The following is a 72,089-nucleotide window of genomic DNA, read 5'->3' as shown; positions in this document are numbered from 1 at the left end:
CATGAAGAATGAATAAAATAGTGTAAGAAAGTTAGCAATCATAATTTTAGGCAAAACATTTCAGACTACAACCCTCAAATAATGATTCAAAGTATTGGTATGTACTTAGCCAAAAGGCCGAGAAAGGTATATTATATTGGAATGTAGAACACTCAAAAAAATTTGCATATTGTGTATTGCACGATTCAAAGGGGTGTTATTCACGGATTGAAATTGGTTTGGTCTTCAAGCTTTAAACTACGCCATCTCTGGGAAGGGTATTAACCATTGAACATGGCCATTTGTCATAAATCCTTGTATTTAGTGTATCGATTACCCTGAAAACTAATATATATATATATATATATATATATATATATATATATATATATATATATATATTTGTATAATACGGTGCGATACATATTAATACTTTGAACATTGCCTCAAATATCCATGTACCCCAAATTCTATAAAAGGGGAAAACGAAATAAATTAAAAGAAGCTATAAGAAACAAAATGGAACTTTTGAATAAGGCAGGAAGTGATGAGCAAAGAAACCACTTAGAAACGGTGTATGTGTGGCTGAACTAATAATGGGATGGCACCCGGCACCCAAGAAGGACAAGAATGAGGTTCTTCTATCCATACCAATACAGAAGATAACACAGTCTCATATAAGGATGCAACTAGGTTTGTCCGAGTTACCATTCTACACTGCTTCATGTCAGGCCCATTCAAATTTGGTAAAAGCCCAATCCAAGTTATATGGACCCTTGGGAGGGTTAAAGTGGCTAAGTCCTTTTGTCATTTTGTTTAGTATTAGGGTATAGTCTTAACCTGGCATTTTTTCACACAAAGTGGTCATCCTCAGACTTAAACCCACATTCTTATCGCTTGTCAGCCTGAGATTTTACCATTACACCAAGTAATGATGGCCCCTCCGATGAAGAAGCCAATTGATGGCATAGTGATCAGTGAATTATAATCCCAATGTGTGTGCCCCACTACCCCAAAGAATTATCAAGGATTGGATCATTTAGGCTGTGTTTGCCTGTTTGGCATTTACAGGTTAACCAAAAGATAGCAATAACTAAAAAATGCAATGCACATCCATCTGAGAAATAATTTGTCTTATACTAATTCTAATCTGCCCCTTTGAAGAAGAATCTACATATACTGGATTTGAGACATATAACCCACCAATCCCCTTCTTTTTTTTTCATTCACTTTTCTATTGTTCTACTTAGTTTTCAGGTGGATCTTCTAAGCAGCTGACACTGGCTTCTCATCTGGTGTATTGACAATGTTCTTCCAGAACCAGTGGTTTTGGAACAGAAAGCTTATCTCCTCTATTGGAACTTGTTTTGTTTCTGGTAGGAGAAAGTAAATGAAGCAGCTCATGACGACAATCAAGCACACGAACAGCAAGAAAATACCATAACGGAGGTGGCAGAGTGCCGCAAGGAAACACTGTGCAACCATGGCAGTGAAGAAGAGGTTTACACAGACAACCACACTCTGCCCAGCTGACCTTATCTCCAGTGGGAAGAGCTCACTTGGGACTAGCCAGCCCAGAGGGCCCCATGACCACCCATAAGCCAAAACAAACAAGCAAATCATGATCACAAGGATGACAGCATCCACTATTGGGAGGGTTACTCCATGGCCAAACTTCAGTGCTAGAACAATAGCCACCACCAGCTGCAACAACAGATGTTCCCAACTGATTCAGATTCAGTTCTTTATGTTAAATGCAGAGAATTAGGCAATGGAAAAAAGACAATTACATTACCATGGAGGATATCATTTGGATGCCAGCTTCCATGAAGAGAAACCGCCTGCCTCGCTTATCCACTTGATACATTGAGAAGAATGTTGCAATAAAAAGTGCTCCACTGGTAATCATGGATGAATACAGAGCTGTGCCTGACCCCATGCCCAGGCTCTGAAAGATCACAGGAGCATAGAAGAGTATTGAATTCATTCCAGTAAGCTGCTGGAATGCTGGGATGCCTAGAGCTCCTATTATCAGTTGAGGGCGGTACTTTCGCTGGAGAAGGTTGTAGAAGGGGTTCTTTATGGCCCTTGCTGCCTCACTTGCATCTTTGAGATCCTCAAATTCAGCATCTACATTTGGGGTACCTCTAATTTTCTCCAAATTCCTTCTTCCTTCTTCTAATCTGCCTTGTTCTACAAGGCTGTTTGGGGTCTCAGGAAGGAAAATACCTCCAATGAACATCAGAACTGCTGGAACAGTAGCTAAACCAAGAGAGAGTCTCCATCCCCATGGATGGATTTTGTCAGTGAAGTAGTTTATGACATTTGCCACAAAAATCCCTAGGCAGGTAGTTAATTGGAACAGTTGGTTAACTGCTCCGCGGATCTTCGGCGGTGCTGTCTCTGAGAGGTAAAGGGGAACGGCCTATGACATGAAACATTAAAACAAGAACTAAGTCAAGCTTCTGCAAAGAACTAATGAATACTACCACTAAAAATTCAATTCTGCTGAGAGTTGGTGGTTCACCTGGTTGCCAAACCCAATGCCTACACCAAGCAAAATTCGGCCTAAGATCAGCATTGTAATGTGGACAGCAAATGCATTTAAGATTGCTCCGATGAAGAAGCTGACAGAGCCACAGAGGATGCTTGCTCTCCTTCCCTTGACCCTGGTCACCCATGAAGCCCCAAAGGTTGATACAAGACCAGCAAAGTAGAGAGAGGATGTGAACAGTGTGAGAATCTGGTTGTCATATTTGCAGTAATCAGTCTCCTTGAGATGTGCTTGCTTCCTTCTGTACACGTTTGGGAAGAATTTCTTCAAGAAGTCATCCATGGAAGTTACCCCACCTGAACCAAATCACATTCATTTTGTAAATAACACCTGATTCATTTGGGGGGAGTGGTAGTGAAGTAGAAATATACTGTTATTTGATTCATTCCTTATTGCTGTTTAGCACCAACATTCTAACTGGGAAAATTATCTTAATTCGACCCATTCTCTCTACTGAAGTTGCAGAACTGATAATAAATTCATAATACACTCATCTAAATAATCTCCACAAACAAACAACAAATTGTGAAGAAAAAATATGATATGAACTTGACATAGCAACCGGAAATCAAACAACCCAGATCAAATAACTTGCTAGAATAAGAAGACAAAAATCAAGCATGCCACGATTTGAAATCTGCTCTTTTTGTTTATTAATTCAACCAACCTGACCATAAAACTTTCCACAGAATCAATTTGCAATTGAAAGTCAAACATACCAGAAACACCAAGATCGTATCCAAAAAGAGACCCTCCAAGCGCTGCAATGAAACAGGCATAAACAAAAGCTTTGGTGATTTTGTAGTCATAAAACGGTGCCCTCTTTGCAGCTCCTGGGTCAACAAATGCACTCCCTGCCATTGCCGATGTACTTCAAGCCTTCTGTCAGAAAGATTTGCCTCTGATTCACACACAGAACCTCTTAAAGAAGGAAGAGAATTACTTGTTTAAGTTTCAGAGAAGAAAAGACGGCAGCTACTAATGAGATAATTATAAGACCACAGTCGGTCAACCCAGAGGCTAGAAGACCCACATGATAAAGAAACAAATTTTCAATAAGAAAATATTAAACAAATGACATAAAAAACTGATAGATTGAAAGTGATGCAGAAAAACAAAGGAAATGTATAGATTTGATATGGAAACAAGATCAATATTCTATTAATTTTCCATATAAATTTGACTGATTGCTTTGGTCCCCACCTCTGTGATGCTTCAAACAAACAATCTTGCCGAGAAAATAGCAGTTTAATTTATCTTTTAATCCTTATCAAGAATCAATGTACGTTATACTAAATAAAATCCAAATCTCGCCTAAAATATCTCTCCTCCTTGGGAGGAGAGATTCTAGGTTGGTTGGAGCCATTTTTTATGGGGTTTGTTTTCTGGTAATATATTTAGATTACGGCGATCTTTTTGTTTTGAGGATAAAGAAATAAAACGCAATGGTTAGTAGTGCATTGGCCGGCCACACGTTAGCTAACATTCAGGCGGAAAAAAAAAAAATCTAGATACTGTTTGGATAAGCTTTTGTATTGTAGAAAGCAATTAAATTGAGCCATAAAAAATGTTTCGGGCCTTGGGTAAGAATTGCTTTTAAAAAACAATACAAGATGAAAGCCAGAAACAGCTTTAAGCCCCCATAGCAGAAGGTCTATTTAGGAGGGCTTTCAGGCAGTGGCTTCTGACTTTACAATATGGGCCCCGCACTGTTTGGTGGAAAACCTTGAAGTCAAATTCACTGTCATTCAGCCAAAAAGTTCGACTTTAGGTCATGTTTGGTTTGAAGGAAAATGCAGGGAAAGGTAAAAAAATATTTACAGACTTTGTATAGGTTCCCTGTCCTTCCCTTCTTTTCCTTACCTTTTTCTTCAAACCAAATATAACCTTATGGCAATGTTTTAAAAACCAATTTAAAATCGGAATCACTTTGGCATCAGTTTTTGGTTTAGCAGTTGGACCATCCCATTCGAGTGGACGATCCATTCTAAATAAATAATTAAAATAAAAATATGGCCAAAAAAACATTGTCTAGGTCAAACGGGTCGATGGTTCAGAACTGATTGCCTAGACGATTAAAAGAATCTTGTTTTAGAGCCTATTTGGAAGTGGGAGGGCTTCTGCATTGACTGAGTGGCTTTCAGAGAAGCTATCAAAACTAGCTTGGGGGCATTCTTTTTCTGGATTTTAAAAGGGGGGAAAGTTGGTCAATGCAATTTTGATTTTCATTGATCAAAAATCCTTCTTTTTTAGATTTATGTGGAGAGATTAGAGAAAATTTATTTTCCAGGTGGATAAATAAATTTCTCACCATAGGGGAAAGTTGCCAATAGCACCCCTTATAATAATAAATTTTTATAGCTAAAATGAGTATTATCTTGTTTACAAGGCAAATAAAAGAATATGGATAAATGCACTTATCCTATTTTCCAAAAAAAACTTACCGGAATAAATGCATTTATCCGAATAAACAACTTCCCAAAAAAAGGGGGCCTTAATCTTTTCCGTTATCACAAACAATGGGATCCCATTTATCTATTTTGCAAAGAAGTTGAATACAGGGAAATTGGGTCAATAAACGTTATCCAAGAAAATGTAAGATGTAGGGTGTGACGTGGCAATGTTTCAGTTTGACTTGCTTGCCCAAATGAATGGGCCACAAACAAATATTTAATTACTATTTTGTTGGCGCCCATTATGTGTTCTGGTTCTACTTTCAACTTGGTGTGCCCCCACTTGCCCACTTGACTTTAGTCCTCCTCCATAGATGGGAGACAATTTATTGGACCCTGAATCCATCATCACTTTGTTAGTGTATTAAAGACAAGAAGGTATATTCAATGCAGATTTTGACGTTTTATGTATTAGCCGAGACCCGTGCCATGCACGGGAAAGCCTAATACCATTTTGAAGGATGAAATTTTAAACAAATGATATACTGAGTTGAGAGAAGCATAATTAAAACTTTATATTTTATTTTTCAATAAAAATCAATCAATAAATTAATTAATTAATTATCTTTTACTTTGAAATATAATTTAGTCATAATTTTCAGAGAATTTAATAAGTATAAGAAAACATATAATAATTTTTAATATAAATTAAGTAATAACTTTCCTAAATTATAATAATTTATCTTTTATTTTTAATAAAAATAACTCAACAAATTAATTATCTTTTATTTTTTTAATATAAATTAACTAAAAGCTTTCTGAATATGTAGAAATTAATTTTCTAGAAGTGTAATATTTTCAATAATTATTATCCTATATTACACTATTTATTTTCCAAAAAGAAAATTTCAACATAAATTAGTTAATTAATTTTCCAACAATGTAATAATTTTTTGCAGTTTTAGTGATTTATCTTTTAGTTTACAATAAAAATTAATCAATTAATTAGTTATCTTTTATTTTCCAATGTAACTAAATCAATAACATTCGTAATATGCAATAAGTCTCATTATAAATTAATTAATAATTAATAATTTTCAATGTAATAAATATTTTCTAAATTACACAAATTTATCTTTTAAATTTCAATATAAAAATAATCAATTAATGCTTTTTTCGAAATGTAATAATTATCAAAAAATGTACTAACTTTTCATATAAATTAAGTAATAAATTTCCTAAAATATAATAATTTATCATTTATTTTCCAATGAAATTTTCTAAATAAATTAATCAACATATTAATTATCTTTTATTTTCTGACATCAATTCATCAAAAGTTTTCTGAATATGTCATTATTAGTTTTCCAAGAAATTCATAGTTTTCAACAATCTACTAAAATTTTAAGAATTTATCCATTAATTTCCAATAAAAATTAATCAACAAATTAATCATCTTGTAATTTAAAATATAAATTAATCAATGATTTTCTAAAAGTAATAATTTTCAAGAATGGTTTCCCAAAATGTAATTTTCAATTAAATTAGTTAATTAATATTTTGAAAATGTAGTAGTTTTTAATAATTTTTGAAAAAAGTTAATTAGTTATATTTTATTTTCCAATAAACATTAATCAATAACTTAGTCAAAAAAATAATTTTTCTGAAAATCTAATAAATAATTTTCTAAAACTGTAAAAAAAAATCCAATAATTGTTTTCCTAAATTACACTATTTATTTTCCAAAATGTAGTTTTACAATATAAATTAGTTAATTAATTTTCTAAAAATGTAATAAGTTTTAATAATTTTCTAAAATTAAATAATTTATATTTTATTTTTCCAATAAAAATTAATCAATAAATTAATTATCTTTTATTTTCCAATATAAATTAATCAGTAATGTTCTAAGCATGTAATAACTTATCTTTTATTTTCCAATAAAAATTAATTATCTTTTATTTTCCAATTTAAATTAATCAATAGTTTTCTGAATATGTAATACATAATTTTCTGAAAATGTAATAATTTTCAATAATAAATTTAATAATTTATCTTACTTTACCAATAAACATTAATCAACAAATTAGTTATCTTTTATTTCCAATATACATCAATCAATAATTTTCTAAAAATTTAATAATTTACTTTAATTTTCAAATAAAAATTAATCAAAATTAATTATCTTTTATTTTCTGAAACTCGATAATTTTACATAATGATTTCGAAATTGCACTAATTTGTCTTTTATTTTGGAGTATAAATTAATCAATATTTTTTTCTGAAAACGAAATAACTTTATCTTTTGTTTTATATAGTTATTTTAATAATTATTACATTAATTATTAATTATAATTAAAAAAACCATAGCTTACAAAAACAGGGTTGAATCCAAGTCGCAATATCCAAAATCCGACTCGGATTCATAGTCTTCTGACCCATTTTCACTACAATGACCACTCGACTCGAGGTAGCGACCACAATAGCGAAAACAGGGTATCTTTTGTTGGGATTTTTCCCACCGGAAAACAATTATCGGTCAATGGAACTATGCCGGCAAACTGTATTTTTGTAAACATCGACACACAGCGGCCAATGGTTGTATTACTGACCCAACTACAATCTCTGTTTCCGGCAGCCAATGTTTATGTATAAACCGACGCCGACGGTTTTTGACGGCATAAAAACAAGGAAGCTCGTCGGAATGACACCGACGTCCATTAAACCGACCCATTTGGTCGCCAATGGCTGGTGATTTTCAAAGGAATGGAAGTAAGATACTCCCCTGTTTCATTAAAAAAGGGCGGTTTTAATTGCGAATAAACAGGTTTCTCACTGGAATGAGGTTTTTAAAGAACACTTGAACGGAACGATGATTTTCCCCACTTGGCCGCCAATGGTCGATGTTTTTAAAGAACACGTTACGAATAGGTTCCAAACAAGCGGCAGGTTTCAATCGTGGTAAATAAATCGGAAAACATATCTGGGAGGCGATGTAGAAGAAGTCAGTGCTTGAAAGTAGTCCTCCACCCGTCTCTGAATCTCCATGATGAACTGCATAAACCTCTGAGTCAGACTATTTATGTCTACGATCGACAATGAGTTTTTGAAAATAAAAACTACGATCAGGAGTCATTTTTGAGACGGTTTCAAACACTGTTATCCGGTAATCAGGATTAGATGGCAACCCAATTCAACCCAAAGCACTGCCTTACAATCAATCACCCACCTTTCTCTGAATCGAAGACCTTTACTATCGTACTGTTCTGTTGAGTGCTCATTGTGTGGATGGATTCACGCTCCCACATCGGAACTAACAATCTTAACACGTCCTTCTTTAGTAGTATTACCAGGCAAATAAACGAGCGATGATTAAACTTAGCGCGTTTGTGGGATCGGGTTCCCACCTTATCCTGATTCAAGGATTAATTAAGCGCTCATGAGCTCAATTGACTATTACTTTTTGGGCAATGCCTTGTTATCCTGGCAATTCAGTCTTTAAAAGACGCTGCGGGTTGGGTAGGTCGGGTTCGGGTTGGATCAAAGACGCTGCGGGTTGGTTTCAGGATTGAAATTCGGGTTGGGTCAGCAAATGCTATAACCGGCCCAATCCCACATCGGAAATATACATTCTTAACACGTCCTTCTTTAGTTGTATTACCAGACAAATAACCGAGCGGTGATTAAACTTGGCGCGTTTGTGGGATCGGGTTCCCACCTTATCATGATTCAAGGATCAATTAAGCGCTCATGAGCTCAATTAACTTTTACTATTTAGGCAATAGGTTGTTATCCTGGCAATTCAGTCTTTGAAAGTTGAAATCACACTTGATTAGTAATTTGAAAATACAAAACCACTTAAAGAAACGTTGGCATATTTACCTGGCAATTTGGTTGGGTGGGTCCTCGGGCCCGGTTCTGAAGTCTAAAATTTTAGGGTTGGGCATGGGTTGACCATAAACCCGGCCCAACCCGCCCAACTTGCACCCTAGGTTTAACTTTTACTATTTAGGCAATAGGTTGTTATCCTGGCAATTCAGTCTTTGAAAGTTGAAATCACAATTGATTAGTAATTTGAAAATACAAAACCACTTAAAGAAACGTTGGCATGTTTACCTGGCAATTGGGTTGGGTGGGTCCTCGGGCCCGGTTCTTAAGTCAAAATTTTAGGGTTGGGCATGGGTTGGCCATAAACCCGGCCCAACCCGTCCAACTTGCACCCTAGGTTTAACCTAATTCTAAGTGTTCAGATTAGGATTGACCCACACATCAATTTGGGTCATCCCCAAAAAAAACAAAAAATTATAAAATAAAGAAAAAATGCCTGAAAATGACAAAATTAAAGGAATTAACTTTAAAATTCCAAACGTAAAATAAAGAAATTTTTAGGTCGCACTCAGAATTCTGATTTAAATTGCAGACCAACAATAATTTAAAATTATAAATTGCTCCACCTATAACACTTATACCTACCCGTGAATTGGCATCAATTCCGAACTGACACCTACCCCCAATTAGTGGGAGCCCCTCATCTTAAACTACCCATTCTTAGAGTGGGAAATTTCACTGATCCCACTTCACACCGTTGGATACCATCCAGACTTACTGAGCATTTTGATGCTTCTTATCAGTCGCTAATTGCATCCATTCCTCTTCGGGAGTTTTCTCATGAGACGGAAGATCTTCTAATTTGGACAGGTGCCCAACATGGTTGTTTAACCTCAGCTGACTATGAATGGGTAGTTTTTTCTAGGTCAAGTCCATTAGGTTATTTTCAAATTCAGGTAGCTAAAAATGAGATCCTAAAAGAATACAATCACCCATGTCACCAGGTCTCCAACTAAATTAGTATTCAACATGGTTGAAAAAAAAAAAAGCATGCTGATTTTGTTTTTAAAAACAAAATGAATTGTCACATTTAGGGTGCGTTTGTTTTTAGTGTAAAATTTTATGAATAAAAATACATCGATTGAAAAGTGAATTAATCGGTTTAAATATAGCGAACCGTTGAAGTAAAACCGATGTATTCTTTTATATCGGATCATAGATGTAAAACTCCACTGTGGATTTTACATCGATTTTCAATGTATAACTTACACTGAAAACAAATATCAGTAAAAATCAAACAGGGTGTAAAACCAACTATTTTGTGAAACCCTCCCTAAGTCAATATTTTTTTATCGAAGGTGGTTTAGGGTTAGACCAACCGGTATTATGACTCAGTGGCAATAGAACAATCTGACCGGCCAATTTAAGGACGGATTGAAAAAAATACTAGTTCATACGGATTGAACCTATCATACCCATCAATGATGAAACTGGAAGTGCACCTTTATAAAAGAACATCTGACCCATTTAATTGTTAATGGATTTTACAAATTTTCAGGGAAGATTTAAGGCTACAATGAGGACAAACCCCAATACAGAGACCAGATCTGCTCCTCACAAATGGCGCCTCACACTCACTTGACTGGCACATCCCACCGTACATTGAAAACATCTCCCGTACTTATGCATTATTATTTATGAGAAATGTTTCTAATGCACAGTGGGATGTGTCTGTGAGGTCGATGTGAGGTACCCTGTTTAAGGAGCAGATTCGGTCTCCCTATCACATTATCAAAACATATATTTGACCCATCACCCACTAAGAAATGGAGGAGGCAGTCGAGGTGCCATCACCTGGTGGCCATGCCAATAATATAAGTATTCCGACCTGAACAAGTTGATGTCTTTGAGAATGTGAATGAAACACGAGTTCACATTTGGGCCCCACAATGTCCTATAGCACATCCCCGCCATGTTTTGGGAACATCTCCCGATGATAGTACTAGAACCGATGATGTCATCATCAGAAGATGTTCCCAATACACAGCAGAAATGTGCTGTAGAACATTGTGGGGCACCCCATTGTGAGACGCAGATCTGAACTCATGAAACGCCTATCTACAGCACTCACACCATTAAATGTTCAAGCGCCCACTCTTAATCCTCTTATAAGGGCAAGGGGTCCTCCACGGAGTCAGGATTTTTATTAGGGTTGCAAAAGTTAGTAAACATATGTGGGGGGTGGGGGGGCCTAAATCTAAGAGGGATTTAAATGGGTATTATGGGAATTTTCAAGGCATAAGGGGGTCATGACTCCCCTCTAGCTACCACCCCCTTACTCTGCCCCTGGTCGCCCACATGCATCCCACTACTATGTACCAGCTAGTAGTTGCAAGAGATAACAGAGTTGTGATATTCGAGCTCCTTTCAGTCAGTGCAATTCCATGCCCACACCCTTCAAACAGCCTCCTACAGCCTTGCATTGGGAATAGAGACGTTGAAGGTGGAATAAGGAAGAGGAAGAAGGAAGAAGGGAATAGGGTAGGGTTTATCGGGTGGGTGTTATAAGAGTTACCAAAATTATAGTAATGCCCTTAGTTTCACGTGTGACTTTGTCACACTGGTTTGTTATTTTAAGTTTAACGTGGCAAGAATTGCATACAACGAGAATCACTGATTCTCAGAAGTGTCATTTTTCACCCCGGGGAATCGCGACTCTGGAGGGAATTTTTCATCCCGTTCCTAATGAGAATCGATTATCTTCTTGATCCAAACATGATTCCCATCCTAAAAATCAATAGAATCACTCCCGGGGAGCAATGCCAAATAGGGCCTTAATTACTCCTCTCTATTCGGTTCAGATGGGAATCAGAATCAGAATTGAAATTTTCTGAAATGGGATTATCATTCCCAGTTGGAGGGCGAGCCATTCCTTCAAGTAGTGAAATGTTATTCCACCAAAAATGGGAATCGAATTAAGATTCCATTCAACCAAATAATTGAAACTGAAATGGGCCATTCTAATCCAATACCAGACCCTGATTCTCACAAACTAAATCTTCTAAGTAATAATAGGTGATGCTGTGCAATCCGGGCACTCCTAGCTAACTGCTGACTGGCTCCTACCTAGCAACAGATGGCACCTGAGAAGAAGACGATGAAGAATTCCCGGGGGACTTGCCCGGTGGGAATACTCCGATGCTTAGGTTAGAACATTGGAGAAAATAGTGAAGAGTGTAAAAACGGCTAAGAGTGTAGGTCGCGCTAGATCACTGAGTTAGGTCGAGAGCAAGTAAGTTCAAGATAAGATCTTAGATATTCGAGAGAGAGAACTTTCCTTCAACTAGGCGTCTCTTATATAGGCATTCTTGTCAAATCGGGCATAACCGCCACTAAGCTTCTGTCGCAACCGTTGCAGGGTACTACCCAATCGGGTGAGTGACACGTCCTGGGAGAGGACAGGCACGCCACCATCTGTCGAGAGACGTGGGTGCAGTCTGTCGAATTGGCAGGGACTGCGCTGCCGATCACGAGACATGGCGCAGTCTAACGGGTATGGTCTTGTCAGATACAAGCTTCCTGAAAGCATTGCGTCGCTTAGTCGTGAGCTACCTTGTAGCAAGCTATCCTGTCGCGAGCTACTTTGTAGCAAGCTCCTAGGGGTACTTCGGGGTGACCCTTCCTAAGGTTGTCTTTGGGGCAATTTTTCTGCCTAAGTGTTGGAGTGAGCTGATTGTCTTAGCTCATGAGCTGGGATAGACTTGTCTTGGAGTATTCCCTTTTAGTAGCTCGGGGGACCACGAGCTCGCGTTGCAGCGAGCTCCCCCTATAGCGAGCTATGGTGTAGCGAGCTGCCCTGTGGGCTGGTTACTTAGTCGCAGTCAGGCTGTGGTGCTGAGTTGTTGCTCGTGTTGAGTCATGTCCACGTGTTATCGTCTCAAGGGGTCGGGTCAAATCATCCTCCATCAATTGCCCCCCACTCCTCGGGCTAAGTATGCCACCTTAGCGTGAAGAGTTCATGAAGTGTGATGGGTGGATTTGACTAAAGTTCAAACTTGATTGACTAGTCACATTAAATGTGTGTGCAGAAGTCAGGGGATTTCTGACGTTTCGAATGCTAGGAAACACGGTGAAGCGGCTCTTAACTCTTGATGTCATGCAACCATCATTACCTCAATCATGGGAGACATGCAGCCAGTCATATTTTGGTTTCAGAAGACGTTTGGTCAGCTTGACAGTGAACCGTCAGATCTATCTCAATCTGGGCCGTTGATCTGGGGGCACAATGGCTATAAATAGGAGGGCCCCCATGCCTCATTTTCTTTCACGCTAACTTGCTGTCTTCGGATTCTGAGGTCGCGCATCCATCTAGTCTGCCCGAGCTCTTCTCATGTTCACACAGTTTCATCTTTTCCAGTGAGTCTAATCATTCTATCAATCATGTCTGGGTATCCGTACCATGTCTCCTCCCAGGATGGTAATCAAGAGGATGCCCCCTCGAGCTCAGGGAGAGCTTGTGAGCAGGCTTCGGAGGCTCGGGAGGCCTCCGTCGAAGTGGCTTCTACTTCTCGAGGCAGAGAGCCCGACACCTTCAGTCCCTCCACTATGACGATGGAGAGACTTAGGTCTCTAGTTCACTACTTTAACCTTCTCAGAGACCTTATCTACGGTCTCCCCTCTGGTAACTTTCCCTGGGAGCATGGTCCCAATGACATAGTGATTTTCCAGGAATAGCTCGAGGCTGGCCTACGTCTTCCTCTGCACCCTCTAATAGTGGAGGTGTTGAATCATTTCAACATCACCATTGACCAGCTCCATCCCAACGCCATCTGGAATGTAGTTGGGACTTTTTCTCTGTGCTATGAGTATTGTCTTCCCCTTGATCTTGATATCTTTTCTTGCATTCTCTGCATCAAGAATGCTACTCCCGGAGTGCCTGTAGAAAGGTGTTCCTACTACTTTTCTCCCCGCTGCAGCTTCAAGCTCTTGCACGAGCTACCGAGCAGGGTCCCGACATGGAAGTGGGATTATTTTGTGGTCCGTAACCCCAAGGGGTGGCCCTTCCCAACTTCTTGGAGGGCTGCCATCCAGGATTCTGAGGTTGAGTTGGACCCTGAAACTCGGAGAATGCTGCAATCCTAGGCAGCAATAGGCCTTCACTCTTAGGACTACTTGACCGAGGAAAGCTCGTGCAGGCTGGTCTGAGTCCGGGTAGGGTGCTTTTTAAGTCACGTAGTGCCTTGTAAAAGAATATATATATATATATATATATATATATATATATATATATATATATATATATATATACATTTATTGGACTAATACCTTGTGGTTTTTTGGCAGCCATCATGTCTGGTGTTAACGCGTGCCGCCTTCTTTCCAGCAACCAGAAGCATAAGGCGAAGAGGTCGTGTCTTGACCAAACTTCCACTTCTAGGGGCACTGAGTTCGAGTCTGCTGAGCCAAACTTTGTCTCTCCACCGCTTGAGGCTCCACCGGTCCCATCTAAAGGAGTTGTCGAGGAAGGTGGCCCCGAGGAGGGCGAGCTCCCGAGGCCAGAGTTGTTTCCTCCTAGGCCATCCTGTCCATTCCCCTACCCGCAGTTCTCAAGAGGGAACTGGGAGGGTGTCAATGACTACATCGTGGCTGGGCAGAAGAGCCGAAGGGTAATCTGCCACAAGGAGGTCACTAAGTGGGGGGAGATGGAGCCCAAGGCGCTCGCCATGTTTGCCGCCTCTCACTGTATGATGATAAGTGGTCTTTTCTTTTTCTTCTCATTCTTTCCTTTCTTTTCCTGTTTTCTGACCTTAGTGTCTTGTTGGCAGGTGAACACCGCCATCCACGCCATGGCCCTCCAAACCAACATCCACTCTGACAACACTCACAATCAGAGGGCCAACGTCCAGAAGCTTCAGGGCGAGCTCGACCAAGCCCGAGGTGAGATCCTTCAGGCTCGCAAGGAGAGCGATGCCCAGGAGCTACTTGCCCATGACCAGGAGGCGTAGATCGCCAAGCTTTCTGAGGAGAGCGCGCGCTACAGGGAGGAGCCGTCGAGGGTGGCAACGGAAAGGGAGCTCCTTCGCCAGCAGGTTTGAGACTTGGAGTCTACACTTTTGGACCGAACTCAGAACTTCGATACCATGGTGGAGGTCGAGCGAGCTAAGGCAGTCTGGGCACAACCTCGATGGTGAAGTGTAGACTCCAAGTTCGGTCTAGAAGTGTAGACTCCCAGGAGTAACACGACCTCCAAGTGGAGTATGGCTCGAGCTCGTACCGCTCCGGATTCAAGCTCTGTCGCTGGTTGGTCCGAAAGAAGTTCTCTAGGCTCAACCTTGATGGCATCACAATCAAGGGCCTGGCTCCTGAGACGGCGGACCAGGCGGAGGAGGAGGAACCTGACTCCCCGGAGGACGAGGACGAGGTGGAGGAGGTGGACCCTTGAGGCTGGCGACTCTTCTGATTTTATGTTCTTCTAATTGACTTCTGGTGGTTCCCGAGTGCCAAAACTCAATTTTCAAAAATCTTCTTCTTGGGCAGTTGTGCCCTTTTTTACTTCTTGTTGAACTTTCCTGAGCTTTTTTAGCTCGGTTTTTATTTATGCATTAGTAATGAAACTTTTCCTTTTTTCGCTAAGTATGGTGTGCTCTTTCATTTTTTGCCAAAGTGATCTCACCATTCGAGCTGTTTGAGCTACATACCCGAAATAGGATTTTTCGGTAATTATTACCCCGAGCTATCCCTTAGTGTTTTGAGGTGTTTTTATAGTATACCGTGAAGCAGTTACTATGTACGCCCAAACTGTATGTTTGTAGGTTGTACCTTATCTAGTCCAATCGATGTATTGAGATGAGCAATGCTTCGTAGGGTTCAGACCCAAGCTGCTTACGCCTCTGATACTTCATGCTTTGCCTTCGCCGGTGAAGTGGCTAAGTCTTTCATCGTGTCGACGTCTTGGTTAGCTTGGTGTTCTAGCCCTTAGGTTGAGGGGGTGACTTATAGTCTGTCCTTGGAGTTTGCCCATGCCATGGAGGCGATTGGGTCTTATTGCACCGAGGTCGTGTTAGCTTGGCATTTTGGCCCTTAGGCTCTGAGAGTGACTCATGGTCTACTTAGTAGTTCGCCCATGCCATAGAGGCAACTGGGTCTTATTGCGTCGAGGTCATGTTAGCTCGACATTTTATCCCTTAGGCCCTGAGAGTGACTCGCGGTCTACTCAGTAGTTATAGGTAATACTGCCTTAAATTGACAATATTCCATGACCGAGGTACTTGTTTCCCTTCAAGGGTTTCGAGCTCGTATGTTCCTTCCCCGAGCAACCGTTTCACTCGATAGGGTCTTTCTCAATTCGATCCGAGCTTGCCAACGCTAGGCTCAGGTACCATAACTCTACGAAGGACTAGGTCGCCGACGCAGAGGTTTCGCTTCTTGACCCTGGCGTTATAGTACCGAGCTACTCTTTGCTGGTAAGCTGCAGTCCTAATATATGCGAGGTCCCTTACCTCATCGAGTAAGTCGAGGTTGGTACGTAGCTCGTCTTCATTTGCCTTGTCGTCATATGCTTCCAGTCGTAGTGAGGGAACCTCGATCTCAGCTGGGATGACTGCCTCGATGCCATAGGTGAGGTTGACGGCAGTCTCTCCTGTGGCGATCTTCTCTGTGGTTCGATAAGCCCATAGAACACTGGGTAGCCCGCTGCCCATAGTCCTTTAGCTCAGTCTAATTGTGCCTTTAGTCTACGGAGAATAGCTTTGTTTGTGACCTCTGCTTGATCGTTTGCTTGAGGGTGTGCGACCGAAGTGAAGTTCTGTCGGATCCCCATGTCTTGGCACCAGTTCTAGAAATTGATGTCCTCGAACTGCTTACCATTATCAGAAATCAATACCCGAGGTAACCCGAAGCAGCACACTATGTTTTTCCAAAAGAAGTTCTAGACGTTTCGGACTGTGATCGTTACAAGAGGTTCAACTTCTACCCACTTGGTGAAATAATCCACTGCTACCACTAGAAACTTCCTCTGGCCTGTCACTGGCGGAAACGATCCAAGTATATCGATTGCCCATTGCGCGAAAGGCCACGGGCTGGTGAGATACTTGAGATCGGCAACGGGCTGATGGTGTATATTGGCATGCTTCTGGCACTTGTCACACTTTCTGACGAGCTCAATAGCGCCTGCTTTCATTGTTGGCCAGTAGTATCCCTATCGTAGTGCTTTTTGGGCGAGGGCCCTGCCCCCCCCCCCCAAGTGTCCGTCGCACAGGCCCTCATGAGTGTCGCAGAGTACGAGCTCGGCTTCGGAAGGTCGCAAGCAGCGCATGTAGGGGAGCGTGTAGGATCTTCGGTATAGTCGTTCGTCTATCATGACGTATTTGGCCGCCTGACACTCTACCCTTCTGGCAACATTGCGATCTGCAGGGAGGGTCCCGTGTAGCAGGAAGCTCATGATCGGGTCAATCCAGCTCGGCTCTTCTTGAATGACAGGAACGACCTCCTCTACTTCCCAGAGAATGCTAGGCCGAGGCAGGTTCTCTATGTACACGGTTCTCATGCTATTATCACTGGTGCTGGATAATCGAGATAGGGCGTTGGCCTCAGCGTTCTCCAACCTCGGGACTTGCCTGATGAAGTGTGACTGGAAATCGAGCAGAGTCTCTCTTAGTTTGGCTAAGTAGGCAATCATAGTTGGTTTGCGACCTTCGTATTCTCCTATGCCCTGATTGACCACGAGTTGGGAATCGCTACAGATGATAATGTGCTTGGCTTTCATTTCTTTGGCTAGGGCTAGCCCAGCTATCAACACTACGTACTCTTCTTCATTGTTGGATGTCGCAAACCCAAAGCGTAGCGCGTACTCCAATTTCATGCCACTTGGGTCATGCAGAACTATTCCGGCTCCTCGAAAGCTCCGCTGCCCTGCTGGTTCGAGGAGCCATCTACGTGAAGGATTCAGGGCTCCTCATCCCAGTTTGCGCTTGGCCTAACTAGAAGAGATGCCGCACTGGCTACTACCTCACGGTGCTCGGACTCAACCGGCTTGGGAGCCCTGGGCTCACCCGAACTAGGGGCCTCGTGCTCAATCGGCCTGGGGACTTCGGAGCTAAAAGTGCACTCCGCGACGAAATCTGCTAAGGCTTGGGCCTTAATAGCAGTTCATGGCTTGTATTGGAGATCGTACTTGCTGAACTCAACGTCCCACTTCGTCAGTCGACCAGAGACCTTGGGCTTGAGTAGGACTTGCCTCAAAGGTTTGTTGGTGAGGATGATAACAGGTTGAGTTTGAAAGTACGAACGGAACTTTCGGGCTGCAAAAACCAATGCATACGCTAGTTTTTCTGTCTTCGGATATCTTGTCTCTACTCCCTGCAACACTTTACTAACATAGTAGATAGGTCGTTGGACCCAATCTACTTCTTTTATGCGTGCCGAGCAGACCACTTCGTTGCTTGCCAAGAGGTACAACTCTAAAACATCGCCCTCTTCGGGCCGGGTTAAGACCGGTATGCTAGCGAGGTACTTTTTGAGATCGTCAAACACGATCTGAAAATCTTGGGTCCATTCAAACCCTTTGCTTTTAATTGCTTTAAAGAAAGATAGGCAGCGATCTGCCGACTTGGACATGAAGCGACTTAGAGCGACTATTCGGCCATTCAGCCTCTGAACTGCTAAGGCTTGGGCCTTAATAGCAGTTCATGGCTTGTATTGGAGATCGTACTTGCTGAACTCAACGTCCCACTTCGTCAGTCGACCAGAGACCTTGGGCTTGAGTAGGACTTGCCTCAAAGGTTTGTTGGTGAGGATGATAACAGGTTGAGTTTGAAAGTACGAACGGAACTTTCGGGCTGCAAAAACCAATGCATACGCTAGTTTTTCTGTCTTCGGATATCTTGTCTCTACTCCCTGCAACACTTTACTAACATAGTAGATAGGTCGTTGGACCCAATCTACTTCTTTTATGCGTGCCGAGCAGACCACTTCGTTGCTTGCCAAGAGGTACAACTCTAAAACATCGCCCTCTTCGGGCCGGGTTAAGACCGGTATGCTAGCGAGGTACTTTTTGAGATCGTCAAACACGATCTGAAAATCTTGGGTCCATTCAAACCCTTTGCTTTTAATTGCTTTAAAGAAAGATAGGCAGCGATCTGCCGACTTGGACATGAAGCGACTTAGAGCGACTATTCGGCCATTCAGCCTCTGAACCTCCTTCACTTTTTGGGGTAGTCTCATATCTAGGATGACCTTTATTTTGTCCGGGTTGGCTTCAATGATGCACTGGTTAACAATGTATCCCAGGAATTTACCCGAGGTGACGCCAAAGACACACTTATTCGAGTTCAACTTCATATTAAATCTACGCAGAAATTCAAAGACTAAATGCAAGTCTTGTATTAAGTCGCATGAAAACTAGGTTTTGATGACCATGTCTTCTACATAACATTCTATTTTTTGGCCAATCAATGGCTCAAACAGTTTATTTACAAGTCTTTGAAAGGTTGCCCTGGCATTTTTTAGCCCAAAGGGCATGACCTTGTACAAGTACAGGCCAAGCTCGGTTATGAAGGCAATCTTTTCTTCATCTGTCGAGTCCATCCTAATCTGGTTGTAGCCTGAATAGGTGTCTAGAAAGCTCAGCAACTTGTGCCCCGAGGTCATGTCCACCAGACGGTCGATATTGGGGAGTGGGAAGCAGTCCTTTGGGCAAGCTCGGTTCAAGTCAGTGTAATCGACGCACATGCTCCATTTACCGTTAGCCTTTTTCACTAGAACAGGGTTGGTCACCTAGCTCAGGTAATGGACTTCCTTGATAAAATCGATTGCAAGGAGCTTCCTGACCTCCTCATTGACTACCCTCCATCACTCTAGGGCTAGGTTGCATTTCTTCTGTCTAATGGTCCTAACTACAGGATCAGTATTAAGCTTATGAGTTATGATGCTAGGGTCTATGCCGGGCATTTCTGCCATAGACCATCCAAAAACATCTAAATTTTCAAACAAAAAGCATACCAGTTTAGATCGCAAAGGCTCCTTGATGAGACTGAAAAGAACTCATTACTCTTGTCCCATAACTTTTGTCCCATAATTTTCATCTTTTTACATCACTTTAGCACTTAAATGAACTCATTACTCTTGTATTTCGATTCAGGGCAATAAAGAAGGCAATTGGAAGAAAACAGGGCAAATCGGGTGATTTTGCACAGTTTCGGAGACAGTCAGTAATCTGGGCCTAACTCTCAATTCCGGACTCCGAATTGGACAATTCAAGAAGCATTAGAAAGATGAAAGGAAGGCCCACAACTTTTATCTTTGGGTTTTGACAGATTCGGCCGAATCAAGTACGAAAACGAGCCCAAAGTCGGAGCAAGTTCGTAGTCAGACCCATTTCACAACTTAAGCCCAACTCGCAGAAGCACCTTGAAGCAGCCCAACTCGAACTTAAGAGTCAAGAGTCCAAATCTCGAATGTAATCTCCAAAGAGAGAGTCTTATCAGATCTGAAATCTTGAATGTAATCCTAGAGAGATAAGAAGATTGAGATTAGATCATTAGATAAGAGATAGGATAGGAATAGTTCAAGAAATATCAAGACTCCCTAAAGATAAGATGATCTCCTAGAAGGAGTTGGAAAACAACCCTCTCCTTTGGCTATATAAAGAGGGGGGTGAACCAGCTCTAGCATCACTCACTCTCAGATCCAAGAGATCATCAAGAGGACCAAGAAGCTCAAGAAGGCAGTTCGGCTATGGAGAAGAAAAGCACGGAGATTGCGCAAATCATGAACAGCTAAGCTTTTCATTTCTGGTTCAAAGGGGGAGGTTCGATTGTGTCATTGTGAGATTCTATATTTAATTTAAGATCTTGCTTTTTAATTCAAGTATTCATTGATTCTTGTGCATATTTCCATTGGATGTTAATGTTAATTAGTCTGGCAAACTAAATTAATGTTGATTTTCCTACTGCTATCCATAGTTTGGTGATCTGTAATTGTCACAAATAATGGTACAAGTAGCGATTAGGTTGATATCCTTTTGGGTCAATTGTTCATGACTGCCTTTGACCAATGTTTTAACATGGTTCAACCTAAAGGAATCGATGGAACGAGATTCAGTAATTGCAGCTATCTCAATTATTGTTATTTTGGTTTAACTGTTTTCACAAATCTTAATGCTATCACTATTTAACATGGAACGCTATCGTACCCAGTTGAGTGGTGATAAGTATTGATCAAATGCTGGTTTTGGTTAACTGAATTAGGAAAACACAAGGTTTATTATGGCTATCCTAATAAATCTAAGGTTAAATGCTTGAATTGCAAGAATGCTGAAAATCGATGGCCAATCGATTCAACCCGAACCCTTGAACCAGAATTCGGTAAGACTGATTTTCTCTTGTTTGTTTAAGTGTTTTCTTATTCTTTTAATTTTAGTTATTAAATTTCCCCACTCAATTATAGTATCCATTCGGCTAAGAGATTGCTGATTTTCTCCCTATGGGATTCGACCTAGCACCACTTTTACTGCAAATATCTTATTGTGGGACTAGTACTAATTTTGAGGGCTTCGACACTCCTCAATGGAAGCACCGATCTGGAGAGTCCGGGCTGGGTCCTCCATCGAGGCTGGGAAGGAGACGGTCTCTTCTGTGGGCACAACTCGCTCCTCACTTTGCTCCATAGGTTGCTCCAGCTCGAGGTCATCGACCACCTTGGCTTTCCCTTTAAGGGCGGCGACGTAGCACTAGCAAGACCCAAGATGGTCACCTCACGTTATCCCAATTCCAAAGTCCGTGGGGAACTTCATGGCCAAGTAGTAAATGGACACCATAGCTCGTAAGGCATGGATAATCGGCCGACCTACTATGGCGTTATACGGGGAGGGAATTACGACCACTAAGAAATCGTGGTTGAGTCTCACTATGTTAGGCCAAGTGCTAACTTCCACAGGTACTGTAATCCTTCCCAAGGGCCTGACTTCCTCTCCGTTGAAGCCTACCAAGGGAGTGTTCGCGGGCTTTAGGTCGCTCTCCTGGAGCTGCAGTTAGTCGAAGGGAGCTTTGAAGAGGATGTCCACCGAGCTGCCTGAGTCAACGAGGATGCACCTGACTCCAAACTCGTTGATCATCACCTTTATGACGAGTGCGCCATCATGGGGGTAATGGACCCCGCGCGCATCGTCTTCTGTGAAGAAGATGGGATCTTTCATCCTTGGCCACTTTGGAGGGTTATGCTCTTCCCTGGAGGCTTTGCAAGCTGATGCACGAGTTGCGGCTGAGGTGCAGCCCGCCACAATCGAGCCTCCAACTATGACGTGAATGGTTCCCCGAACTGGTCTCTCTTCGGGGGGATACTTCTATGGCTGTTTCGCTTGCCTGTTGGACTTAGAAGCATCCCTACTATACTCCCCTTGCCGATCTGCTTTATTATTATTATTATTACTTTGCACAAAATTTCTCAGATATCCGCGATGGATTAGTTCTTCTATCTCGTCACGAAGATTTTTACAACTTTCGGTGCAATGACCGTGATCTTTATGAAAGCTACAATACAAAATTTTATTTCTAACATCAAGGTTCGCCTTCAGCCGAGGTGGCCACTTCACGTACGGGGCATCCTTGATCGCCATGAGGATCTCGGCCTGCTTTGCGTTGAGGGGCGTGTAGTCCCTTTGTACTGCTAGATCCCAGAAAGGCTGATTTGGCTTTGCTCCCCGAGCTTCGTCCTTCTTCTTCCTGCTGTCTGCCTGAGATGGGGCTCTGGTTCCCTCTTCCTTTTCTCAAGGGTCTGCTCGACCTTCTGGTTGATTTATTCCTTTGTCCCTATAAATCGATCCACGAGCTTGAGGAACTCAATCACGGTCTTGGGCTGATTGACGACTACATGCCACTTGAACTCTTTGTGAGTAATACCTCACTTCGCTGCGGTGAGGCGAACTGCAGGATCCAAATCGGGTATCTACACACAAGCATCGTTGAACCACTTGATGTAACTCCGAATGGACTCCCCTTCTTTTTGTACTATGCCGAGGAGGCTTTCCTGAGTTCTTGGGCACCTCTTGCTGGTGACAAAGTGGGAGGTGAAAAATTGCACGAACTGCGCCCAGTTTCTTATCGAACCAGGTGTGAGGTTACGATACCATGTGCAGGCTACCCTTTGAAGGTGGTGGAGAAGTCCACGCACATGCAGGATTCGCTGGCCCTTACTAGGTGCATCTGGGACTGGAAGGCGTCCACATGATCATTCGGATAATGATCCATCATACTTGTCCAGTGGGGGGAGCTTGAACTCCCTTGGCATGGGGACAACAAGGAGTTTTGGAAACAGTGGGGTAGAAACTAAGAGGAGAGGGTAGCTTTCACTTCACCTGAGCTTGCCTCCTCTTTTCCTTTGAGCTCGGGAGAGACTCGAGTAGTAGTTTGGCGAGCTCGCCGGTGCCTTCGTTGTTGCTTTTCTGGCTTGGAGTTGGTGCTTGATGCTTCAGTATTGCCGAGCTCGATGGGATCGGACTGCTGGTGGTGGCTCTGAACCAAAGGGCCTTACCTGTAGTCTACGACTAGGACCTTGAATGGGTTCTCTGCGAGCGGGAGCTCAAACTGTGAATACTGGGGCAATGTGAGCTTGATGGCTGGGAGGCCCCCAACCTGCCCACAGGCTGCAAGGCGGGGGTGGCTAGCCTCTCCTTCCTACCATGGGAAGAGGCTTGGCTCTTGGCAGGATCCTGGGCTTGGGAGGCCTCTCCCTGGTGAGGTCGCTCGCTCCTGCAAGAGGGTTTGGTCTGCTTTGTAGCCGGGTGCCGAGGGGGAAGCGGTGGCTGGGCCTGAGGCAAGGAGGGGAACTACTGCTGGTACTAGTACTAGGAGACCTGATGCAACACTTGTTGTTGGTAGAGTTGGAATTGCTGAAATTGTTGCATTTGGGCTTGCATGGCTCGCATGCATTGCGTTAAGTCTTCCAGCTGGTTCGGGTTGGCCACTGGGGGCACAACCGAAGGTTCAGCAAAGGTTGCTCCCACTGTGGAAGGGAGTGGATCGATCGCGGGTGCCACTATGAGAGGCACATCCAGACTGGGAAATCCATTCACGGAGAGGGGTACGGTGTACTGTCAAATATAGATAGTGCGAAGCTGGGGTTGCTCCCCATAAGCGTTCTGGCTGGCACCATGTCCTGCATTGCTGGAGGAGGTCATGAATGCTGAGTTTTCAAAAAGGAAACTGTAGAAGCTTAGAGAAAGGCTTTTTGAAGCGTTTTCCACAGACGACGCCAATGATGCTACGCAATCTGGGCACTCCTAGCTGGCTGCTGACTGGCTCCTAACTGGCAATGGACGGCACCTGAGAAGAAGATGATAAAGAATTTCCAGGGGACTTGCCCAGTGGGAATACTCCGATGCTTAAGTTATAACGCTAGAGAAAATAGTGAAGAGTGTAAAAAATGCTAAGAGTGTAGGTCACGCTAGATCACGGAGTTAGCTCAAGAGTAAGTAAGTTCAAGATAAGATCTTAGATGTTTGAGAGAGAGAGAGAGAGGTTTCCTTCAACTAGGGGTCTCTTATATAGGTGTTCTTGTCAAATCGGGCGTAACCGCCATTGGGCTTCTGTCGCAGTCATTATCTTCCAGGGCTGCGTAGGTAACCATTGTAGGGTACTACCCAATCGGGTGAGTGACACATCCCAGGAGGACAGGCATGCCACCATCTATCAAGAGACGTGGGTGCAGTCTGTCAAATTGGCAGGGACTGCGCCGTCGGTCAGGAGACGTGGCGCAGTCTGATGGGTACGGTCTTGTCAAATAGAAGCTTCCTGAAAGCATCGCGTCGCTTAGTCGCGAGCTATCCTGTCGCGAGCTACTTTGTAGCGAGCTCCTAGGGGTACTTCGGGGTGACCCTTCTCAAGGTTGTCTTTAGGACAGTTTTTCTGCCTAATTGTTGGAGCGAGGTGGTTATTCTAGCTCGCGAGCTAGGATAGACTTGACTTGGAGTATTCCCTTTCAGTAGCTCAGGGGACCTCGAGCTCGCGTTATAGCGAGCTCCCCCTATAGCAAGCTATGGTGTAGCGAGCTGCCCTATGGGCTAGTTACTTAATCGCAGTCAGACTGTGGTGCTGAGTTGTTGCTCGTGCTGAGTCATGTCCATGTGTCATCGTCTCAAGGGGTCAGGTCAAATCATCAATAGGTATAATGAATTCATCATAGAACATATTATGCAATTGAGTGATATTATGTACCTGTAGGAAGAATGAAGTCACTCTTATGCAATCAACGATCGATAAAAGCATGCATACGCCAAGAAACTCATATGAATGGTCTAATAGAAGGTGGTCGCAGATTCTTAGAGTTGAGGTTAGAATAACAATTTTATTATTATTTTTAGTGCTTTTGGAAGCCTTAGTTTTGTCAATTTTCTTGTGACCTGATTTTGAGGGATACATAGAACTCATTCATTTGGCATGGTTTTGGCCATTAATTGAGTTTTCCCAGCGAACTATCGAAATGAGACAGAGATCGGATGTGGGCCACACTTTAATGAAAGAGAAAGGAGGTGGGAAGTAAAATAGTGTGATCCCCGTGAGAGTGAGAGAGAATCAAGAGGAATCGAAGGTGGTGAAAATTTTTACATCAATTCTTTAGATGCAAAATTTGCACTGTCATTGAGTGCAATCGAAGAAAAGGTGCAAGTTTTGGATCAGGTGAAAGTGCAAATCATAACAAATAAACGGGTGCAAAACTGAACTATGTGCAAAATTTATATCTGATTAAGATTTACACTACAAACAAGCATGGCCTTCTAAACATAATTTTAAGGCTTTAAGCCAAAACTGGTTAAAAAATATTATACAATATTAAAACATCAATTGGATGTTGTAATTGAAGTTTGTCAAATGGTTTTGTCTAGAAGTCTAAAAATTCAAATAGGTTCCCTTTTGAGCTACATTCATAAATGGTTGAAACAAAGGATTAAAGTATTGGTATTGGATATCGTATCAGATAATTCAGATACGGATACAAATACAAATACACTTTGGAAACACATGGATACGAATGAAAAAGATAGAAATGCATAGATATGTTAGGAAAATACAAAACAAATTTTATAAATATTTCTAATACTAAATTTAAGATCAAAATAATCACAGAATAGTATTTAAATACATAAAAAATGTAAATATTAAGGATATATATGAAGAAAAATATTACAATTAATAAACTAGGATGCACAATTTTATTTGTAGTGCATCAATCAAGTGTCCAAGATACTAAACATGTGTGAAGGAATGATAGATCCATCGTATGGACGCCCAAATCATGCGGAATAAGGTGGGTGAATTTCCAAAAAAAATCTCTCCCTTTCAACTAGAAATCACATTCCCTATTTAGAAAATCATATTTTCAATGATCAATCTTGAACCATAAACTGAACCAGATCTGAACAAAAGCAGTAGGAGAGGATTATACCTGATATGGAGAAGTAATATCTCCCAATTGAGCTGTTCACGCCCAAGGAATGATCCAAAGACTGCTCCCACTGAAGATGGCGCAGTGCAGGATGGAGCAGAATCAGCAGTGTTCTCTTCTCCAAGAACCTAGTCCTTTGCAAGAAATAGCAAGATGGCACGTGAGTACAACTTCCAACCAGTCCCTTCACAAGGAACTGATATCAAGATCGAATCTTGAATTCTCCAACTGAAGAGGAGGTTGAACTGGCACGTGAGGCGGCGACAGGAAGGAGGTGGCGAGAGAGTATTTTCACAGGTATGCTGAATTCTCTCTCCTGTGATTTCAGCTCTAAAGACTTGCAGTGATCTGATGATCTTGTGATTAATCTCAAGGCTACTGCCCCTTCCTTCTTTTGTGACCTTAAAGGATCAGCTCCTAATCCCATTAGGAGTTGCTGATCCAAATCATATTTGGATCAGACATCCCTTTAGGTGATAAGGATAAACCCTTATCTTATCTATAGATTAGATCAGCCTTCTCCTATTTGCTAATCCATCCCAGAATTCGCCCCATATTTTAACTACTTAAATTAGCCCAGTTCGAAATGGGCTTTAGGACCAATAAAGTTATGTGATCACTTAGCCTTCCTAATTGCTGCCCAGTTGGGCTTCCTTGTATGGCGTGGGACCCAAGCATTGATCTACATATCAACCACATGGGTTCAGCCCAGCCTCTATTACAAGGCCTGGCCGAATACACTGTTTTGGGCAGTGCACCCCCTGAAACCCATCAAATGGGCTCTATGGGCCCAACACTTACCCTAAGTGGTCCCTGGGCCAAGCCACCTTGTAACACCTAGGGACTATGGGCAGATGCAAGATTAGCCCATCAGGTATTATCCTTAATGGTCTTACACTTAACATCTCAACCCATAATGATCAAACGCTGGCCGACAAGAGAGGACCTCTCCCTCGGCTGCAAAGAACAGTGTTGCACTCTCTGCTTATATGGATCCTAGGAATTAAAACATTTTGCAAATATTTTACAAACCATAATGTATATATACTTTTATATCTCATATAAAATATATTTTGCAAAACAAATCTCAACGATTGAAATCGGTTGCCGGTATCTTGGTTTCCATCAGAGAGAATGCATCCCCGATCATTACCTTTGTCTGACAAAGGGGCTGATCCTGTCACTATGATCACCCACTCAGATGAATTCTCAGACTGTCCCAACATACCCAGGTTTTGACCCCCGCTAAGGATCTCACTGATTGGTACATCAAAGATAGCCCAATCCGACACCTAGTGTAGTATCATAATCGAGTCTAGGGGTCGGGTGTAACTTTCTAGTTTTTCCCATTAATCTCCAAGGTCCAGGGCAATATTGGAAATCTGGTCCGGTTCAAAGATTCAATTGATCCTACACTGTATGTGCCTTGGGTCTTACCCTAGCGACTGAGACAGGCCACCCCAACCGACTTGGTGGCACATCAATGTCAGCCTTATCAGGATAGGTCTCCCCAGACCGACCCACTAGCTGTGAACATTCTAAACTAACACGAGTCTCATTAAATATCCAGTTTAAGGGTATTACACAAAAACATACCAAGGGAACATGAATCAAATATGTACTTTTATTCATTTACAATAAACTCAAAATGTACATCATTCTGATTGAAACTAAGGGCATACAAAACTGTCCAACAATATGCACCTATTATATTTTAATTATTAAATCAATTGTTTTTTATTTTACTATTTTAATTTTTTAACATTAAGAAAAGTCCACTAAATATTAAATTTTCAAGTGAAAATTAAAATATCAATTAATAATTTCTAAAAATATAACCTTAACATAAAGTATATCAAATTTATTTAAATTTCTAAGATGCATATCGTATACAAATTCATAGTTTTTAATTACTAAAATCATTATTGCATTATTAATTAATATTTGTATTTCTATAAATTTTATGAAATAAAAAAATCATTTTTTGAAATAAATGTAGATTAGTGTATTTGACATATTCAATTTAATATTATATTCTTCAATATTTTGACTATAATATTTTTATTTTTGTAAATAATAAATATGTTGTTATTACTTATTAATATGAATTAAAATATTAGTTAATAACTAATAAAAGTATATAAAAATTTTAAGATTTATATCATGTGCAGATTTATAAATTTCAAATATTAAAATAATTATTCTGTTATTAATATTCTATTTGTATAAATTTCTTGATATTAAAAATCATCTTTTTATATAAATGTGGATTTGATACATTATTTATTCTATTAGTTTATAAAATACTATTCTTAATTTTTTTTATTTTTAGTTAAAGTTGTTAAATATAAATATGTGTTTTTTATTTAAGTTGCATGTGAACACGAAAGGTTAATAAAATTTATTTTATTTTACTTTATATCACGAATTGAAGCATGGCATAGTAGTTGGGTAGCACAACGAGTTCTAAAGACACATTTGATGACCCAAATTTGAATCACCTCTTTCATGTTTTTTATGGAAATTACTAATAAGCACAGCATGTGTATCGTGCGTATCGGTCGATATAATGCGATACAGGTCGATACGCATCTGTATCCATTCTGTACAAACAATTGACGGGATATGCTTGTATTTGTAGTGTATCTTATATCATTAGTAACCGATACAGATACGATATACCCCGTATCATATTTTGTACTGATATTTAAACCCTTGGTTGAAATATATAAAACTTAACTTATTTTACTAATGCGGCATCAATTGATTATAAGATTTGGCATTTGAAAATTGCATATTTCCACTAAGTTTTGAGAGGTAGTGAGTTGTACACCTTGCCAAGGCGAGGCAGAACTAAACCACCTTGCCTCAACTCTCTTGTACATATGTATGTAATCAGAGGCTTATGCCTCAAATTATACAGTGTATGCCTTACTATCTTTATGCGAATTGGGCTACATAACAAAAAAAACTACAATATTTTCTCTCACACTACAAAAATTTAGGGTTTCGACAACATTACAAAAGCATCATCAAAAATAGTGCATACATCACAAAAAACTTTTCATGATGTTTGCATAAACGTCGCACCTATAAAAGTCTCAAAAAGTTTCCATGATGTTTGTGTTCATTTTTGGCAACGTTTGCAAATGTCACCAAAGATTATATGCATCATTCCAAGGCACTTTTGCCAACATTAATAAACATCACTATAGGTATATGTTGATCGCCATGACCATGGGGGTACATAAGGTGTTAAACCAATGCCACAGGAATGCCCATGATGAATTCACAACTCAAAACACATGTGCAATGAACTCAAAGCCTGAAATGAGCTATGATGAGCTTAGAACCCGCTTAGACTTGCGATGAGCTCAAAGCCCAAAATAAGTTGCGATGAACTCAAAGCCATCTTACACCTGCAATGAGCTCAAGTTCATCACAAGTCAGGAACGAATAAAGAGACATGTGCTTCACTAATAACGTGCATGGCTGAATGTCCAATGGGATTAAAAAAGACATGTTTGGATAAGTATTGACGTCACCCGCGCCACATCAGTTTAAGAGGCTTGCGAAAGGAAGTAGCACACATGTATTATGAGAATCCTCAGACAAAAGGAAACCCTATCCTTGAAATTCAATCTATAGACCAAAGACTAGGTCGGACAGGAATCGGCCCACCAAGTCGACATTGAAATTCTCTCTAGAAAAGTGTATGAGTTCAAGTCTCATTTTGATCGCATGGAGAAGATGCAAAACAAAATGAGAAGCACCTTGCAACTACTTCTTCATAAGTCATTTGAGCAGCCACCAACTACCTTTGTTGACCCTTCTGCCTTCATTCTTGCCAATCACCAACTTGTTAACCTGATTCCTAGAATGAACGAGCACCCAACCAGAACCAACATTATGTCTGCACAAGATATGACACAGAGAACCCACTTTTCCACTATTGAGCAACCCTGAACAACCCCACAGACCAACCTGACAACAGGAGCATCCATCTGCCTGAAGGGATAAGAGATCCATCGTATGGATGCCCAAATCTTGCGGAATAAAGTGGGGGAATTTCAAAGATTTCTCTCCCTTCAACTAGGAATCGCATTCCCTATTTTAGAAAATCATATTTTCAAGGATCAATCTTGAACCATAAACTGAACTAGAAATAAACAAAAGTAGTAGGAGAGGATTATACCTGATACGGAGAAATAATATCTCCCAACGAAGGTGTTCACGCCCAAGGAAGGATGGAGCAGAATCAATAGTGTTCTCTCCAAGAACCTAATCCTTCGCAAGAAGTAGCAGGATGGCACATGAGCATAGCTTCCTATCAGTCCCTTCACAAGGAACTGATGTCAAGATCGAATCTTTATTTCTCCCACTGAACTGGAGATCGAACTGGCAAGATAGGCGGCAACAGGAAGGAAGCGGCAAAAAAGAATTTCGCAGGGCTACTTAATTCTTCCTTCTGTGATTTCAGCTCTAAAGACGATGTGAATATGTGTCTTCTAAAGGCTGCCGCCCCATCCTTCTTTTGTAACCTTAAAGGATCAGCTCCTAATCCCATTAGGAGTTGCTGATCCAAATCATATTTGGACCAGACATCCCTTTAGGTGATAAGGATAAACCCTTATCTTATCTGCAGATTAGATCAGCCTTCTCCTAATCTTATTAGGAGGTTTCCATATCTTAATCACATTCAGATCTGGACTCTCTGAGTGGATTGGGTTAAGACCCTATCCTATCTGCTAATCCATTCCAGAATTCACCCCATATTTAACTAATTAAATTAGCCCAATTCAAAATGGGCTTTAGGCCCATTAAGGTTATGTTCTCACTTAGTCTTCCAAACTACTGTCCAGTTGGGCTTCCTTGTATGGCGTGAGACCCAAATATTGATTTACACAACTTAGTCTTCCAAACTGCTGTCCAGTTGGACTTCCTTGTATGGCGTGAGACCCAAATATTGATTTACACATCAGCCACATGGGTTCAGCCCAACCTTTGTTACAAGGCCTGACCGAATACACTGTTATGGACAATGCACCCCCGGAAACCCATCAAATGGGCTCTATGGGCCCAACACTTACCCTAAGTGGTCCCTGGGCCAAGCCACCTTGTAACACCCTGGGACTGTGGGTAGATGTAAGATTAGCCCATCAGGTATTATCCTTAATGGTCTTACACTTAACCTCTCAGCCCATAATGATCAAACACTGCCCGACAAGAGAGGACCTCTCCCTCGGCTACAAGGAATAGTGTTGCACTCTCTGCTTATATGGATCCCAAGAATTAAAACCTTTTGCAAAGCATTTCGGAAACCATAATATATATATATATACTTTGATATCTCATATAAAATATATTTTGCAAAACAAATCTCAACGATTGAAATCGGCTGCCGGCAGTCTTGGTTTCTATCAATGAGAGTGCATCCCCGAACATTACCTTTGTCCAACAAAGGGGCTGATCCTGTCACTATGATCACCCACTCAGATGAATTCTCAGACTGTCCCAACATACCAAGGTTTTGACTCCCGCTAAGGATCTCACTGATTGGTACATCAAAGACAACCCAATCTGACACCTAGTGCAGTATCATAATCGAGTCTTGGGGTCGGGTGTAACTTTTTAGTTTTGCCCATTAATCTCCAATGTCTAAGGCAATACTGGAAATCTGGTATGGTTCAAAGATTCAATTAATCCTACACTGCATGTGCCTTGGGTCTCACCTTGGCAGCCGAGACAGGCCACCCCAACCGACTTGGTGGCACATCAGTGTTAACCTTATCAAGATAGGTCTCCCCAGACCAACCCACTAGCTGTGAACATTCTAAACTAACACGAGTCTCAATAAGTGTCCAGTTTAAGGGTATTACATAGAAACACACCAAAGGAACATGAATCAAATATGTACTTTATTCATTTACAAAAAACTCATAATTCTGATTGAAGGTAAGGGCATACAAAAACTGTCTAACACAGTCGAGATGAACTAAAGGAGCATTTCCAAGGCCTAATGGTCGAGAATCAAAATAGAGCCCAAACCTCACTTGTCCTCTAGAAACCCTACTCTGACCAGATCCTATATAAACCTTACCCTATAGGATATGTCCCACCCTAGCAATGGCCACAGTACGATGGGTAGAAAGGGAGCCCGCAGGAGCATGTAAACAAGTTAGAAGACGCTTTAGGGTCGTTTTCCTTAGATGGAGACTTGAAAGTCAGAGGATTCTCCAAATCTATGACCGGCCCTACATACACCTGGTTCGTCAATATGTCCATGAGTAACATAGATTATGGACAGAGTTGGCGAAGAAGTGTCTGTCCAAATGGTTTTGCCCTATGTCATGACAGACCTACGCAACATAGAGCAGTGTACAAGTGAGGATCTCTTGCCCTATGTCATGAGATTCTAGAAGCTAACTAATTTTGTTTTCGATTAGCACACGACTAGGAAGAGCTTTGTGGGATAGTGCATGCAAGGCATGAAGCCGGCCTACAGGATTGGCATCGAGAACATTGAGGTTGAGACTTTCAGCTAGCTTTGGAAGTGTGTAGAGAGGATGACACACACTATTAAGAATATTGCACCCCAGTTCATCCCAACATCATAAAAGTATAGGAAGAACGAGGCGTACGTTGTTGACAAAAGGCCTCGAAACAACAGGGGGGCTAACTAGGGGCCCTACTACCTAGGCATAGAGCAGTGTACAAGTGAGGATCTCTTGCCCTATGTCATGAGATTCTAGAAGCTAACTAATTTTGTTTTCGATTAGCACACGACTAGGAAGAGCTTTGTGGGATAGTGCATGCAAGGCATGAAGCCGGCCTACAGGATTGGCATCGAGAACATTGAGGTTGAGACTTTCAGCTAGCTTTGGAAGTGTGTAGAGAGGATGACACACACTATTAAGAATATTGCACCCCAGTTCATCCCAACATCATAAAAGTATAGGAAGAACGAGGCGTACGTTGTTGACAAAAGGCCTCGAAACAACAGGGGGGCTAACTAGGGGCCCTACTACCTAGGCAGCAATCATAACTGAAGAAGCAGCACGCTACCACCAACTCCTCCCTTCACTTGCACCAAGGAGGAGGTGATAATGATATGAATAAGCTGATAGAGGACCATGTCATAAACCTACCGCCACCACCGCCAGGGGTTGACCTAGAGAAGGAGAGACATGGAGAGAGGTGGTGCAGCTTACACCAGTTGTTGAACCATGATTTGGTGGACTATTTCACAATTCGATAGTTGTTTGTGCAAAAGGTGAGGCTGGATGACTTCGTCAAGAGGAAGCCAACCCAAGTAGAGACAAACCCCCTCCCCACATACACTCAGGGAAGCATCAACGTGGTAGGAGCGCCAATCCAAGACCACCCCCACATGCTAATCCAGAGGTTTGAGTAGAGCATGGAGCTACAACAATTTTTCAATAAGCAGGGAGCCAACACCTCGATAAGGAGGCTCACCATTAAGGAACTGGTAGAAACATTTAGGAGACCGTTAGAACCCCATCAGTCTGACAGATCGCATGTAGAGTTCACCCCAGACAACAAGCTAGCCATTGATCCTCAACATAATCGGCCCCTATACATCACAACCAAGATAGGGGACTATAAAATGCGATGATCCATGATCAATCAAGATAAACTTGATCTATGTCCATACTTTGAAATTGATGAGCATTTAGAAAGAGACAAATAAGGGATTGTCTATGGAGGTCATGGACTTCAACGGCAATGCGTCCATCACAGAGAGGTCCATTGAGTTGCTAGTTGCCATTGGACCTTTCACTAGCACTCAATAATTTCAAGTAATCTCAGGATGGACGACATATCATGCTCTGTTAAGGCGTCCATTGATACATGGCCTGGCCTTGGTTCCATTGACATGTCATCAGTGCATCAAGGCTAAACACAGAGGTCGTGTGGTGAGGATCCTAGCAACTCGTGTCCTGTTCAATAAGTCAGAGACCCATCTACAGGACACGATCTACTATATGGAGCTAGCCGATGAAGGTGAGACCAGAGTGGCCAAGGTAGAAGGGATACAACTGTCAAGCCCGGAAAGTGACCCCCCTGCAGCATCGGAGAAGAAGGGAATAAGGTGTGCATGAGTTACTTGCGAGGAAGGGAAGAGTTACTACAACATCATGGAGAAGTACGAGGATGTCAGTGCACCGGCCACTAAGAAGGCCATCCTTGAGGTATGACTTTATGATTATTATTTATTACATGCCATCAAATGATCACTATAAGCTATACTGCCATTATTGAAATCGAATGACCACTATACATGCATTTACTACTATACTGAAATCGAATGACCACTATGCATGCATTTACTATTGAAACCAAATGATCACTGTACATGCAACCAAATGATCATAAGCTATATACCTTCACAATTAAAGAAGTAAATGCATGCATTCTAAATGTTGCCTCAATCAGAATTATTTTGTTGTACCACCTCCACAAATGGACATCGTGATGATTTCATCGTAAAAGGACTATAAACAGACAAAACAGAGCCCACCAGAATCAAAGGTGCGACACAATAAATTGGGGCATACAATTAACAACATAAAGAAATACTAAAAATCACCAAAATAACAAGGGAAAAACAAAGAGGTTATAGAATATTATGATGAAGTCAACACGCCACCCAAATACATGTAGGATCCCATTGGTGTTGTGGAAGAGCCATTAGAAGAGGTGAACATGGATGCAAAAGAAGAAGAGAAAAGGTCGTTGTTTATCTCAACCAGGCTAGAATCTGAGGAAAAATAGAGGTTGTTAGATCTTTTGAAAGCTACAGAAACCTTTCTTCTCCCCATCGCAAAAATTAGGACATTTGTTAAAACAAAACTAAACTATGTTTTTCTCTCATAAAGTTCTAGGATGTGTTTGCTTGGTCATACGACCAGATGCTCGGGTTGGACTTAGCACTAGTCAAGCACTCATTATGCATTGATCCTAAATTCAAACCTATTAAATAGTTGCAGAGGGTCTTCAAGCCAAAAATAGCATTGAAAATCAAAGAGGAGGTTGAACGACTTCTGAAAGTAGGCTTCATCAAGCCCATCGCTCACCCATAGTGGTTAACTAATGTGGTTTCAATCAAAAAGAAGAATGGATCCAGGTCCTAGTACATTAGTTTACAGTCATTAGAATGAATTTAGCACACTGACTTTTTCCACCCCTGTCGTAGGTGTTGTGTTGACTTTAGAGGCCTGAACAAGGTCTGCCCCAAAGATGAATTCCCTTTGCTAAATATGGATATCCTCATCGACTCAACAGTTGGGGACCAATTGTTCTCCTTCTTAGACACCTACAACAAGTATAATCAAATCCATATGGACCATGTAAATGCACCACACAACATTTAGAACGCCATTCGGGAACTTTTATTACAAGATGATGCCCTTTGACTTAAAGAATGCAGAAGCCACATACTAGAGAATGATGACAAGTGTATTTTATGACATGATGCACAAGGAGATCGAGCACTACATAGATGATATAGTGGTGAAAGCAAAGAAAAGAGAGAACCACTCTGAAGTACATAGAAAGGTGTTTGCTAGACGTAGAGCCTTTAACCTAAGGCTCAATCCACTAAAATGTGCATTCAGAGTACAGTCCGAAAAATGTTTGGGGTACAGAGTTGACCAAACTATGATCCACCCAAATGAAGTTAAGGTGAAGGTTGTTCTAGGCCTACCCCCACCAAACACTAAGTCTCAACTGAAATCCTTCCTAGGGAAAGTCTCCTACCTTAGAAGGTTTATCCCCGGCCTAGCACATGCGACAATGCCCCTGCTAAAGTTGACCAAGAAGTCTACAAAGTACAAATGGTCAATGGAACATCAAAATGCCTTCAATTAGCTAAAACAAACTTTGGCCAAGAACCTAACCATGTCACAACCAAAGAGTGTCCGAGAGTTTAAGGTGTACACTGCATCAATCTAAGAGGCCATAGGACGTTTGTTAGCCCAGGAGAATAATGAGGGCATTGAGTGTCCATTATATTATGCCAGTAGAACCTTGAAACCAATAGAAAAGAACTACTTCCATATCAAGATCAATGTTTGGCGTTAGTATTTTCCAAACAGAAGTTCAAACAGCACATCCTAGGCCAGAAGGTGAAGTTGATCACAAGGAGTGATCCCATCAAGTAAAGGTGCTCTGTGTTTCAAACTTCATTTTGAGTCTAAGAAATAAGAATCAAAATTATATGCAAAACACCTCTATGGTTTCTCAAAATTTGGAAAATTCTCAAAATCCATTATTCTAGAAGGATTCTAAGAATGAGGATTTTTAGAATTAATGTCAAATAGGGCTGAACCTTTTCATGAACCAATCCGTTACATGACTCTAAAAGTTGTTATCCCTTGGATTATCCCGTAAAAGCATCCCCAAGTAATTCATAGACCACTGTAACATCACACATCTCAGAATTTTAGCCCTTTCCATTATTGCTCTCTCCTTCATGTTAATCCCCACCACACATCTCTTATCAAAATTCACCTTCATGTTTGACAATTTTTCAAAAAGTTGAACTACTGATTTCAAATTTCTAACCCACCTCACATCTTCCTTTCACAGACAAGAATTGTATCATCAACAAAATATAGGTGAATGATAGGTATTCTATCTTTTCCAACCCTCCAACCCCTCACTAAGTTCCTTGAACCTTCCCTATCGTCACGATTGTGTAGATAATCCTTATACCCGAGTCATCATGGATGTCTTATGTATGAACCTCCATGTTTAATTATGTGGTCACTTATACCCTAATCAAGGGATTTAATAATGCACAAATTAGCTATAGTGACTTGTATATAGAGATATGTGAATGCACAAAATGGAACCTAGCACCCTTTGTGAGAAGGGAGAATGTCCTATACAACTGAAATTGATACAACTCTAGAAGTCCTTGGCCAAGACTGTATCATTTATGAAAAGAGTTCCAAGTGTCATCATACGAGTCATCATCAACATGGTTCAAAGTATCAATACACCTCTATGTATATTGGCAAAGTTGTATCAATACTTTAAACCATGTGCCTTTAATGTTTTTTTTTCTTTTACTTTTTCTTAATTTCAATTTTATATACATGCATACATACATATATATATATATATATAAAATAAAAAATGGTTCCTGAAAACACCTATAAGGAGGTGTATTGAATCCCTAAAGATATGATATGACACAATACGCCCAGTATAGGGTGTATTGTATCAATAGTTTGAACCTTGATCATCAATTCAGTGCATATATGGTTGAGTGAGTAAGATTTGACAACTTCATCATGACCCTTTTGCTTTAAGGAGACATTGTATGATAGAAGGATCTAAATATATGGTAATTGTAGATAGTGAATAGAATAACTATATGATAACTTAGTTCTAATAATCCCATAAATACCCAACCATAAAGTGGTCTTAGGTAAAATCAATCAAGTTAGCACACTTCCATGTCAAGATTTTTGCAAAACCAATAATGAAATCATCTCCTAAGCATCAATTTACCTCATACACTTATAGGATCAACTATGATATCAGAAAGACATGATATAGGGAAAACATGTAACTAAATAACTGGTATTATAAACATGCTAATCAGTCAAGTGGTCTTTACCAAAATTCATGAGAGGTTTTTATTGGTCAAAGCCCTTCCAATATCGTGTCTTCCTAGTAGCATAGATTTTCACTATACCTTAAGGACCCATTCATTTGCTAGTATCCCACATGTTCGAAGGGCTAGGATCCATCATATGGATGGCCAAACCATGAAATTTCAAAAATTTCATAATCCTTTCAGGAATTGAATTCCCTATGTTTTGAAAAAAATTATTTTTTCAAGATCAGTCTTGCACTGAACCGGATCATATTTGAAACCAAACAAAGAGGGAGATGTATACCTAATACAGATACCACAAATGCAGACCCCAAGGTGGAATTTCACACCCAAATCAGTCCTAAAACCAGCCTCCACTGAAGATGGTGCAGTGTACTCTTGAAGCAAGTTAAGCAACACAGTTTTCAGCAAAATTGCAACCCACCTATGTGGATTGAATTAGGGAAGGTGAACATGAAATTCTTCTGGATTTTTCTTACAAAAAATAGAAGAAAACTGATCTCTATCAGTCACAAAATAGATGTGGTCGAATTGGGAAAAATTGGGAGACAAAAGGGTGCAGAGAGAACCAGAAACTACAAAAATATGTAATTGTCTTGGACTGGTCTGCCCCCTCCTCTTTTATAATCTCTTACGAAGCTATCTCCCAATCTAATTAAGATATAATCCAGATCTAAATCATATATGGACTCTAAATAGATATAGACCTTATCTTCTTATAAGATTAAGTGCTCCATACCCAAATCCAAACCCAAATTTTCTCCATATCACATGACAACTTAATCAGTCATGCGATAGTTTAATTAATCATATTAATTATGGGCCTTAGGCCTATCAACTATAAGGCTCATGACCCAAGGGTGTTACATGGCCAACTTAGGCCTGATTTGTATGGTGTGGGACCCCACAATGACCTCACATAAGTCCACATGGGTTCAGCCCAACCTTTGCGAAAAGGCTTGGCCAAATTCACTACTAAAGGCAAAAAAACCCTGAGCACATCATTATGGGCTCAATATGGGCTCAACATTTACACTTAAATCATCCTTGAATTCAGCCATCCTATGAAGACCCAAGGATAATGGATTTAAATAAGATAAAGCCTATAAGGTAATCAACCCTTAATGGTCTCTTACACTTAACCTCTCGGACCATAAAGATCAAACACTATCCGACAGGGAAGGACCTCTCCCCTGGCTGCAAGGTACAGTGTCACACTCTCAAATCGGATGGATCCCAAGAATTAAAAACTTTTGCAAACATTTTTCATAAAACATTATATATATATTGCAAAACCAAATCTCAAACACAATTGAAATCCATTGCCAACAATTTAGGTTTCCATTAGAGAGTGTAAGTCCTATCATTCACTTTGTCCAACAAAGGGGTTGATCTTATCACTATGACCACCCACTTAAGTGAATTTTCAGACTACCCCAAATACTCAGGTTTTGACCCTCAATGAATCTCACTAATTGGCATATCAAAGACAACACATTCCGACACCTAGTGCAGTACCATAATCAAGTCTAGGAGTTATGTGTAATTTTCCAGTTTTGTCCATCAATCTCCAAGGTCTATGGCATAACTGGAAATTGGTTCAGGTTCAATGTTTTAATTTAACACACACTGCATGTATTTTGGTCTAACCCTAGCAACTGAGACAAGTTGCCCCAACTTCTTTAGCACTACATTAGTGTCATCCTTGGCAGGATAAACTCCTCAATTCTATCCAATGGCTGAGAACATTCTAAAATAACACGAGTCTCATAACTGTTCAGTTTAGGGGGTAATTTCATAGAAACATACCAATACCAACATGAAACAATAATATACTTTTATTCATTTCCAATAAATGTGTCTATACATCAATCTGATTGGGGCTAAGGGCATACACCGTCTAACACCACAAGGTGTAAGTTGGTCAACTAGGTAATTAACTGTGATCCCCACATTCATTTAACACTATAATGGGTTCCACGGTAAGCGAATTTTCCAAAGAGTATCAGTTACCTTACCTAGATAAGTTAAAAATAATGGGGCCTAAATGATACGTCATTCAAATGTCAAAACAAGTTCATGGTTGAAACAGACCATATGAATTTAAATGCACCGTGTGTATGAGGGCTCCACAAGTGGTACCCAATTAATTGTACAAGTGCTTTTAAGGATAGTTACATTGTTTTTATCTTGAAAAACAATTTACAATATTCATTTGCACCAGGGGTAGCGAATGCAATTTTAAAGAGAGTAATCAGTGGCACTATTTAGCCCAAAAACTTCTTTCAAAATCTTCATACAATTTCTGAAAAGTAAAAATGTTCCCTCCTTTCTTTCATCCTATATTATTATTTTTGAACATAGACTAAGTTATCTAGTCATTAACCATACCTTAGAATAAAATATCTCCAAGTTCATGTTTTGTTTCTTATGCATTTATTTTGTTTTCTGCATTATTTAAATATATTTCAATTTTAAGTAATTTTTTTTCTTTTTCACTTCAAAATTAGAATTTTCAATGGCTGAAAAAACTATTTAGGCTGAAATATTTAAAGCTATAGTTTTTCCCTTTCCATGACAAAAATTTTGTTTCCTCCACTTTTAAACAAAAACAAATTATTCACTATAAAAGGGTGGAACTAATAGCTGAAACTTTTCAATCTAAAAAATATTTACATCCATTTTCCATAAAGAAAATGCTGCCTTAGTTTTTGTTTCAATTTCCACAAGACAACACTACTACTGTACATGAGGCATTTCTGAGAATCCCCTAGTTTTAATTGTACTTTGTTGATCCAATTTGCTACAACTTGGGCTCACTTGACTTGTGTGATCTAAAAGAGAGGAAGGAAAAGTATGAGGTAATTGTGCATTTCTAGGTCCTTTATTGGACAGTCAACTATAAATTTACAAAAAAGATTCATGTCTAGGTCTCCTTTCTCCCTTACCCCAACCAAAAGCTCTCAACCCCTCTTTCGAAGAATGGCAGCAGTTCTTCGGTCATTCAAAATACATCTACGGGAGTTCTGCCTTGTCTAAGCATTTGACAGAGGTGTGTTTTCATCTTTTTATTTTATTTTACTTCTGGGTAAATTACAAAGACCCCCTTGTACTATGGGTCAGTGACAAAGACACCCCTATACTTTAATTTGCAACAAAGGCCCCCTTGAACTTTAGCCATTAGACAAAAACCCTCCTCTATTAGTGTTTCATCAGTTATTTTTGAAAAAGATTCTCATATGACTATTTAAAGTTTTGTAAATGCCCAAACTACCCTTTTCTATTTTATTTTACTTTTTTCTTTAATTTATAAAATCATCTTATTTTTTTAACACCTAACAACTTAGCGCTTATGAGATCCACCTCCTTTTTCTTTTATCCTCACCAGAAACTCATCTTTCATTTTTGAAGTTAAATACGACAATAAAAGTTGGCTCACAACCTTTCTCCATCACCAACACAACCTAGAATTGCCACAAAACACCAGCCACCACCTGCTTCATTTGAAAGAATGTCATGCCCGTTCCTAAGCCTATCTTGAGTCACTACTTGGAACACTGGGTAAGTGTACTGATCCCTCCCCATGAAGATCCATTTTCTGATGACTTCGTCTTTTTCTAGCCACTGCTCTGGTTAGAAATACGACTAGTCTGAGCCCCATAGAGCCTCCATCCTTCCCCTGATTAAATGAATTACAGAAATGGGAAAAGATGGTTTTTCTTATTCTCCCTATCCCACTCGGGAAAAGATGGCTTAGATGCTTAGTTGAAATGAAATTTATCTATGTTCAGATTTAGTGGAATTTCTTATGTTGGGACAGGTTGCAGTGATGAGTATCAATTGTTCTTTCAAGTGGAAGAAAAAAGACCCATAAATAGGGAAAACATTGGAAGATAGAATTTGAGAACTCGATCAAAATCTCTAGGGTGGTATGAACAATGCTATGCTAATTTCAAGAGCTGATCTTTGTCCCTCTCGATTTTGTTCGATTAATTAATTGTTTTTTTTTTCTTTTATAACTTTTCATACAATGCAACAAGGGTCTAGAAAACATTACAGGAACTTAGTAAATAATCTATTTAAGATTGAAGATTTAACAGGGGTTGATTATTCACCGTTTGAAATGTGTTCTTTTTTCCAACACTTTCCTAATCATCTTGATGTTCTCAACAATTGGAGTTTTTTCACTCAGGGATTCATGGCATTCAAAATAATGTTCCTTTAATTTTACAAATTCCTATATAAACTATGTAGAAGCATAAATGGTCAAAAAATTTTCTTTTGGTGAGATGTTGGTGGTTGAGGGATTTGAATTCTTATAAGGAAACGTGAATCAGTGATAGATTATGCCAGCATTTAACTTCAAAAAACTGAGGTCATAACATGTCCTACAACAAGCTCTGTTATCACATTGTTCCCAGGAATATCAGTGTCTTCCACAATCACACTCTGAACACCGTTGATGTTAGTGATGTCAATGTATCCTTTTATATACTGCTTTGAAAAGTAGGAAGAATGAATGGAGGAAGCTTTATAGCTTTTGGTCAATTAACTACAAATACCTAGTATTTAATAGTAGAAATTTTATTGCTTATATTTTGATATTCGCTCACACCAATCTTAAATATTATGATCTCTCCACATAAGGCCATACCACATAATGTCATATACCCATAACGTCACAATTGCCTTTACTAACTAGACCATCTCTCTCATTTTGGGTCACCGCCAACTGCACCATAGCAGTTGGATTGCCTTTCTGGGTTTCTCCAAGAACCAGGTTTTCTACAGGACTGCATTGTAGTAGCATCTTTGGGTAAAATGGGTTTATCTACAAGCTCATCAGAGACCGGGAACATGCCCCCATATGTGATCTGCTTCTTTTCCAGTGACAATCAAGATATTTTTGGGTCGTTAGGTTTTAAGAGCAAATGGCAATAAAAATAAAATAGAGAAAGTTTAAAGAGGTATTTTGATAATTTAACACTTTCCATCATCTGACTTAACAATTAAGGGGGTCTTTGTCTAATGACTAAAGTTCAGGGGGGTCTTTATCACTAACCCCATAGTATTGGGGGTCTTTGTAATTTACCCTTTATTTTTTACTATGTGAACTGTTGGTGAAATAATTGTCGACTAAAACATCTTCCAATGTTTGAAATCATTATCAACTATGTGATTGTGAAATCCCCATCAGGTAGACAAAACAATGTCAAATGGTCTATGGGCCTATTGGGTAGAGATGACGATGTCAAATAGTCTATCAATGAACCATCTGAACTGTTCGTGAAATTGTCTTCTCTGACGTGGCATGTTTAGTTATAACACTAAAATTAATTAATATTTTGTGTTGGACTATCGGGTAATTTTACATTGTTGTCTGACTATTATTGTTTTGTAATAATTATTAATCAAGGATGCTGAAATTTCACATTATTAGTTTGCAACGTGCTGAAGTTTCATGTATAAGCACCGTGCTATACATGTTCTTAGTTTGTAATAATTACTGAAATTTTAGTAATAACTTTTAATGAATAACTATTGGAATTTCATTTTTCGAATAACTTTTAATGAATAAATTTCAATAATTAAGATTAATGACTAAATATATTCCAATAATTTTAATAATAACTAAATTAAAGAAAATATTAGTTATAACTTTTTCAGCTACTTACTTTAATATTTCTTAGATATCTTAAGTAATTTTTTGGTTATTGTCAATAACTATAAATTTTATTTATTGGTATTCAGTTACTAATTAATGAATAAATTATTAAAAGAAAAGTAATGTATTAATAGAAAAGAGAATTAGGGAATAAATTATTTATTATAATTTTTAGGTAATTATATCGAACCTTGATCAAATTCAAACAAATGGCCCATTTTAGTTAAAATTAAAAAATTAGAAAATAAATAAATGGCCAAAAACCATTTTTTGGGTCAAACGGATTGACATTTTGATCGTTCGGGTCATTGATTAAGTCAACAATTTTTTGTCAAGATACAGGTTAAGGGTGAAATGGAATTGGTTGCTTCAACGGTTTTTAGGCGGAATGCTTTGACCGTTCGGTTCAAATAGATAACCCATTCCAATTTAAAAGAAATAAAAAATAAAAAAGTAATTAAAATAAAAAATGGCCAAAAACCAATATTTGGGTCGAATGGGTTAACAGTTTGACCATCCAAGTCAACAGGTTAAGGGTGAAACGGAACTAGTTGCCTCGATGGTTTTTTGGGCTGACAAGTTTGAGTGGCCCATTCAAATTAAAAAGATAAAAAAAAAATTAAAATAAAAAAGGTCAAAAACCATTGTTCAGGTCAAACGAATCAACGATTCGACCGTCAACAAGTCACTAACCAAGTCAACAATTGCCTCAATGGCTTTCGGGCTGAGCAATCCGACTATCCAGTTCAATGAATGGTCTATTCCAAACTAAAAAATAAATAATTAAAATAAAAAGGCCAAAAACCATTTTCTAGGTCAAACGGCCAAAAGATTTGACCGCCACTGGGTCACAGACCAAGTCAATGGTTTTTTTGCTAAGATACAGATTATGGGTGAAACGGAACTGATTGCCTCGACAGTTTTCAAACTAAAAAATCCAACCACTCAGGTCAATGACGGTTTAAAAACCATAATATTCATCATAAATATAAAATATTTAAATTATAAAAAATCGTTATCAATATGTGAATGATTATCCATTTCAAGCAGTTCAATGATTATATAGTATCGACCAAATGTCTATAAACCAAAATCAACTATATTTTACAAAACAATGGGCTAAGTGGTAATTAAATACAAAATGTAAACAATTTGAAATAAGTTCAATGGCATTTGGTAGAGGAGCCAAAGTTTTTTTTCTACGGGGACCAAAACCTAATTAAATGGATGAGGACAGGGGAATAAACATTAAGTGGGCTTTGGGGGGGCTAATCATTGGGTGGGGGAGGGGAAATTTACATGGAGATACGTAGTATAAGTGGGATTAAGGTTCCCCCCGGTCACCTTGGCTCTACCCTTTCATTGGGGTTGTTTTACACCCCTTGCTTATGTTAGAGCCTTTTTTCCTCCTATATGACTATCCAAAAAAAAGGGATAAGATTTGATTTATGTACGAATGTCATAAGAATCCTATATATCTTAAATATGCTTGACAAAGCCCGTGCATTACACGGGTCCCAACTAGTGATGCCTAAACCTTAGCAAGGATCCCACAGTTTACAATAATGACCGTTCTGCCAAGATTATAGTTGAAAACCTTTCAAAAAAAATAAAGAATATAGTTGAAGAAGCACAACCCCCTCCCCCTCCCCCCCCCCCCAACACTCCCCCCAAAAAAAGAGTGCCGGTAGAATCCATATTTAAATTCTTGACTCATTTTAAGTGTTTGCATAACAATAGTTCACATGAGCCATCTAAGTATTTGTTTATTATATCTTTTTGATAGACTTCTAAAAACTTATATTTAATGTCATTGACGTAATTTTTTGGTTTACCAAGATCACACATTGTTTTACATGGTTCTTTTGGGTTCCCTAGTGGATGTATGTCGATAAATATCAACCGACAATTCTGTTGGGAAAACCATGCAGACAGAAGCAGATGGGCAAGTAAAGGAAAGAATAATCAAAGAATACGGGGAGTCATCTGAAACTCAATAATTTTTTTCCAGATTAATGGAGTTCCCTAACATTCAATGAGTATCTTTATTTATCCAATGTATAGTCTTAAAATTGCCACATCACTAATTCACTATACGCAGTTGGGGCTGGTAAAGGTTTCTCCGCCGCTGTCGTCTCCGGTCTAGAAACGTTAGAATCCGTGTTCATAGCCGACGCCTGACGATCATCTTATCTGAGTATTGGAGAATGGAGATCAATGAGCTAATAAGTAATAATTATAGTTTTAAGTTGCAGGATCAGAGCTTCTAATATTCTGTGATCAGCCTGGTCGGTGGGGTATATTAACGTACAGCCTTAGGCCATCATCATGCTCTTGTGTCCTTACCATCCAATCCAATCAAAATGGCCAATTTAATCCTCATAGCCGATGCGATTGGCTTCTGGTTGTGATTTAGCCGCTAGCAGATAGTTAAGTGGCCACTTCTGATGGGGCACAAATCGATACTGGGACTTTACAGCGAGTTCAAGTGCAGATAGTAACTAACCCGAAGTGCAATGATTAAATTAGACCTGTGGCTTATTATTGTGAAGCCTTGAAAGAACCGAGTAGGTCCCAAGCACCTATCCTATCTGAAACTGGATGCAAGCCCACTTCAAACACCCAGATCTCTACTCAATCCTTCAAATCTAACAACTCACAAGAAACAAAGCCTCACCCACAGATCTCCAAAACAACAACCAATTTCTCAATCTTCATAACGGATCAAGCCAGTTAACTTTCACTCTAAATAAAACGTCCGTCCTTACTCTGTCCGACTGAATTACAAGTTAATAACAAATACAGGATGACGCCTTATCAACCGGCTGCCAATGTCAAAAGCAAGATAAAACCGTAAGCTACGAATAATATAGAATTATTTGTATTTCTAGGATCCTGTCAATGTCACATCACATGTTCCGAACGAGGAAGGCCTTGATCTCATAGAAGGGACAAGATGAGCACTCACCGACATCACTCGATATATCATTTCCTGCTTTATATTCCTCCCAGGATAGTGAGGCATGAAGATTGTCATGAGGAATCGTTATCATGTGGAGCATTTTGAATAAGCAACTGATCAGCCTCCGCAACACCATTCTACAAAATAAAATGGATTTTAGAACTAAATTAATAAGCTTAAAGTGGGAAAGGAGAACAAGTAATTGAAAAAACACCTATTCCTAGGGTAAAAGCTCTGGCAATGATAATTCAAATGACCATACATAAGCCAAATGCACCGGCAGCTTACCTCATTCTGGTTTGATGAAGGATTATGTGCAGGTGGCAAGGGTCCAGTTTTTGAGAGGTCTCTCAGTGTTCCCTGCAGGACAATTCAGGGAGAAATTAGAAGTTTGTGTTATACGAATATGTAGCTGCAAGGACAAATGGTTCAGAGGCCAAGGCTTGTGTTGAATACATACATACATACATACATATATATATATATGATCTATAACAGAATGTATTCATTGAAACCATTAAGAAAGATGGGATGGAGAGATAAACTCTCTTATCTCTCCCTAAAAAAGAACAAGTTACGAACAAGCCCAAAAAAAATCAATTTCTTCCCACCCCCTGGCTCTGCCAAAGAATCAGTAAAAGAACTAGCATCTCTTTTCACCCAATGTAAAGTGACCTCCATCCCCTGGAGCAGCATTCTAATCCACCTCTCATGAATATATTCCCACCATCCCTCATCCTCTTCCTTTTGCAGCCATCTAATACCAACTTTGCTTTCTGTATTCCTTCCATAACAGCAAGTATTTCAGCTCTTAGAGAATCACCTACCCTATTGGACTGGAGAAAAGAGCAATAACTTTTCCTTCCTCAGTTCTGAACACACCTCCCAATACCAGATGGTCCTAGGTTGCCTTCACTGCTACCATCAAAATTCAACTTAAAGAAGCCTCTTAAAAGTGGGGACAATTGAAGTCTATAAGTCACTTCAAGAGGAGCAGAACCCACAATTCCCTTCTACTTCCTCATCAACTCACCTGCCGTAATGTCTTCAAACAGCTTCAAGGTCTTTACTCAATGAACACTCTGATGGATACGGCTATAATCGCCTCCCTACTGCTTTCTTCTTCCATGAATATTCTTTGATTCCTTTCTTCCCAGAGTGTCCAACAAACTGTCGCCCTTGTGCATCACCATAGAATTCTACCTCTCTTATTCGGCTATCTAAAAAGGTTAGGGGAGAATAGACTTCAAACATTAGGTGGGGGATTTCCATTTACACACCCAAACAAAGAGAAACCATTAAAAAGGACAGGAGATTAATAAATGATAGCAGGACTCACCGTTAGCCTTACAGAGAGGGTACCAGGATGGTGAAAGACACCAGCCAAGTCTTTTTCTTTGAAGCAAGTCACTTGTGTTGATTCTTTCCAGATATGCTTCCCAGCAAAAACCACCAATCCTAAGCGAAATAGGTGTAATCCATACCACTTTAACAGGAAAAGGCTCCCCCTATCCCTCAGTTGTATCAAATTCAAGAAGAAGGAAGCACAGGTAAAGGAACCAAAGGGAGAAGGGGTCCAAATTCTGCAGTCACTTTTTGAAAGATCCAAACACAACTTTTTCAAGATTTTGAAGCAAGCTTGAGACACTACAAATTTCTTCCTCCCGGAGGCCTCTTTTAAAACCCAAATCCCAGCCAACTCCAACAGTAGAGTTAGAGGGAACCAAAAAATATGAAATGGGCTCCCCCCTCCAGTTAGAAAGGGCAAAAAGAGAAGGAAATTGTTCCTTTAAAGGAGAGCTACCCAACCAAACACGTTCCCAGAATTTAACTAGGTTTCTAGAGCAAGGGTTATACCTGATGAATGGCAAGACGGAAGAATGGATTTCCACAGAGAGGCTCTTGTAGCTCTGGCCAAGATTCCAGAATCCCAGTCGCTTGCCACAAGCCCATGGATTCTAACAACCTTTGCCCACAATTTATCTCTTTCCAAAGGCAACCTCCACAGCCATTTCCCTAACAAGGCAGTGTTTCTTTCCTAAACGTTCCCAAGACCTAAGCCGCAATGTTTCTTACTTCTGCATACCACTTCCCATTTAACTAACTCTATGTTCCTTTTTCTCCTCCCCTAGTTCCCACAAAAAATCCCTCGTTAGCTTATCAACCCTTTTACTTGCCCCTACTGGAATTCAAAACACAAATAGAAAGTACACCAACAAATTAGCTAATGTGGATCTAATTAAAGTAATTCTACCCCCCAGAGACAAACAGTCCTATTCCAAGAAGCCAATCTTTTCGTAAATCTTTCAATCACGGGCCTCCAAAAATTACTCCCTCTCAAGCTCCCCCCCCCCCCAAAGGGTAAAACCCAAGTAATAAATTGGCAATTGTGAGACCGAACAACCCAGAATTTCTGCTCTAGAATCTCCCTCTTCCATATTTAAGCCCACAATGCAGCTCTTATCAAGATTATTCTTTAAATTGGACATTTGCTCAAAGGTTTTTACAACCCATTTTATATTTCTTACCCATCTAATGTCACCCCCTTCGCAAAAAAGTATTGTGACATCAGCAAATTGAAGGCAAGTGGTATCTCATTTCTTCCTATCCTCCAACCCCTAATAAAAGATCTGCCATCCGCTCTAGCAATCAACCTACCCAGAACATCTACTATCATAGTGAAGAGAAAGGGAGATAGTGGGTCTCCTTGTCTAAGCCCTCTTAGCACAAGAAAGTGGTCCACTACTGCTCCATTGACCAAAATTGAATAATGGCAAGTCCTAACACACTCTAAGATCCATTTACACCATCTATCCCCAAATCCACAATTCTTCATAAGCTCCAATAGGAAACCTTAATCCACCAAATCATAGGCCTTTTCCAGATCCAATTTACAAACAAACTCTTTCCTTCCAACTCCTTTCATCTCCTCTACACTCTCATTTGCAATTAAAATTTGATCAATAATTTGCCTATTTTGAACAAAAGCCCCTTGTTCTTGGGAAATTATAATTGGAAGGACCTCTCTCACTCTCAAAGAAAGCACCTTAGCAATGATCTTGTACAAACTATTAATCAAGTTGATTGGTCTAAACTCTTTCGAGTGCACAGCATCATTCTTTTTAGGTATCAACGCAATGAATGTAGAATTAAGCCTCAGATTGATCAGTCCCCTCTCAAAAAATTCAAGAAACACTTTTTGAATATCAGCTTTCAAAATCTCCCAACAATCCTAGTAAAAAGCCATTGTAAAACCATCAACACCAGGAGCTTTAGATCTATCCATAAAGAACATTGCAGCCTTTATCTCCTCCATATCAAAACATCTTTCCAACCAATTTTTATGCTCCTCAGAAATGGTAGGCCATTCCAAGCCATTCCAAGCCATTCCAAGCCAGATTCTCCCTTCTAATGGCTTTCTAAAAATTGATTTGAAATGGCCCTCAAAAGCTCTGGCAATATCAAAATGCTGAGTGATTTACCATTCACCTCCAATTTTGATATAAAGATTTTCCTTCTCCCATTTGCCAGTGCATGAAAGAATTTAGTGTTCCTATCCCCCTCTTGTAACCATTTGTTCCTAGCATTCTATCTCCGGCTAATCTCTTCCTTGAGCAAGATATCCTCTAGTTGCTTCCTCAATGCCCATCTCTCAACCTTATCTCCTTCCCCAAAAGAGCGCAAACCTTCTTTTGCACCCAAGTCATCAATTTTATTGATCAATTCTTGCTTCTTTTCTTCCAGTCTTCCAAAATGTTCGATATTCCACTCTTCAGTCTTGGTTTTTAATTCCTTCAACTTCTAGTGGAGTTTCATGCCTTCCCAATTCACCCTTGGCTTACTTCCCTCCTACCACTCCTTGAACTTGACCACATATTATCTAATCTGAAAGGAGCAAGACCTCTACCTCTCACATCAGCCTTAAATAAGGAAATTGGCCAGTGATCCAACGTTACTCTTGGACGAGCTCTAAACATATTCCTCCATCCATTGTGAATAAGAATCTATCTAATTTGGTACAATTGGACCAAGTGAAATTACTATGAGAAAGAGTCGGTTCCTTAAACATTAGTCATCACCCATTCGAAGCCATCTATCACCTGCCTGAATTTGATTGAGATTATAAATTTACCCATTCCTCCACTCCAATTAGTGTCTCACAATTCCAAATTGTTACTACTCCACTAGAAGCCCCCCATGAAGGTAAAACTCCCCAATTTAGTCCCCTTGCTCTCCAAATACTTCTGATCCATCTTATATCAACTTCAACAGCCTTAGACTCTTGGATTAACACAATATCTGGCTTCTCTCTTCTAAACACTTCCTTGATCATGGATCCTTTCCTGGTCCTTCCCAAACCTCTAACATTCCATTTAATTATCTTCACTTTTCCGACCATACTTATCCCTTCTTTCGAATCCTTCTATTTGTTCCCTCTGACCCTCCCCCTTCTCTCACTGAATTCCTTATCCCCCTCTACATCCCTTCTCAGCCTTTCTACTTCACTCAATTTCCTCTTCTTGACCTTTCTTTCCTCATTCTTTTTCTTTGGGTATTCGTTCTTTCCTCCTTATTCTTCTTTAGGTAAATTTTGAGATCATTCAGATTTTGCAACTTGCACCCCAATTTTTCCACAAATTCAGCCACTTAGTCGCTAGTCTCAAGAACTTCTTCTCTCACCCCTACTCCCTCCAAGTTACCCCCAAAATCTTGCAACACCGGTATTAGAGTCAATCCTATTCTCCCTAACCTCCTCATTAACATCCTCCTCCGGTTCATTTCTTTTGAGGTCTTCAAGCAAACCTTCAATCATAACCCTCTTCCTCTTTTTGGCTCTCACTCCCAGCTTCTCTAACCGCATGTACCCTATCAGCAGCTTGCAGCAATGTGGTTTCCTTAGAACCTGGAACATGAGCCACAAACACTGAACAACAGTAAGTAGACAAAACTGAATTCACAATTTTACCTGGTTCCAAACGGGGAGAAAGTGCAGGAAGTTTTTCCTGCTCAGGGTTAGGATCAGCACTATTCAACCTGATGGGGTTTTAACTTGGGAAGCTTCTATTAAAGAATTAGCCTGCTGACTTCTTACTCTGGCCTGTCGTTCCACCATAACTAGGCTCTCTCTACTCGGCATCAAATGAACCTACACTATTTCATTACGAACCCCCTGTCTAGAAGCAATACTTGGTTCTGGTTTCTCAAAGTCTGAGCTTCGAAGAACTACCCAACAGCACCCTTGTTCTCCGCCGCATTGACACCTCTAATGTGTTACTGGGCTCAAAGAGGAAGCTTCCTTCGATCCCAACTCATCCTCCCTAAATAGAATGTCTGTATTTAGGCCGCTCTCCTGTTTCTCACACAGTTAATGATCCTCCCCTTCATGTTTGTCAGCTGATTTGTCCTCTGCAACAGAATCTTCTTCATCTGAATGTATACAAGTTTCCCACCCCTTGTCATCATCTTCAATGTCCTCCGATCTCGATCTTGAGTATCTACGGTTGGGGCAATCTGAAAGTGGCCACTTTGCATAAAAGTGCCAAAGGTTAGGACCGTATCCACTCCAGATAGCTGAGACCAACATTATGTAATGCCCTTTTTACTTCTACTTTAGCCATCTATTATACCATCAAGCCATTGGACCAACTACCACTATGTTACAGAGAGAGGGGCTCTGAGGCAATAAAACCCAATCAGTAGCTGGCCCAACTACATATTCAGATATTTAGTCTGTTGGGATGCCACAAAAAATTAAAAGAGATCATTGTAGTTGTCCTATATATACTGAGTTCACCATCTAAAATGGATGTGTTCCAATGTAAAATAAATCCATTCAGGTGAACAGTAAAGAAAATGCAAGCTCAAATGATATGTGAAACTAAAATGCTATTATTTCATCTTATATAGCCTCTAAACAGGTTACAAGGGTTTCGAGAGTTAAAAGAACCTAAAATTTAAACAAAGCCATATAGGGAGGTACTTTGTCCTAAAGAATATGTCCTCTTCAGAGCTCATGTCAGTCATGTCTGCAGGGATAAAAGAGGGTGTCATGTTCATGTAAACCATGTATTTTTTCAAATGACACAAGAACTTTGTGCGTTATTGGCACCATTGCCAGACTGAAATTCATAGCATATATAAGTTCAGGATGAGTATTAACCACATTGTAATACTTTTCATAAACAGAACAAGCAGTTAATATAGGTGTAGATGGACCATATACAATAGAAACAAGCTTCCAGTATCCACCTTGTTTGCCCACATGAGACCACATGCATTGCAAAGGGTCCTTGGACCTTCAGGTCCACGACGCATCATTGGAGTAGACTTCTCACTAATGCCACAATGGCGGCAGCTGAAAAATTTTTCAATGAGAATGTCAGTGGGAAAAAAAAATCAAAGCATGGCATACAATGAAGTAGACAGTCTAAATGAAAGCATCTTCATCATGCTACAAATGAATAGTGCAGCATAAACATGGACATTGCTCAAAGACAAGAAGTATTATGTGGGCCATCCTTCACAATCCATGTTCCAAATGGAAAAGACTATCCCAAAGTTCTCTAAGTGATTAAGTGCGCCATTCTTGGCCATCTATGGAACACCAAGACAGATCCTTTTACATTGTCTTCCAAATATTCAATGGCAGTACACTATGGAAATGGACATCATGCTCCCCTCTAGGCAGAAACATTACTAGCCTCTAATCATCATCACCATCCATGCCTTATCCCAACTATATGGGGTCAGTAATATTGTCCTATTTTGCTGATCCGTTCTATTTAAAGCCTTACCCACTGTTAAGTTATTAGTGCTTAAATCATTTTCTTACTGCTTCTACGTGTCTTTTTTCATCTACCCCAAGCTCTTCTAGCCCCTTAAATGAGTAACAAATCACTTCTTCTAACTGGCGCAGTTGGTAGTCTTCTATGCACGTACCCAAACCATCTTAGTCTACTCTCTCTCATTTTATTGCTTATTGGAGCGACTCAGGTTCCTACAAATAACTTCATTTCTAATCCTATCCTTTCTAGTTTTTCCACTCATCCATCTTAGCATTCACATTTCTGCCATGACCATTTTCTGGACATGTTTCTTAACTGCCCAACATTAAATGGCACAAAAATTTGTGCAGGTATGGCTTATTTGTGCTTATTAGTTGTACAATGGCTTCAGCAATTAGCAATGTTTTCTAATTTTTACTACAGAAATCTATATCTGCACAACAGAATGAAGCATGCCTAAAATGAAATGTTACTATTTCTGTAGAATAGAATGAAGCAAGTCTGGAAATTTGCAAATCTAATGGAGACTTCGAAGTGAAGAGTGTATTCAATGTATTGATCAAAAAAAAAAAAAAAAGTGTATTCAATGTATTTTATTTTGATCATCTATTTCTGCACAAGTAGGTATTTTGGATGTCTATTGCCTAGTAAGCCACCAATTAGGCAGCAAGCACACGTCTATGAAATACATCTATTTCTGCACAAGTAGGTATTTTGGAGGTCTATTGCCTAATAAGCCACCAATTAGATAGCAAGCACACGCCTTTTGAAAAAGGCTGTCCCTAGGCCTAGGCAAGGCACATGCCTTGAAATGTGCCCTTTAAATCACTACGACCATGGTTGGAAAAGTAATTAGTTCAAGAGACAAGAATCTGACTAACTACCTAGAGTGTGGTATTAACAAGAAAGACTATGGAATTACTAGATACAATAAAGAGAAGGATTAATATACATGTTTACAAGAAACTAACTGAAAGGGTGGAAACCGAAGAAATCAATGACCATGCACAATGGTACACCGAAGAAGTAAATAACAAATATGGAGTCAATAACAAAAGATAAAGATCTAAAAAATGAAATAAATGTTGAAAAGTTAAGACAGAATGATTTTAATTAGACTTGTTTAAGGTGAAGAAGCTAACATAAGTAGTGTTAATGCACCTAATGAGTTAAAAAAAAAATGTTAAAAAGACAATTATAGAAAACATAGATGGACTCATTCAAGAAATTCCAAATGAGCAGAAGATTTTTAATGCAAGACATCCAAACAACCATGTGATGAAAGGATATACAAGACACAATAGTATGCACGGAGGATTTAGGTTTAGGGTACGAATGAAACAGGATATACAATTTACAATTTGCAACGTCTTATGATATGGAAATAGCAAATACATACTTCAATAAGAAGGAAGATCAATAACATTTAAAGGAACTAAATTCAAGTCAAATAGATTTTTTTCTCACTTTTTATTGGTAAATAAATTATTTCCTTGCTAGGAGAACAGAATGAATGATGTGTGAGGACTACAAAGTTGTTCCAAGGACAGCTTGACCACACAACAAAGATAAATGGTGGTAGATGTTCACATTAAAAGATGAAAGAAAAAGAGAAAATAAAATAGCTGTCCAAGAATTAAGTGAGAAAATCTAAACAAAGAATAACAAAAAAAAATGATGATTTAGATATAGAATAACAAAAAATGAAGAATTAAGTGATAAAATAGGAATCCAAGAATTAAAGACAAGATAATAGAAAGAAAATGGAATTTAGATATAGAGTTTAACTACATGTGGATTGAAATATTAGCTGTATAAAATAGCAAAAGAGGTTTTAGAAATAGACAAAAGAAATGGCAAGGCACTAAAGAAACCTGGTGGTGGAATGAATAAGTTCAAAACATTATTACAAAGTGGAGGAAAGTGGTTGGAACTTTAACATAAAAAAAAAAAAATTATGATTCAAAGAAGATGGTTACAATCAGAGAGGGGCCCTCAAGAGTGGGAGGGGTATTTAGACATGAAGTCATGTAATTTCAATGTTCTCGAGCCCAATTACGGTGGGAGATTCATTTAAAGTTGAGCTTGTGATGAGTATTCAGGGTGTGCAGTGACATGAATTTAAGTAATTTTTTTATAAGTGTAAGTAAATTACTCAATGATGGAGATTTGAAAGTGATGATAAAGTGGTTGCTGAATAGTGAGAGTTTTGTGGGACTCTGGAAACAAAATCATTAAGTTTAGATGGTTGACCAGATATATGCAAGTGAAAATCCAGTGGAAAACAAATTCAGCTAATTGCATGGATGGTGCATATTAGCTAAGCAAGAGGTGGCAAGAAATCAGTTTTTTAGAATCAATTGTAAAGTAAATTTGTAAGGCTGCAAGCTGGGCCGGGTTAGCCCAAACAAAATGGTCCCAACCCAAACCAGCTGGGCTAGTAGGGTCAGGTTGAATCTCAGGTTAGAGTAAGGGTTGAATAGTATGAACCCAACTTAACTTCAGGTTGGGTTAGGGTTAGGGTTGAGTCCTTGACCAACCCAACCCAAACCCGACTTAACTTCATATTTGTATGTACAAATATAGTGTACTCATATATTCATGTAATAAGATGAAAATTCTATAAAATAGTTGTAAGGCCGGCTATGTTGTATGGAATGGAGTGTTGGGCAAAGATGGATGAGTGGAAAAACTAGAAAGGCTAGGATTGAGAATGAAGTTATCCAAATGGAGTGTTGGGCAAAGATGGATGAGTGGAAAAACTAGAAAGGCTAGGATTGAGAATGAAGTTATCCATAGGAACCTGAGTAGCTCCAATTGGTGATAAAATGAAAGAGAGTAGATGAAGATGGTTTGGGCATGTGCATAGAACACCAACTGAACCAGTTACAATAAGTGATTTGTTACACATTGAAGGGGCTAGAAGAGCTCAGGGTAGACCAATAAGGACATAGGTAGTAAGAAATGATTTAAGCACAAAAAATTTAACAATACATATGGCTTTAAGTATAACAGATTGGCGAAACATGATTCACAGCCAACCCCATATAGTAGTGAATTGTGACAAGGAATGGATGATGATGCTGATGATGATTAATTAAAAATATAAACTTAAAATTTAAAATAAATGTTTTAAGAAAACATATTGTCTCATATTAAAATACATAAACATAACATGTAAAACATATTTAAAATGAAAATTTAAAATAAAACCAATTATCAAGAAAAGAAATTTTAAAATAAAACCAATTATCAAAAGAAGAAAATTTAAAATAAAACCAAGCATAACATATAAAACAAATATTCAAACATGTAAACTCTTAATCTCTGTTTTTTGATAGATTTAATCTTTCTTTATTTTTTTCCCAATTGCATTATTTCAAATAGCTAATGTGATGTTAAACAGTATGCATTCCTGATTCTACGAGCCGCCGCCTTTGTACCAAGCCCCTCGACACAAGCCCAAACAAGTCTATATCAGGGTGTTAAATTCTTAATCCCTACAAAAAAAAATGGTTTCATAACTGTCTTTTAAAAATATCTTTTATTAGGATGAATGAACGAGTTTCCATTATAACTGGTTAGACCCCATTATAAATTCCAAATAAAGTAAGAGTTCTCTATTTATTCACCAGCAAAGAGCAATTATCAAGATCTAATATCCCCTTCCCAATCCTCCCCCCATCCTTTTACAAAACCTTAATAGAAGTTGGGTATTCCATACCCCTGCCCTCACATAATAAAATTATGTTGTTTGCAAATTATTACTTATAAGTGAGTATTTTTTATCAACCTAGTTTTTGCTTTAGGCACAAAAACTTAATTTACAACTTCTAAATTGGCTCAAGCTCAAATTCCAGAGTGAACCCATGATGTGCTTCCTCAAGAACCTCTTAATGCTACAATTTGCATACATGTATCTTGCATCTTAACTTCTTCAGCTTGCTCCACCATGTATCTTGAATATTATCCTTATTCTGGTCAAGAGTATGGGAGGAAAGGGAATGCAAGAATTTTCAGTAAGAAGTATAGGTCAAAAGAAGAACTAATGGGGCCATAAAGATAAGAATTGCACAGTGTGAAAATAATTGAGCTCTTTCAAAGTTTCTCAGTTACTGAGATAGTAAGAGCTTGGAATGAATTGCGACACTCTTCTGAGAAAAAAGAAAGGAAGGTGATGGAGTGGAAGCCACCAGGTCTCAACAATGTCAAGCTGAATTTTGAAGGGAGATCTATAGGAAACTCAGGTCTGGCAAGAATCGTTGGTGTGATCAGAGATTCCTCAAGCAAAGTATTGGCTATGTACTCAAGACCTTTAGGGAAGGCAATTCTTTAAATGCTGAACTATTAACTCTGCTACAGGGGTTAAAACTTGCCAAACAAGTAGATCTTAAGACCTTGGAGATAGAAGAGGACTCAAAAATATCGATATCATGGACCAATTCAAGGGGTAATGCTCCTTGGATTTTTAGACATCCCCTAAGGGAGATAGTAAGCCTATCAAGGGAACTCAATACCTTGTTCGCATGGATCAGGAGAGCTGCAAATGAGATGGTTGATAAGTCACCATCTGGTGTCTTTTTAAATTGCTTCAAATCTGTTCCCACCTCAAGGGCCAATGAAAAAGAATATTTAGATGATAAATTCTAAATGTCTCCAACTCCCTCCTAATGTCTATTTAGGCCATTCTAAAAATTAATCAATCTTTGTATGTCATCTTCAACCGTATATCACAACAAATGGCAAACCCTTTAAATATTTTCATATAATCTACCACACATATTAATTATCTCATAGATCAGGTAAGAAATTAGTCGATGGATATTTTCCTATAATTTGCTTTTCATCTGCTCCCATGTAATAGAATTTCCCTCTCTTGTGCATCTAAGACAATCTCCCATGCATATCTTCCAAGATTTAGCATTCCCTACCAAATTTGGTATGCACAATTCTAACTCTCCAATCCCCAAGCATGTTGCTCCAATCAAAATATCCTTCAAAATCTATTAATCAATCCAAGAATAACAGCAGGATTCTATCACACTTCAAATCTAGTGTCTCCTTCCTACAATTCTTGATAAAACTATTCATGTAGGCAACATTATAAGATCTAAATTCTTCTACCAACCATGGTCCCTTTATATGGTGTATAAAATATAATGCTGTTAATTCTGTACCTATATAATTATTACTATTAAAACCATAGCATGCAATTAATTAGAACATACCCCAGGGCTATAAAATCAGTGACTTTGACAGAAATTGCAACAAAGCATTAGCACCAATACCAAATAATGTAGAATTAACTATTTCAATACCAAATAAGATAGGATTTGTATGACTTAATTTCTGAAGGTGATTGTAAGAGGGTAACAATTGACCAAGAAGGATTTAGGGATAATCATACAAAGGTAAAGATTGATAGGGGTCAGAAAGGTGTTGGGTCAATTTGCTAAGAATTCTACATCAAGCATAATAGCCAGGGCAGCTAGGGCTTACACCAAGGATAAGGGACTTAACCTGGGCCCAAGTCTGGGCCAGCCTGCACCTAAACTTTCCACACAATGAATGTACACATACAAATATGCATAAAATTCCAGGCTAAGCGAGGCATATAAGTATTAGGCCCAGGCCTGACCGACAAATTTCTGGACCTGGACACAATAGAACCAGATCATTAATTCTATTTGGGATTATGAAAAATATAAAAATCAAAAACCAGATAGGGATTGATTTTTTTTTTTTTTTGTGTTGTGTGAAACTCTGTGATGTTTAGGATGAGGGATAGTATGGGGCAATTAACTCAAGGCATATTTTCCAGAAAAGGCTGAAAATTTCCTTTTGTCAAAAACTGCCAAAAATACAAAGCTTTAAATGGACTTTTAAGGGTGGTAGGATGAAAGGTAATGGAGGTCAACCTAATACTGGAGCATTTAGAGGTAGTTTGGCAATAAAAGAAAAATAATGGCTAAAATAAGAAAATTTAAATTCTGATCATAACTTAAAGGCATATCTAGATCCATTTCAGTATGTCAAGGATGTTGAATGATGACCTGAGTTGAAAAAAATGTGATTAGTTGATGGTTTATGAGAATCAATCACCTTAAGCACAATATGCAAAAAAAGGAAAGGAGAGGGGGGGGGGAGAGAGAGAGAGAGAGAGAGAGTTAATTATCATTCACATGTTTTACTCAAAAAACATGTTTATAGACACTTTAAGGGTGGCTGATCATAATAATAATACTAGAATTGAGAAAAGTAGAGAATACAGAATTGCCACTATCATACTAATAATAAAAAAAAATCAATATCCTTGACTAGTCTAGGTTAACAACTTAAATTTTAAAAACAATTAAGGGCCTATTCATTTGCTCTAAAGTCTGACATGTGAAAGTGCAATAACTACATTAAGAGGTATATCGGCATTCGTGAACTTTTCGTTCCTCTGAACTCTGAATGCAGAGAATGTTGTTTTTTTTTCCGAAAAGGTAATGTAAATTTATTCAGCACAGAGAAACAAAAGCAAACTGCAATTCAGACCCAAGAAGGCAGTCTGAAAAGCAGCCAGGATTACAATCTCCACCAGGATCAAGACTGAAACAAAACGGGCAAGCTAAGATCTCTGAATTCCTCAGAAATGGAAATCCAAGAAATCAGCTTACCCACAGCTCTCTGAATTACATCATCAAGACCCCTAGACCTATTACAGAATATTCACTATTCCTTTCAGCCTAAATGGACCACAGAACAGCAGCTGGGATTGTCTTCCACATTAGCTTCCCTCTCTTACTTAGACCCTTCAACTTCCAGCTACAAAGGTGTTCCTTAACTGATCTCGGCATGACCCACTTAGCACCCAAAGCATTCAGAAAATGCATCCAAATCTGAAAGGAGAATGAACAATGAAGACATATATGCTCTGTAGTTTCTGCAGCAGTCCCACAAAGAACACAATTTGAATCCAGAGATGCCCCTTCTCAACAGATTAGACCTGGAAAGGCATTTGTCAAGAGCCATCGTCCAAACCAGAAAATTAGATTTTGAGGGGCTCATAGAATTCCAAATCTGAGTAGCTGGGAACTCAGAAAGCCCCACACTACATAATTTATCAACCATGGACTTCACAAAACAGGCAGAGAATGTTGTTCTGAATTCTGAATTCTGAAAATTATCATATATCCATTTTGACCCATATATGAGAGTTTTTGTTTATCTTTTTTGGGGTATCATTGGAAAACAAAAAGTTCTGTGATTGCACTTTAAGAAATAAGAGATAAGAGGAAACAAACAACCATTTTTCTCTTAAAGTTAAAAGATTCCTCTTAAGAGATAAGAGTTAAGAGGAAACAAACAGGCCCTATGTATGGCTAGACAAATCAAAATATTAGACCAGACCCACACAAACATGGGAAATGACCAAAAGAGTCCTACTGTGTAAAAATACAAAAAATACATAGAAAATTCCAGTTTTGAGTCTTTTAACTTCTTTGTTCTTTCTTTGAACTCTCTCGAGCCTTTTCTGTATTGGAAGTTTAGAAGTCTTTTAATCAGAACTTCTTTGGCGGCCTACAGCCTACCCTAAATTCAGACAGTCTAACATAGAATATGGTGACCATTGGGTTTATTTTAAGTTGGAATATGTTCGCATTTATATGAGACTAATGTAGTTTCTTGATGCTTCAAAAGCTATTCTCTCACCTACAAGACTCTCTTAAGTGTTTCATTTATTCTTGATCTACCATTTTCTACTTACTCATTTGATATAACCAAAACAGCTAATGTGCACAGTGAATGCCGTTTTTTACTATAAAATGTTATTTAGGCCTGATATGGAAAGAGTACAAATATGTACAAATACAAAGAGTACAAATACAAATATGTAAAAATACACTATAAAATGTGTATTTGCACTATACATATTTGTATTTGTACTCTTTCCAAACCGGATCTAAATAACATTTTATAGTAAAAAATGGCATTCACTGTGCACATTAGCTGTTTTGATTGCATCAAATGAGTAAGTAGAAAATGGTAGATCAAGACTCAATGAAACACTTAAGAGAGTCTTGTAGGTAAGAGAATAGCTTTTGAAGAATCAAGAAACTACATTAGTCTCATGTACAAATTTGTAGAGTACAAAACCTTGTATTTTGTATTATTTTGTATGCATTTGCACTGTACATATTTGTATTTGTACTCTTTCCAAACCGAGCCTAAGTAACAAATATAAACTTTTAAACCTTTTTTATAGGAAAATAAAGCAGATATGTGTATATATATGGCTATTTTAATGGTACTCCTTTTTTATCAGTATTTTAATGGTACTCTTCTATAGATATGTCTGCAATTTCATGTGTTCTTGTCTTGCCAAGTCACAAACCCAGACATGCATTCAAGTCTGATTCCTATTTTCATGTTTATGAAACATGGTTCTTTGTTCATTCTCCCATTGTTCTCTAGTTGTGAGGGAATTTCTTATTAATTTTGGGCATGGCAGTGGAATTTCTTGATGTTCCCACTTCCAAGTAGCGCCTGGAAATAGGAATGCAACTTGCACAAGCTTGAGTTGAGCATTTCTTATATTTTGAAGGGGCCCAGCACAAAGGTTTGGGCTCAATGCAGTGGAAATTCTCCAAATCAGGAGACAAACATGTAATGTTAGCATATCTTTATGGTGTTTAAGAAACTAAACATCAAACAGGGGTTAAGAGCTTGGGAAACAAACTGCTGGAAGGTTGTCTGACCAAATACAGAATTTCATGAACAGATTTCAGAAGTGCAGCATGTTCTTCAATGCTCCCCAATGCCTTAAAAACCATAATTAGGAATTATTCCATTGTAAATATAGTTATAAAATAGAGATCGTTTATATATATATATATATATATATATATATATATATATATACAGAGAGAGAAAGAGAGATCAAGTGTGTTGTTATGTCATTTTGAATAAAATGTTTGGGTGGAGAAGAGAGGAGGGAGAAGAAGGGATGAGATAAAGGGATATAAAGAAAGAGTGGGACTAAGATAAGTGTACATAGTTCTTCATTGTTATTGACCAAAAAAGAAACAAAAAAAAAGAATGCATGTAGTGTCCATTGGATCCCTGGGGGCAGGGGAAATGTTGAAAATGGGGGTTCTGTGCTTGTTCTAAGTCACGTCTTCACATGGTCTACTCAACACTGGACATGGCCCAACAATATGATCATAAATGTAAGTACTAAGTACAGATCACAAAGTGTATTTAACACAAATCCAAGAGTAGTGTAATCTTGTACCAAGAGGGCCAATAGAGGATAAATTCCAATTAATATTCAATGATGAAATACAATTAAGTGAGAAACAGAAATAAGATAGAGTAAAACCAGTGAAGTTCCAACTTCATTTGCATCCACAAAAAAACAGAAGCACATTTTTTTCTTACTTATTGCACAAAATAAAATCATAGCAAGTTGTCCTCTTCAGAAATAGAAGCATGTATACTTACGCAGTCTCTTTTTGCTGGGCTCCATTACTCTCTGTACTCAAGTGTTGATTAGGATCTGAACTTGTTATTGGTGGCACATAATCATAATTAGTAGATTTTGAAGATGTGAACTGGCCCTTGTTTCGTTGCATTCTATAACATGAAATACAAGAACAGTTACTGACAAATGAAGGCCAGAAAACTGTATTTCTGCACTAAACAATGCATCTGGGCTCCATTCCAATGCTTAAACATTGGCAGAAATTTTAGAATGCATCCTACAGCTTCAAACTATTTACTTCAGAAGATTTAACAAAATGTCTACTCTTTCAGGTTTAATACAAAATGAAATTATTACAACTATTTCAGGAGTTAAACTAAATTTTGGCCCATTTGTTCTTGAAATTATGGGGAAACGTTTAAGGGGTTCTATGTAATTGTAAAAGCTTTTTTTTATCAGAAATGGTAACTTTCATTAATAAAACAGTTAGATACAATAGTGTCAACCACTCATAGCATTAGTGTTGGCCCCATATAAAACTCAAATTTTAAAATACAGCCCAAAACAAGTTTTCCCTGTGAGTCCCCTGCTTTGCCAAGTTACCAGCCACAGAATTGGCTGATCTCCTTACCCATTTGAAGATCACTCCCACTTCTCTTGCTAGGCAATGTATTTCTCTCATCTGTTGTCTAAGTGTCCATGCACCCAAGTTTTTTGCCTGCAGCCATCCTATTAGAAGCTTAGAATCTCCCTCTACCTCAAGGTTTTGATATCCACATTGCTTGGCCAATCTCATACCTTGAAGTAGAGACATAACTTCAGCCCTTGAGGAGTCTCCACGCCTATTCGGCCAGAATAAAGTGCTTGCATTCTGCCCTCCCCATCCCTGAAAACTTCCCCAACCAAAGAGCCCCGGGTTTCCCAAAGAGCTTCCATCGAAATTCAATTTTACTCTTTGTTGTGCTGCAGGTGTCCAAAGGGGCTGAACCACATTTTGTGCAGCTGAAGAGTTGGCCGCTACTGACCAACCTCTCAGAATACATAATTGTGAAAACTTGCCAAAACAAATGAACTTTTTGAGTTTTCAAATATGGAATGAAATTATAGTTTGGAATTTCAACGGATATCCTCACATGTGCATGCTCTGTAAGGCTTGTGGAGAATCCATTTCCCACTTATTAATCTCCTGTCCTTTTGTGTCCTGTATTTGGGAATATTTTTGTTCTCTATTTGGTTGTAGATGGGCCTCTCCACAAGTAGTAAGCTTATTCAACCCCAATTTCCTAGGCTCAAGGAAAAAAGAGAAAAGATCATATGGAGGACTGTGAAAGCTGATGTTCTGTGGACAATTTGGGAAGAAAGAAACAATAGAATTTTTAATGAAAAGAGCAGAGGAGGAACTGTTGGAAGCTATCATGCTCTGAGCTGCACACTGGATAAAAACTTTGGAAACTTTCAGAATCTTTTCAACCATTGATGTTATCAGAACCTGGCCTGAAGTTGCACAAACTGGAACCCACCCTAAAGAGGTAAGACAGGATTGGAGGCCACCGACTGAAAGTAGGCTGAAACTGAACTTCAATAGTAGCTCCTTGGGTAACCGGGGAAAAGCTGGTATTGGGGGAGTGATTAGAAACCACCAAGGCCTAGTGGTTGTGTTGTATTCTGATCCAGCAAGTTTGGGAGATTCAATCATGGCAGAAGCTTTGGCACTGCTACAAGGGTTGAGATTAGCACAACAGCATGGCCTCAGAAATGAGGATGTTGAAGGTGATTCACAGTTAGTAATTCATTGGGCAAAGCACCTCAAAGAAGCACCATGGAAATGCAGACATAGAGAGATTGATATGATTGCAAAGAACTTGAATACAAGCTTCAGCTGGGTGAGAAAGACTGCAAACGGGGTAGCAGATACATTGGCTAAACAGGGAGTAAATAGGCAAAGTATTTTCTGGGCATACTTGTAATTGGGTATTGAGGGGTTTTGGATGAGTTCGGCTTCAGTCAGGGCAAAGCCCATTCGGGCATCTTTTACTGCCTTGCATTGAGAATATCTCTGTACTTGTGTGCTTTATTTCAAAGGGAGATATTCCCAATGTAAGGTTACAGAAGGTCGTTAGAATGGTGTGGGCACAGATTTGCCCTGATAGAAGCTGATCTCGTTTTGGATTTTGCCAACAGATGCATTAAGTTTAAATCTTTAATTATTATAATGAAATCCTTTTGCTGATCAAAAAAAAATCAATGGATATCCTTGTCTGCTTACTTTGTAAATTTGGGCAAAATCTTCATATGATTTTACATCTAAACAAAAATGGTTATGTAATACATATTTGAATATAATAAATGAAAAGTGGACAAGAACCCCATGTATTTTATTTGGATATATAACAGAAATTACAATTACAAGAATTTCCATTCTTAAAAGAAAACTCTTGAGTTTAGCCCAAATTGTTTAGAAATTCAATTTGTTCAATCTTTGGAAGTTGTCATGCTTAGTAATCTAACTCATCCAACATAGTTGTCAAGACAACACCTAGGCAACAAGGCACTCATGGAGGGTCGCCAAGCTAATTTGTACATGGCATTATGAAATACTTTTATATTCTTATTTTTTTGAGAATATAATAATAAACTAAAATATTCAATTAGTGGGTTTATATGCTAATTTCTTTTTATTATTTTCTCATTTGTTAGAGCTCAATCAACACACATGTTGGTGTATGCTGTCTTGAAACTTGAACCCTCAAAGACTTAAAAACCTGAAACAACAACCTAAGAAGAACTTAAATTTTGTCCAATAAATACATTCTTCTTCTTTTCCTAGGACAAAAACAGGGGCTTAGCCTGTATATTATTTAAATTTTCTTTTCGTTCTTTTACTTCTCATGAATATGTTGATTTTCTATATTTGAATATGGAATTTATAATTTTTTATGAAAATTATAGATAATTATTAATGAATAATGGTTTCTGTTTGTACAGAACCTAGGGAACTATCCAAGGATTCATGTTTTTTCATTTAAAAAATTCCATCCTCTTGGATACTAGGCATCAAGGGAGCTCCCTTGTCACCTAGCCTCACCTTGGTGTCTTGAAAACCATGTCATTCAATGTGTAATCTGCAGTGAAAGAGTAACTACACATAAATTCAGGTGGCTTTGTCATTTGTGCAATCCACCAACCTCATACCAGAATATTACATTGTTTCTACTCAATTGAGGAGAAAATACATTGAAAGTACAAAGCAACTATGATAACTTTGAGCCTTTGGCATACTTCCTTTTTCTATGACAACAAAGCAAAATGACATACAAAGAAGAGGGAATCAAGGAGGAAATCAAAGAAATAATTATCATGCATCATATACCTGAGGGCAACCTCCTTTCGAACGGTATAACGTATTTTCTTATCAAAATTACGCTCCTTTCGCTTCTCACGGAATCTAATCAATGAAGCTAACCTCTGGGGAACATTCAACCGCTGTGGAACATCAGACAACCCCTGGTTGAATGTTTCAGTAAACAAGGGTGGAAGAGATGAATAAAACACAGAAAACCACTGCTTATTCAAATCAAGATAGCAGAAAACAGAGATGTAAAATGATACCCTATTATTATGATGGGTTGTTATTGGAAGTGGAGGCACACTAGCAGGAACTTCACGACCTCCCAGTAATAAAAGCACAGCCTGTACCTGCATTTTTTGGATAATGTATTATCGACACGTGATTTTGAATTTCTTTAATGTATTTAATATAAAAGAAAAAGAACAACCCACACAGGATCAAACCATCTAAAATACAATACAGGTTCCTGAAATCCAATTTATAAGAGCATTAATATTTACAAGAAATAAAACAAAACAAATGAGACAAGAATTCTTTATGGTAACCAGTACATTACAGTACCATGATATTAATAATAATCCTAAATGGCATAATACCATGGTTTCTTCTATATGAAAGCCAAAAACTGCAAAATGGATATCATAATCATGAATTGGATTTTACTCCCATGCATCAAAACATGATCACAGTGACCAATCAACAAAAGAAAAAAAAAAAAAAAAAGAAGAAGAAGAAGAAGAAAATCATGCAATGCACTTGAAGCATTTGCCTCGAACATGTAAAAACAACTAAAATAAAAGATATAAGTGATCCATTTTAGCTATGGCGTTAGTTAGGATCTAATAACAGAATAAGAATTTTAAACCGTTACATCCATAAATTCTTTGATGATATGGTAGTGCTTTCCACCATCAGCTCGGTTTTTCACTTAAGAAACGAATACATGGAAGAACAAGAAAATAAAGGGCCTTGGAAAACTCACCTTTTCCGCAGATACGGAGTCGAAGACATAGACTTCTCCCTGGAAAGAGAGAGTCAGCTGGTTCCCTCCATGGTTCCGAGGTGGCATTGAGCCATGAGGATCAGAGAGAGCGCCATGGTCAGATGGAACGTCCGCCTCCATGCCCTCGCTCCCTGCACCATCATCTTGATCATCTTCCATCCCACTCCCATTGCTGTTATGATGCAGAGCTTGTTCGTGCTCTTGCATGTAATGCATTTGCATATGTTGACCTTCTGCAACGTGAATCTGGGGAGCACTACCGTGGACGCGGTCGATCTGCCCAGGAATATGCATGACAGCTTGCATATGATTCAGATAACTCGAAGAGTAATAGCTACTTCAGAGACCGTATTGATGCAATATATGGCCTTGTGCTGCTTTGACGTTGAAACTTCAATTAAACCAAATCCAAACAAACGAAAATTAAAACAAAATAAGCGTAGAAAACGTCTTCAAAATTACCATTCGAGGTGAAAAATCACGGGAATCAAACACCAAGTTCGCAATCTCGACGAAGGAATCCGAGTTCCTCCTGATCCATAACTGGAGAGTTAAAAACCCAAACTTGTTGGTCGAAAATCCGTTTGCACTTCGCAGAGCTCCGAGATCAAAACCAAAGCCCTAATTAAAAATAGTAATATTCCAGTACGGTGACGAATTTCCTGAAGAACTGAAATATTATATTCTTCTAAGTCAGGGTGAAAGGATTCCGACGGAAAAATATTGTGGGCAACAGAAGATCGAATTTTTTACTGTGATCTTGATGATGATCTCCGTAGATGCTCCACAGAACCGATAAATTTGCCCAGAAGATTGAACATGCAGAGGTCCTTTGGAGATCTCCGCCTAGACTCCGACGGAGCAAAATGTCTCCGGCAACCGAATGATCGGACCTGTGTCTAGGGTTTTGAAGAGCGCGTGAGTTTACAGGGAGAGAGTAAAAAAGGATAGTGTTTTTTATCGTAAGAAGATCAGCATGCGAATTGCGAACTGCGAAGAGAAAATAAGAAAATGGTGGATGATAGCCCATGAAGTTTTATTTAATTACAAACTGCCCTTCATTGAAAGAGAGAGATGATCTGATGGCCATCGCCCATCGGCGGCCAACGGGCCAAGGCCCAAGAACCAAAGCCCAAACTCAGTTCACGAATTGACAATTAAAAGCACGTGGTTTCACGTGAGGAAAGGCAAGATTTTCCTGGGTGCACATGTGGTGTAAGATCTCTGTCCGTTCATTTTATGGATTCCGAAAGATTGAAATTTTGTGGCTTTCATTGTTTTTCCTACATTTTTTTCTCATGGAAAAATATGTATAAGTGATATCTGCGACGGATAAATAATTTTTTATTTGAATAAATAATTGACAAGATGTATTGAGACAATTTTACTCATTTTAATAATAGTTTTTTATAAATAAAATAATTATTATACAATTTATTTACATAAAAAACAAATACTGGTAAATTTTGATTATTTGTTGTTAAATAATATCTCAAATTATTATCAAAAAAACAATATTTACCCAAATAAATAAATTTATCCGATTAGGTGACTTTTCAAAAATTGAATGAAATTAAGCGATATCCATCCACGCCTCACACAGAGCGCCTCATACTAACCTGACAGTCTATCTTAACCATATATTGGAGACATTTTCCATACTTGCATTTATTATTTATGAAGAAACGTTAGCAATACAGAGTGGGATGTGACTGTGAAGTCGGTGTGATGCGCGCAGATTTCAATCCCACAAGCGATATATTTTGATGAATTGAAATTCAAGGAAAATCAGTTGATGATAATCAAGGCCCAAGCCCAAAACTTGTGCAAGAATTGATAATTAAAAGCACGTGGGCTCCACGTGTGATAAAAGGGACATGGGATTCTCCTGGGTGTATATGTGATACAGGATAGCATGATATTGTTCTTGTGGGTCCGACCAAGTGATCACACTTTGATGAATTGAAATTGAAGGAAAATCGGTTGATGGTGATCAAGATCATAAAAGAGTCAAGTCGATACAAGGAAGTGGTTACACCGCAACAAGGAAGCCTTGCGGGTCCACAACAGATTTTGGAATCTGGTGTTGCTTTGACGGGATCACATCTGCTCAGACTAATCGGTCATTCAAGGAAGCCTTGCGGGCCCACATCAGAGGATTGGATCTAGAACCGGTGTTCTTAGATCCGTATCCAACTCCGAATAGGAAACATTTCTTTCAGTAGCCAAAAGAACATTGAAACATGTGTAATGTTCGGCCCAAGCCCAAAACAAATTTATATGGAGCTACATAACGAGGCCCATAGATTATAAATATGCTTAGGCTTACTGTAGTAAACAATCTACATTTTATGGGTAATTTAATGGGCAAAATTTTTAAATTTTTTTAACAATTGACTAGAAATAGATCAGGCGGAGAAATATAAAATGATTCACAGCTCCGATTGTGTTGGAAAAAATAAAGGAGAAGAAATCGGGAGATATGAAGAGCTTTCATTTAGGTTTTTCTCCTAGAGAACTGAATGGAAACAGAGACGAGTGATGGATAAAGGCGAAGAAGAGAGGAAAAAAGAGAGGATGGATATACCTCCATCCGAGTTCGATTCAATTAAAAATACCTAACATCCAAACTCAAATGGGAAAGCAACTATCGCAGCTGGTTTGACTTGCAGCTGGTTGGAATGAGGTCGGTGGTGGTGAGGAGCAAGGACAAGAGAGAGAGAGACTGTCTTCTTCACCACTACCAGGTCCAAATGAAGAAGACAATGAACAATATATTTGTTAATGGAGAGAGAGAGAGAAAGAAAGAGAGAGAATGAGAGTGAGAAGAGGTTGGGAATGACAGTTTTTCTCTTAAAGGCAAAAAAGACATTTCATCCTTTCTATTATGGTTTAATGATAATAGCAATTGTTAGAAACAATAGGGATATTCTAAGACAATAGTTAAATAATAATAAGGGTAGTGTAAGCCAATTAACCAAACAGGAAGGGTAGTTTAAGAAATTTGCCCTAAATCAATTAGGATTGAAGCCCCTCATTTCCGTCTAATTACAATATTTTCTGGTATAGCATGTGTTAAATATAAGGCCTACTTAGTTTCAGCCCATCTCCATAAATCAGAAAAGCAAATACAAGGAAGAGAATTAGGGAGACCACTGGAAATGACCAACAACCCTTGACTAGCAACATGAGTTAATCAGTCAATAGCTTGATTGGCTTCACAAAAGACATGCGGGTACTTCACTCCATAATCCAAGAATGTGCAAACCTAATGACACTCCTTGATCATAGTCTTCAATCTCCACAACAGCTCCACCTCCTTATTTAAGCAATCAATGAAAAGCTTAGAATCACCCTCAATGGTTATTGGATGGTTCCTAAAATTGAGAGCATGGTTATGGGCTTCCCAAGCAGTCCAACCCTCAGCTAGGTTAATTGTAGAAGTACCAGGTAGATAGGCCTCAAGGTCAAGTATTTCACCGCAATGGTTCTAGCAATATAAGCTATATGACACAAACCATTCCACCCTTCGAGTCACAAGAATCATCAAAATTAATTTTGATACCACCCCGCTGATGACACGTCCCCGAAAGGGTGTCCAAAATTTTCTAGGGGAAGTAGAAGACTAATTGTTTAGGTTGATTTTTAAATCCATGAAAAGATTGAATGCACTCTCCAATAAGATAGGGGAAGGAATCAACTTTTTGCTAAAAATATTATCATTTTTGTTTTTCCATAAAAACCAAAGAATTATGGCACTTTTTCAACATCTGAACACGTTTTATTGTTACTTCTATAATCCCATACCTATCCCACCAATCCCACTAGGGCTGTTCACGAGTCGGGTTGGGTCAGTTTATTGATATTTTTTCAATTGACCCAACCTGGTCAGGTTACCTGAAATTGAAACCAAAACCGACCCTGTGTTAAGAAAAACTAACTTGGTCGATTTGAGTCGGGTTGGGTCAGTTTGGGTCAATTTCGGCTTTAAATTCAATCATGGTAATAAATTGGTAGACTAGAGAAAGAATACTGAAATTTGATGTAAAAAAGGACACATAATTCTATTAGAGAAAGAATAATGAAATTGATAGGGGGCGGACCAAGTTAGAATAGAAGCTATCAAGAAAATAGAAAGTCAAACTGTATTAGAGAAAGAAGACTAAAATTTGTATATTTTAAGAAACATTCTAATCTAAGTAAAAAATGACACCTAATTCTAAATGTAATTAGTTGCCTATTTGGTGTAAAAGACCATAAAAACTATGATCCTTTGATTATTTTGTTTAAACTTTTTCAAAAAAATTCCTTGTCTAGTTGTCTTACAATACTGCCATTAATGTCATTCCTAACTAGAAGAATAGAAATTAAGTTAGGTTGTAACTAGGATAGAGACAACTTAGTTAAATAGGAACTAAGTAGGTTGTAAATACTAAATAGGAACTAACTATTAACTACTAAATCGGTTCAGTTCGAATCGGTTTCGGTTTTCATATCAGTTTATGATTTTTTACAACCCAAAACCGACCGATGCTGAAGAAAACCCAGCTGATTCGGGTTGGGTATTCTTATGAACAACCCTAAATCCCACATTGAATTATCAACATCACCTGGACAAATAATACTTTGCATATCACAATTGAATTATCAGCACCACTGGGGCAAATAATCCCATTGTAAGGGATTTGTTAAATGAACTTTATGAAGAAAGATTTTCTTGACAATACAAAGCTTTTCAAGTTCAAATAAAAAATATTATTTTATTTAAAAAAATTAATTGTTAATTTTAACCTTCTTAATATATAAAAATAATTAGGCCACCTTCTTAATTTTAACATGTTCAAGCACACCATGTTTAATTTGTACTTTTCCCCTCCATGATCACGCGCCAATCCCAATTCTCCCTCCTTACATCTCTCTTCCGACTCCTTGTCTTCAACTTCAATTAGAGCACCATCAAATAGTTCAACTTACCCATAGAAATTATTCTCTCCTTCGACTCTTCATCTTCCGCTT

General features: G+C 38.9%; 2 protein-coding genes across 3 annotated transcripts; both read right to left on the bottom strand.

Annotated features, from left to right (window-relative positions):
- Positions 1–1,097: 1,097 nt before the first annotated feature.
- Positions 1,098–3,506, bottom strand: STP14 (sugar transporter 14). Its single transcript, XM_088959015.1, has 4 exons — positions 3,253–3,506; positions 2,507–2,829; positions 1,775–2,404; positions 1,098–1,683 (listed from the first exon to the last, which is right to left on the bottom strand). Exons 1-4 carry the CDS (start codon positions 3,392–3,394, stop codon positions 1,246–1,248), a joined length of 1,533 nt encoding a protein of 510 aa, XP_088815141.1. The 5' UTR covers positions 3,395–3,506; the 3' UTR covers positions 1,098–1,245.
- Positions 3,507–46,191: 42,685 nt separating this feature from the next.
- On the bottom strand, positions 46,192–68,207 carry ZML2 (ZIM-LIKE 2). 2 transcript variants are annotated; one of them, XM_088956710.1, is made up of 8 exons: positions 67,536–68,207; positions 67,053–67,447; positions 66,331–66,417; positions 66,092–66,204; positions 62,742–62,873; positions 52,717–52,822; positions 46,756–46,827; positions 46,192–46,604 (listed from the first exon to the last, which is right to left on the bottom strand). In XM_088956710.1, the coding sequence occupies exons 2-8, from the start codon at positions 67,377–67,379 to the stop codon at positions 46,539–46,541; spliced, it is 903 nt and encodes a 300-aa protein (XP_088812836.1). In that variant the 5' UTR covers positions 67,380–67,447; positions 67,536–68,207; the 3' UTR covers positions 46,192–46,538. The 2 variants fall into 2 exon arrangements, with proteins under 2 accessions (XP_088812836.1, XP_088812835.1); XM_088956709.1 differs by having other exon boundaries at positions 66,092–66,225; positions 67,536–68,169.
- Between the last annotated feature and the right edge of the window lie 3,882 nt (positions 68,208–72,089).

Source organism: Nelumbo lutea, chromosome 8, assembly GCF_056320005.1.
Source record: "Nelumbo lutea isolate HS-2025 chromosome 8, American lotus-T2T, whole genome shotgun sequence".
In the NCBI taxonomy this organism is placed as follows: Eukaryota; Viridiplantae; Streptophyta; class Magnoliopsida; order Proteales; family Nelumbonaceae; genus Nelumbo; species Nelumbo lutea.
The sequence above is the reverse complement of the archived record's forward strand: the minus strand, read 5'-3'. Positions and strand labels throughout refer to the sequence as shown.

Bases quoted from the DNA above. Each gene is read 5' to 3' on its own strand.
- STP14 (XM_088959015.1), bottom strand. From the start codon at position 3,394: ATGGCAGGGAGTGCATTTGTTGACCCAGGAGCTGCAAAGAGGGCACCG. The intron at 2,830-3,252 runs GTATGTTTGACT...GATTTGGTTCAG, and splicing joins ATACGATCTTGGTGTTTCTG to GTGGGGTAACTTCCATGGAT. The intron at 2,405-2,506 runs GTGAACCACCAA...TTCATGTCATAG, and splicing joins GCATTGGGTTTGGCAACCAG to GCCGTTCCCCTTTACCTCTC.
- ZML2 (XM_088956709.1), bottom strand. From the start codon at position 67,379: ATGCAAGCTGTCATGCATATTCCTGGGCAGATCGACCGCGTCCACGGT. The intron at 66,226-66,330 runs GTATCATTTTAC...ACATTCAACCAG, and splicing joins CAACCCATCATAATAATAGG to GGGTTGTCTGATGTTCCACA. The intron at 52,823-62,741 runs GTAAGTATACAT...AAAATTTTTCAG, and splicing joins GCCCAGCAAAAAGAGACTGC to CTGCCGCCATTGTGGCATTA.